Here is a 72,089-nt window from a genome sequence, read left to right on the forward strand (position 1 = left end):
ATGCAAAGGCTTATAGACTTATGGATCCCAAGACACATGAGATTTTTTTGGAGAAGGATGTTCACTTTGAGGAAAGTTCACCCAGCTTATCCTCTACTCCTCTCTACACATCATACACTGTGGAAATTGATAGTGATACTAGCAATAGTGCTTCAACAGGTTCAAACAAGTGGGGTTCTATTGACATTTTTAGTGAGAGGTCACATCAGTCTAATCCACATGCTTACACTATCGCAGTGAAAGGTCCAGCATAGCATGGTACATCTTTTCTTCTAGCTCTAGCTTCAGTTGACTTGGGAGAGACTTGAGGACTTACATCTTCTCATTAATGAAGGTGATCCTTCTATAGTTTTTGTGAGGGCTCACTTTGACCCTCATGTTCATTCTCTACATGATCAATCTTTATAGGTTGGCATGATTGTGGATCCTTATGAATATTAATTAGGGGAGGTCTCTTTGTTAGTTGAGGAGATAAATGGTTTAGAGGAATAGGTTCAATAGACATCCTTACCTAATTTGCACTCATTCTTTTCAGCACAGTTGGAAGGGGTGAGCATCAGCATTAGTATAGGGATACTTGAGCAGGTTTAGGGCCACCATACATCTTCAAGATTGTACCTTTGGCATTTTTTCTTCCTAAGGGGAGGAGCATCATTCTGCATTCTTGGACTAGCTTCTTCTTTGGAATGGCTTTCACTTATCGACATTCTTCTTTGGCGGGGGGAGCCTATTCTATCTCTCTTCCTTCTCTCACCATTCTCTTATGTATATACTAGATGTATGTCATAATGGGGGAGTCTTGATTACTCCATCCATTCATGCATCCCTATTTATCTTTCTTTTTGGGGGAGGGTTTTTCCCATGAGGCTTTTCCTCTTTCTCTACTTTATGAGAGATTTGCATTGCATTATGTACATGGGTACCTAACATGGCCTAGTAGCCGAGACCCATTTTACATTTCATCCTAGTTTTTGTAAGCTTAAGGGTATTCCCCTAAGTTGCACTTAATGGGGGGGGGTGTTGGTGTAAATACATATTCACTATTTACACTTACTTAAGTTTACTTAGGTTAATGCATTATTTTATTATTTTATTTTGTGAGACACTTAGGAGTTTGCGCACCTTTTTGAGTTGTCATGTTGACATCATAGGAGTATGCAACTCTATTTTAGCACATGCTGTCTACAACACTGATTTGTATGTTACATCCTCTCATCATTACACATACTCTCATGCTTAATGGAGGATAACCCATATCTGGTGGACATGTGCCTAGTTGCATAACATATCATGGTGTTGATTATAAAGCATTCTAAATGTATCTCAGAGACCTTTATATACAAGCACTCCTAGTGTACTCTTAACATGGCATATTGAATATATCGTCATTCTAATCATACTCTCTCTTTCTGGTCTACAATTGTGCTTGTGTTTGAGTTCTTAGTTCCTGGGTGAATTTTTCCCTTAGGCAAATTCTTACAATAATATCACATAAAACTTATCAAAGTAATGTCCAATCTTGGACTTCACAATACATTGTTCACTTACCAATATCTTGTGCTCATCTTTGATCCATAAAACATGATAAGGTTTAGGATGCTCTAACCTCTGCAACTACAAATTTGTAACCAATTCTTCTAATGCCACCTTGTAACATTTCCCATCCATATTGCATCTAGTGTTGAAAAGACTTCTCCTTGGGATAAGTTCCTTGTCACTTCCCTTATTACGTAAGGTTCTTCTCACCATCATATTTTCTCTAGCCTCAAGCCCACAAGGTGAACCCTTAGTGTCTCCTTGAATCATGTTATTTATGTCACCTTGCCCACTTTCAAAGTATCTACATTCAAAAGATCTATGCCCTTCTTTAACACATCTAAAACATTTACCATGAAAACCACCTCTATAATAAGAATTACCTCTTCCTCGGTAACAAAAAGTACCTCCTCAATAAGAATCACCATCTTTCCACTCAGTCTTTCCTTTATCATCATTATTCCATTTATATTTTCCCTTATCTTACACTAAACTATCAAATCTACCACCTTCTCCATAAGATGTACCTCTACCTCTCTAGAATCTACCACCTCTACCTCTGTGTATTTGTTCATGCTTCTTTTTCAATATCTCCTCCACTTTCAAGGCATATTGATATGCTTCTTCCACACTTTCCAATTTCACAAAACTTATCTCATCTTAAATTCCAAATCCTAATCCATTTAGATACCTATCAATTTTCTCAATGTCATCATCCAAATGTCTAGGTCTGATGTCCAATCTATAAAATTCCTTAGTATACTCTTTCACAGTCATGTCTCTTTGTCTCAAATTTTGCATATTTCTCAACAAACTAACTTGGTAATTATTAGGAAGGAACTTTTTCTTTACCTTGTTCATCATCTTTAGCCAAGTCATGATCTTCTTCTTTTCTCTCCTTTGTCTATCAATTTGCAAATGCTTGCACCATAGTGAGGCATGTCCTTTCAACCTTATAACTACAAACTTCACCATCCTATTATCAGTAGTTCTTTCATAGTCAAAGAACTTCTCCATTTTAGAGATCCAATCCAACAAAATATTGGTATCTAATTTTCCATCATAAGCAACAACTTCTACAATAGGTTTTAAATTTTTCCCAAATAATACTCTCAAGAAACCTTGCCTCGTCTTGATCTTCTTCACCATCTAGATTAGGGCTTAGTGTTTTTGCCTCATCATCACTCACATCTTCAAGATGCATGCCTCTCCTTTGGTATATCTCTATAGTATCTAATCTAGTTGCAATTTGTCTCAATGTATTCAGTATGATATTTTCAACATTTCCTCTACCTTGAACCATTTTTACAATCAAGATCCTACAAGATCATAACCCTCTATAAGTTATAGGTCAAATCTACATATCTGTAACCCTAAAACCAAATTCACTTAGCATTCTACATGATCCAATCTCCACAAGGACAAACCTCAAGCTTTGATACCACTTAGTGCAAGGAGGGATGAAGAACTAGGGCCAAAGGCACACCCAACTATTCTAACTTCCTGTGAGAGTAAACACAATGGAAAATAAACTCCAAATAATAGAAAACATTGGAGATAGAGAAACAAATGCTTTCACAAATTCATAAAAATAACAAATAAATGACCAACTATAAGGCCTTCTAGGTTACGACCAACATTACAATTTAGATTCAATCTACAATGATCAAAATTTTCATTTTAACTTGCTTCTACTCCTTCTACACTACTTCTTTCTAACTCCCATCCCTAAGACTATATCCAAAACCTTCTTAAACACATGCATGAACACAACTCAACCTATTACAAATAAAAAAATATAAACCCATATATTAAATGCCAAATTAAGCTACAAGTTGGCTCTTGGAAAATACCTATCATAAAATTAAATACAAAGGTTGGCTTGAACTAGAAACCACACACAAACAACTCATCATACAAAATACCAAACAAAATGATGCAACTCAAAAAACTTGGAAACCAAAGGAACTCAAAAACCAAAGGAACTCAACAACCAAGGGAACTCAGCAACCAAAGAGAACTCAGTAATCAAAGGATAACTCAGCAGCAACTATGAGCTCAACAAACATAGAAAACTCAACAATGTAAGATATTACAACTTAGTAGCAACTAAGAAACTTGGAAAGTATGTAGGATAGCAATGTAACCCAGGATGCTCTTGCATCAAAAAACTAGGGTTGAAAGAAATGATTCTCCTAAATCATTGAGATGTCACAACCTGAGCTGAATCCAACTCTAGTTGGGAAATCCATGTAGCATCTTCAACTAGTCTATTTTTCACTTTACCAAATACTCATAGTAATATTTTCCTCTTGTGCTCTTACCAACTCTTTGATTTAGTATCTCTTTAACCTCTTCAATGGTATTCTTAGGATAATTATTTGACAAAACAACTTCATCATCTAACTCATGATATTTGTTCAAATTAGCAACATTGAATATAGGAGATATATCCATGACATTAGATAACTCAACTCCATAATAATTTCCACTATCAAACTTCTTCAAGGTCCTATAAGGTCCAAGCTTCTTCATCTTCAACTTAATATATGTTCCAATAAGAAATCTTCCTTTCTTCAAATGAACTATCACCTCATCACCAACTTCAAAAATATGATGTCTTCTAGACTTATTAGCATTCTCCTTATACTTTAGATTACTTTTTTATAATCTCAAATTTACTTCCTCATGAAAAGACTTCATAAAATCATATTACTCTTCTCTTACATCACTTCTCTTCTCTTCACCAACACTATCCCTTAAATCTAATATCCATTTAGGTTGTATTCTAGTGACAATTTGAAAAGGTGTTTTCCATGTACTTCTATTCATAGAACTATTATATGCAAACTCAGGTTGTGCTAATACCATCTCCCAATTATGTGGTTTGTCTCCAACTAAACATCTCATAAAATTACCCAAGCTTCTATTCACAACCACTATCTATCCATCTATCTGTGGATGGAATGTAAAACTAAATTTGTAGCCATCTTCTTCCACAAAGTCTTCCAAAAGTAATCAAAAAACTTACTGTCTCTATTAGAAATAATACTTCTTGGTAATCTATGCAATCTAACAATCTCTTTAAAGAAAATCTCAGCAACATGCTCGTTTAGTTCTAGTATAGTATGTGCAATGAATGTGTTATTGTTGAAAATTGAATGAATGCAAATGAACTTGGTTTTATTTCCTTCATTTAGTAGATTGTATGCCTTGCTTACTTTAGCATTTCTTTTTTCTTTCTGCTATATGTTGTAGTTCATGTGTGTAGTGTAGTTCATTGCATGAGAGGTCTAGAAACTAACTAATGGAGTAGCAAAAAGATAGACAATCCAGGTATTGTTAAAATATTAGTTAACTTTGTAATATAGGAGTTACCCATTCTGTCATCCTTCCTACTCTTTTATTGTCATAGTTATTCATGCATATTTCCATATCTCACATTTGAATCTAAATAGATTATATTTCATGAGTTAGTCCCCATTTTCACATGCCTGGGTTTTTAAAGTGTTGAGAAATCTAGTATTTGCATCTTCTTCTCTCTAGTCAAGAGCATACCCCCAAAATCCAAAAAAAAAAATCATTGCAAATACTGTATTCAAAAGGGAGTTGTACCTTTCAATTTAGGGGTCTTTGATAGATTACTACACTTACCCATTCTATTGTTAATTTCTTTATCCTCCACAAGTCATTGACCAATTTAATAGTAAGGTAAAAACCAAAAAGATAAGGGAGACAAACTTTTAACCAACAATAGGGTACCTACATTTAATTGTAAAGACAATTTATAGTCAAAATTGATACATTATACATGACAAGAGTTAAAGATATCTTCATGGAAGGGGACAAAAATATACTACCTTCTGAGCCATTTTCTTGTGACAATGACAATCCTATTGAGTACTCAATATTCTCACCATCAATGGTTTTAGCTATCATTTTCTTTTTGGGCTCAATACATTGACGTAGAAAGTAATATATTCCTTCATCATTATTCTCATATGTAATGACTAAATATACATTACTTTCATTATATAGAAGGATAAGTTAATTCCAAAATTGAAAGTAATCTATTTTAACCAAGTTCTAAATTGATAACTTATTACCTGGTTCTACTAGGTTAGATACATGCTCAAAATCTATTGATGCTTCAATCTAGTTGAATTGTAGTGATGTAGGAAGTTGATATGAATCAATTGGATGTAAAGGTCTACAATACCATTGGTCAATGCACTCTTTTGGTTCACATTCATCCCATAAATGATGCATACAAGAAGAGAAAAAGCATGCAAGCTTTCTAGTATGAATAGCTAGTGACACTTTTATTTGAACTTTGAAATGAATGCATCTCACTTGGTCCTATAAGTGTACAACAATCTTACAAATTTTCAATGTTAGGTTCTTGTATCAACCAAAAATATCTAGAAATCATAGAAGTACCTATATTACTTGGTGCCATCATATAATTGCACCATTGGACAATTGTTTCAGAATTTTCTCATATTGCACCACCTTCATACTTTAATCCCTCTCTACTAAGGGCTCATTTCACACATGCTCCATCACCATCAACTTGTCATAGAAAAATTTAAAATATCCTTGCACAATCTCTGATGAATGATTTTGATCATCATTGATATAGAAATGATACTCTCTTAGTACTTTTTCTGTCATCCTTTGTGCTATCATGTGCATGAATAAATGTTATGTGTACAAAAATTGACACTTTATACAGAGTTGTAATACATTGGTTGCAATTCATTTTAAGTTTTTAGAATATAGTTTTCAGTAAATTCAATAACCAACACAATTGTACCCAAGGGAAAAGTGTCTTTACACAACTTTAATTGCTCATCTAACCATCTAGCTCTATGTGTATGACCTATGTAGTCATAAACAATTTTCTCTTGAAAAATTTTCAAAAAATCAGCTACACATACATCACTTTTCACTAATTCACACCTCTTTAATTATTTTCCATCTTTAATAGCATATATAATTGACTTGTACTTTCCAAGATTAAATAGTTTCTTTCCAATTTCATGTGTGCTATCTAGACATAGACATCTATGCAATTTTTGCAAACCATCACATTAAGGGCAAAAACCTTTCAAACACATGGTCTTATAATAAATGCAACCATCATATCATTTGAATAGTAAACTTGCAATAAATTCTCTCAATGACTTAAGAGGTAATTATATACCACATTCTAACAATATTTCATTAGTATGCAAAGTACAACATATATAATGATAAACATCATTATGTATAGAAAACTCAACATGAACCCTACAATAACATGTAGTGCATGTATGACTTATCTCAATATAGAATGGTTTTGCAATCTCAAAAAACCTTTGGCTAATTTTAATTTGAGAAATTATTTGAAGAAATATTTTATAAAATTTTGTTTGAGTCATATCCAAAAATGTTTTCATGTGGCTCATAGTTTTTTTTTCCAATTCATCTTTTGACAACACCTTTTTGGTTTGGTGAAGCCCTTGTGTTGTCATGCCAAAATTTTTCTATTAATGTTATTATTGCATCAATAATAACTTTATCCTTATGTGGAATTCTACCTTGGAATGACCAAAAAGAAGTCTCATTAGAATTCTCAATTTTCTCTTGCCTCACTAAGGCTTTAACTAATAGTGTTATACTTATCCTTAATGATTTACTTGTTTTTCTTACCATACGAGGTTTTTCCATTTCCTTTCCCATTATGGTTGATGTGAGGACCCATTGACTTGTATTAGAATCATTAGTACATGCTTTTGAACCAATGGATTGGGAAGCATCAATGAGATTTCTAACAATGCTTCTTTCACTACTATTTTAAGATTTTCTTAACCCCGGAATTTTCTTTGTTTCTCTATATTTCAGTTTTTCAACTTTTTCAATGACAAGTTGGCATCTTCCACTTTGATTTAAATTTTCAAAATAGTTATTCCAAAACTTTTGAACAATTCTCCTACAATTTATTTATGACATTTTATCATGCATTGCCTTCAAAATATTTTCATCAATTTGTCAATTAGAAACTTTGGTTTTCTACAAATTATTATAGGACATGTTGATGTACTTGCATGCTCTACATTTTTATTACTAACATTATGTGCATTCATGGTTTCAACTTGAGATGTCACATTAGGGGCATTAGGTGATGTAAGTGTATTTGTCATAATCATTTCAAGTAGGGTATGTTGAACATTTTTTGTTTGTCAAATTAGGTGTGTTTCTGACATAAATATCAATAGGTAGTTTTGCATCACTTACATTGGAGGTATTTGATGATGTAACTTCATGTATTCTCCTCATATGCTCCCTTGTTTTTGCCTTGGGTGTCTCTCATTTTTTGATCATTTGTCTCTTGTTCTTTCCCATGATTATAGATGCAAATTACCCTACAAACAATAACATGAATAAAATACAAAACTAAGCAAATTTGCATAATTATTTTATGCCCAATCACAAGATTCTAACATAGAATAAGATGTTGGCACATAAAAATATCAAATTTAGCATTTCCAAACACAAAAAACCTTACACTTGCATACCTGGTATACAAATACATGTGAAACAACAATAGAATTTGGTGGAACACACTGAAAGAACATAATAACCATTGACATGTTGTTTTATTTATATTTTTCAATAACCTAATTTGGTTATTCAGTTCTGACTACATTATCCATATGGACTAATAACCTGATCAGGTTTTGTACAACCCAATCAGGTTATGTATTACTACTACACAAAGGTAGATTGGAGGAGGTAGGGAGTGGTGTAGAGAATGAGAGGGAGGGGGTGCGGATAGGATGAAAAGAGAGGAGATAAGAGAGAGAGAGAGAGAGAGAGAGAGAGAGAGAGAGAGAGAGAGAGAGAGAGAGAGAATATGGAGGGAAGGGAGATATATATATATATATATATATATATATAAGGGGATATGATAGAAAGACTGCATTATCCATATCGACTAATAACCCAATCAGGTTTTTTAAAACCCAATTGGGTTATGTATTACTACTACACAAAGGTAGATTGAAGGAGGGAGGGAGTGATGGAGAGAATGAGAGAGAGGGGGTGGGGATAGGATAAAGAGAGAGAAGGGGATATATATACATATATATATATAGAGAGAGAGAGAGAGATGGAGAGAATTAGGGAGAGAGAAAGGGATAGGAGAAAGAGAGAGAGGATAGGAGAGAGAGAGAGAGAGAGAGAGATGATAACCCGATCCAGTTTTGAATGCATTTTTTTTTCATAACCTAATTGGATTATTTGAATCCAAAAAACCCAATCATGTTATGGCTTGGTGATAGCCTAGGGAAATGACCCAAAGGATTTGGAGACTATTTTCCCTCCATTTTTTTCCTTTAGACATTTTTTCATCTTCTAAAATGAATTCTCATCTTTGTATTTATCAAGTACGCTTATGGTGAAGTGGGTATCTCTAAAATTGCCACCATAATCTTACATGTCTTCTTAGCTTTCTAACCATATAATTGTTTCTATTTTTGGACAACATTAACATTGTAAATTTCAATTACTTTTACCAATGCCTTGACATTCCTCACAAACATATGTCTACCATTGTTTTAATAACTTTTGATATACTTTTAACCAAGCTCAAAATCAATTACATATTATTTTTCTACACTTGATTATGTACACATTTTTTTAAAATAATTTCTATTTTTTAATTATTTTGATGCAAGTTATGCTAAGCACACGAATAGGTACCAAAATTTCAGCATGTAGTTTGTTCAATAATTCATAACAAAAAAAATACTCATCATAAAATTACAAAATAATACACAACTTCTAGATATGACTCTTAACTATTATCCTACCAAAGGGATATGAAAAATACTAAATTTAGCGATGTCATTTGCATTGCACACGAAAATAGCTATGTTATGTTTTCTAAAAAACTAGGAACTATTTTTTTTGTGTGCAGGGTTTGACCCACCTAAACTTATCTATTTTATAAAAATTATAATATTTTACAAAGTAGATGCAAAGTACTACAATTTATATGTTTTTCACATCTTTTCATTTTTAGTGGATGACCCTCAAATGTCTCATCTAAGTTCAAATTTACCTAGTTTCATAAAACAAATGTGTCCACTTATACGCCTTGTTTTGTACACAATTTTGGTACACTCATCGTCCTAACAAGCCTATGTAAATCCCCTAACAAACTCCTTACTTCATTGTGAGTTAAAAATATTTTAACAAGGTGAGACCTAATAGTCTCTTAAGCTTTTAACAAGGCAGACCCGTCATAGGGTAGATCATATTTTATGATCAAACATTGTAACCTTAATATGTTAACTTTATTGTTGCAATAGTGGAGATTTGTGATTTTCATCCCCACCCAATTTTACCTTTATCTTGAAGTTTTTATGGGTTACAAAATCATTGTGTTATGTGTTGAACTATTTATGAGTGTGATGCATTTCATTTAAGTTACAACATTTCAATTTTAATAGTAGATCTCTGAGATGAACTAGATGTGAATTTATGTTATTGGTTTTCAAGATAAAAGTTTAAGATCCTGATTCAAACACACCCCCCCCTCTCCCCCAATATCTTTTTTTCTATATACTTATTCGAATAGTTATAATAACATATAAGTTTGAAAATGACATGTGTCCACTGATTTCAAAATAACATAAAGCAAAAAAAAATTAAAATTAATTATGTGGGTTAACCATGACCTTCGTCTTCAATAAATTCCTTGTCACAAATTATTCCGTGTACTAGTTTCTAACTGCAAAAATTACATATGAACTTATGTACAAAATTGGAACTCATGTTCCTTAATCTTAACAATCACATTTTCCACATCTTTATCTCATTTCATCTAGGTGACTTTATTTTTGTAGTCTGACATGTGCTCCATACAAAGGACAAGCATAGCCTCAATCTATGTCATTTTTGTGAGACATGAAGTCATAGGGTCAATTGCTTCCTTGTTTGGTTTAAATTCCTCTTGAAAATAATTTATTAGAGGTTCAATTTCAATGTTCCCTTCATCACACTAGCCTATATTATTAGGATTTGTGATTTTCATATCTTTAATAAAACTGATATATGTGCCTTTGATATCAAATTTAATGCTTTGTACCTTAGTGATAGCTAACCTATAAACTGGACACTACAAACTCATTCCTTTTTATGATGGATAGTGCACTAACATCTACTACCTTAAGAGGATTCTCTATTAGGAAATTTTCTACACCATATTTTCCATGTTTGAGATTTGTGTAACAATAATAGACCACTTGCCCTCTTTCACTTCTCAAGCTAAGATTTGCATTTTAACTTCACCTAATAGAGTGTAAACATCATTAAAAAAAATAACACACTTCTTGAGGAACTCTTTTTCTTCATTAATTACACCACCCACCCATTCATCTACACCTATTATAATTACCTTGCTATGATGGAGTTGATTCAACAACTTCTTGGTGTCTACCAAAGTAGGGTCAAAGTTATAAGGATCTTGAACTAGGGGTAAGGCACCATAGTCACCCAAAGATTTAATGTACTCTACTATGACACTAATTATCTAGTTCAAGTCATTTTTCTCCTTTGCACCTTTTTGAGATTGAGCCATAATATGTTAAGATGATTGTTCTAACCAATGTTCTTTGGTTTCTAGATTTAGCACATCTAGGCCCATGTTTGTGATTTCAAATTCTTTAATTCTTAGGATGTATAGAACTATCCTTGGGTTTATATAAATAAACCTACACCATGACCTCCCTTGTCTTGTCATCTACAACTAACCAAGTAGGACTCTTTATCATTTTAGGCTTTGGGGTTTTAGCAATGTATTTACTCACCATATCTTTCATAGGTACAGAGATTGGTACAAGGCTCCTCTTCTTTCATATTGAGTTTGTGAGAAAATTTTGTACTAATTGAGAGGGTTCAATCTTTCTTGTGTCTTTTATTGGTGGTTTTAGGGAGTCCAGACCTTTCAAATGTTGTCTAACATTGATTATACCTAATGCTCATTGTCCATTGAACTTGTGCTATGTTCCTTTTTGGTATCCTAATCTACATGAACATATTCTTGAGATGCCATTTTGTCTCATTTCTTGAAATTTGGTCCTTGATCTTATTCTCTACATAATAGGTTGCCTTTAAGCTAGTTTTTTGACTAATGCTTTTGAGATCTTCCTATCACCTGTAGAACTAGTGGAAAAGATAATATTAGCATTAATGGAGGAAGAACCTTCTTGGACTATTTCTTTAGATTGAACTTAAGGAATTTCCTTCTTTTTATAGTGAAGCCACATTTTTGTTCATTCAATGGAATTGACAATCCTCTACACTATGTCCTCTTCTTCTAGTTTTGAACAATCAATAGGAGGTAGAGCTATTTCTTTTTTTTTGAGGTACTCAAGTTTAAAAAGCTCCAAATTGTCTTCTTGGACTCCTTCAATGTTCAATTTCGACTAGAAAGCAAAGACTTGTGATAATAATATTCTAGAGTTATGTCTCCTTTGAGCCTCTCTTTTTCTCAAAAAATCTTCCCAATAATCCTTGAGGTGAAGTAAGGGTATCAATTGGTCTTCCACCTCCAAAATGTTTCTGGTGAATTGTTTATTATCGAACCCTTTCCTCACATGATAAAATTTTAGATCAAAACCATACAAGTTACCTTTGATGTTTATGTCATCTTCTAAGCTTTTGCATGAGATTTTATCAAGCTTCACATGGAACAAACTATCCCACTTATCTTCAAGAAGAAACTTCTTTGTTACAAAACCCAATTGCTAATAAATCATAGCCAATACAAAGTAGTTCATGGTAAATATGGATCATCATAGGGGCTCTTTGTCAAAACCACCTATCCTAAGGTATGTGAACTTGGGAAAATGAATGAATAGACTACCATAGATTTGGGTCAATTATAAGGCATCCAATGAGACTCTTTGCTCTTATATACCTACCAGTTCAAAACATAACTTTCCCAAGAAAACATTATGAACCTTCCTATAATTAGATAAGTTTTGGATCCTTTATAGTGAAGGGCAGTAATTATATACAAGAATATCTTGATCCCAAGGTTCATGAGGAAGGAGGAGAGATTTTGAGTACAAGCCAAAGAATAAATAAGATAGTAAGACATAAAGAAGTTCTTTTCATGGTATCTATTATCTTTAATTTTTCCCTCATTGAAATAGCTATGATCAAAGCTCAGTCTAGGTACTTCTTTCCTTCTAATATAATTTTAATGAAGTTAAACATCTAGTCTTCAAATAGAAATGCTTCTTGAAAACCCATGACTGTGTAAAAAAAAACCAAATCATGGATGTAAATTTTCATTTGGTCTTTATTTAAACTCTTTCAGAGCTATGAACCACCTTTATAGAATTTTTTACTCTAGTGATTGGCTAACATCTTGCCAAAAGTGCACATGGAAGAAAATACAAAATTGCAACACAGAGATATTAGAATTCATAGATTTACTAATGATAAAATATGTCATCAATAAGTAACCAACATGTCTGCTTGTAAAGTCTTCTGGGTTGTGGCCATAATAATGAATTTATAATCTTAGAGCTTAAAGCTTGCAATCTTGGTGATCCTACTATCTTATCCCATATTTTATCTATCTTGCCTAAATCATGATACTTTCCTACATCAATTCCAAGTTCTTATATAGCCAGCTAGACCTCAAGTCAACCAGTTTGGTATTTATTTACAATATAGGTCCTGCCTTAGAGGTGCAAACTATAACTCAAGCAATGGGAAAGAGTCATCCCCCAATTGCACAAGATGTCAAGTCATCATAGGAAGTTGCATTGAAAGAAATAACATGCCACACTGGATAAAATCACAAGAAATATAGATTGGAGAAAATGGAACAGAACTCGATGCACAAGGCAAAAAATCTCATGTGCTCTCAGAGTAATGATATTAAATATGTCCTCAACATTATTCCAATTATACAAAACTATCATCCACGAGTAGTAATGGCTACTTCTTAAACAAAAAACTGGTACAAAAAATAGCAAATATTTTTGGTTGATGCAAGATTGCTCATGGACCCAAGGTGCTCCTACATCATAAAAATATTCATCTGGCGAATGAGCATGATTATTGAATCATGGAATTTTGGGATAAGAAATGAAATTATATTCATGATAATTACATTGGTTATTGTGATATCTTGTAAAGTAAGTCTTATTAGGTTGACCTAATGGAGAGATAAGGACTTGTATATAAGTAGGAATTGATTAGTGAATTTAAGTGGGTGATGGAATGAGATGTGAATGATGTAAAGCTAATATTCCATGTGTGTGGGTCATAAGAAATATATTAATTAAAGTTTAGTGATATTAGTGAAGATATACAAGTCGAATCTATTGATGTAGTTCATTTGAATTGTATTACCATAGTTGATGTTATCATTCGATTCACTATTTTAGTAGATTTTTGTCCATAGTGGATTATAGTGCCTCTTCTCAGTTATTTCCTTCATTCTAATTTATTTTTATAATAAATGTATCCTCTTAAAATGGATGCACTTTCCTTTTAAGACCTTTTAGCATGCTTTCCATAATTCATTTCTCATAACATGGATGTACATGTGCTCGATGTCCTTATTTCCTTATCTTCTTCCACTTTCTTCCATATTTCTTCTAGTGGTTGCCTCTTCCTTCAATGTCACCATTGACCTGATCTCCAGGACCAACTCAACTTAGGTCACCCTATTATGAACTAGGTTGACCTAATCCAAAACTAGGTAGACCAAGTTGACCTAGTATCTAGTGATTTTGGAAATCAGGTCCTAAAAGGCCTTGGAGATTTAATTATTTTTATTGCACTCTCTGCTTGGCTTGTATTGTTTTCCCACCCAAAAACTTATATTTATTGGAAACTACAATTGGAACAATATTTATGTTTTCATTGATGTTAAACCTTACTGGTGAGGCAATTACTACCTAAGTAGAGTGTCATATCATTTGATTGATGAAGAGGGTATGAAAAGAAGAGATACTAAGAAGACCTAGTGGAAAGGTTGAGTTATCTAGAATGTCATGACCCCTCTTAAGAGGGAATCCTATAATTATAATTGGATAAAATATAATAATAGTTCATATGCTATTATCGATTGTTCACAAAAGAAATAATATCGATATACTATATGAATAAATATTAATTATTTATATTATTCATAATAATAATAAATATAAACATTATTAATAATATACATTAATGAATAAATGAATTATGCAATATATGCCTAGCCGATAGCATTTGTATTACATATATTTTAATAATAAATAAATATTATAATAATAAAAGATTATAATATATTTAATTTATGAATTGATTAATAAATTAATCAATATAATATTAAGGATACAAGAATTAATATAAATACAATATGATATTATATTTTTAATATGTTTTAATAACATATAATATTGTATAACATATTTAATACTTATGATAATATCTTATAAGCAATATATATCTTATATACGATACTATTATTAACCAACTAATTTACATCTCTTACCTATGATTGTCGATGGGATTGTATCAAGCAACACATCAATCAAAGGACACGACTAGTCAAGGGTTTAGTGCCACTAGTATTTGTAGGAGATCATTATCGATGGGAAAGGGGGGGAGAACTAACGATGAAGAACATACACCATCAGAGAACAATCACCGTAGGTATCTAGTCAGTTTTTTGAGTAAGTTAGTCTGATACAACAAAGCATTTATATGCAGTTAGCATGCAGAGTCAAAATAGAGTTATTCATCTTATATGGCATTGTGATGTTAGTGAGATGATCCCTTCATTAATTACACAACAATACATTAGGGAGCAGCTACCACATGCAGATTGTTATAAAAAACAAAGAAGGCATTGAATAGAGAACACAGCAAGTTATAGTGAAGTATACATGATCACCCCGATATATTCACAGTAACAATATCAAATGCAAGTGCGCTTCTTAACATACACAAGTGAGGAATAATCATTGAATTCAAATCATTGGGAATTTTAAATAAAATATGTCACCGTCAAAGTATTTGGTGTGTGGGAGTTGCACATGCATCACAACACATATGCAGCGGCATGAAGTTTTTGCAGAAGACAATGATTATGGACCGAATGTGAGTTAAGTGACATGCGCACAAATATTATAGATTTTTCATGTATCGCGAGCAGTAGTAATGAAGGAATTGTTTTTAAACATATGATCAAAGACCCACAAAATGGGTTCATTACATAGAATTATAATTGCCAATTGATTAGTTGGCACATTGACCAGATAATATGTTGTTTAATTATTACATTAAGGACCCATTTTCCTATGAGAGTTGTTGAATGTGACATTCATATATGTTGGAATAAGCTCTCTTCTAGTATTCATTCATTCTTAAAATAAGTTTTGGAATATCATTTGGACCTATTTGGTTGACATGGAAGAGGAGTCAAAAGATGCATATTTTATGTTTGGTTGCAACAATTGAAATAGGAATTGGAATAAGTTTTGTTTTAAAATTTTAATAATTAAATCATTTTATTTAGTTTATTAATATTTTAAATAAACAAGTTTTTTTTATAAAAACTATTTTTTATTAATTTTTTAAAAAGTTAAATTATTTTAATTAGCCTTTATTTTATTTTTTAAATTGACTTTATAAGTGAAAGATATACCACAACTTTTAAAATTCATTGAAATTCAAAAGACATATTATATTGTATATGACAAAGTTAATTCTAAGTTAAATCAAAATATTTTAATGAGTATAAGATAAAAACTAAAATCATTTTATTTTTTTATATATTAAAGAAAATAAAAAATAAAAATAAGTTGAGATCATTAATATGATATTTAAATGATCTTTTAACATAGTTTTAATTATAAGACTAAATGTAAGATTAATTTGTAAAGATAATTTTATGAAAGTTTAGAAAAGATATCAAATTTGATATTAGTCTTTTTTGTCATTTTAAAAAAAATACATATTGAATGTTAAATAATGTTAACCTAGTTTATATCTTATGATGAATGTAGAAAATAGTCAAAAAATGCATTTGAGTGGCAAAATAAAATCAAATGGCAAAGTCATGGACCCAACAACCCATCAAATTGGTTTTATTAAAAACTGGAATAAGAATAAGCTATTCTTATTCCATCTTTTTTTAGGAATTCCACTATGCTCATTTTGGGGTCAAATTAGGATAGGTAAATTATAATTCCAAATTTGTATTTTGTAAACAAACATCAAATTGATGAATGCAAGTATTTAGAATTTCTTATTCCCACCCAATTCCTACAACCAAACGAGGCCTAAGTGGAGAAGATAGTTGAATTGAAGCCTAGTAGAGATGATCAATGGATGACCAAATGCATAAGCTAAACTAAGCAACAAAGCATAATATCAAGGAGTTTATAATTCAATCTGAGCTATGCTAGTGTCAACCAAGCATTAGTAAAGGTTGAGAATCAAAAGAGTCAGACCAAGCAAAGTTAGAGTATACCAAGAAAGACAATTAGTATTGACCAAGATATCTAATGATGATCAAGGCCAAGGAATATAGTATTTACTCAGTGACATCATTTGATAGTTTGAGAAGAAATTTAGGTTCCTAGCTAATATAATTGAATTTTTGGATTGGTCAAAGTGTGTAAAGGATAAGTATTCATGAGATGAGGATTTAATTCTTAATAAATCATGTTTGAGTATTCCTAGGCATGGATTCAAAGAGACGTTTTGAGACGTATCTAGAAGGGGGAGGAAATTAAATGATGGAAGGATTCAATGAATCTAACCTAATCCTAAGATCAAAGGTGATGTTTAAGTGGTAAAAGAGCAAAGCTACCTATTTAAGGAGGCATAAGGATAACCTAGAGAGGTTAAACATTTGTTGATTCTATTGATTAGCAAACTTGAGCATAAGGCTATGAAGAGGTGAGAAAAAGTGAAGTGTGATTGCTTGAAGGGTTTCCAAGTGAATCAATGATGGAGATATTAATCAAGGCCAATTGGTGGATCAGTAGATGAGCTACATTATGATCTATATTTGCAGAGTGCATTATATTTATCAATCAACCTATTTATGGCTTTCTAACCATTGTATTGATTAAAATTCTTTAATCAAGGTTGACCTAGCAATCACTAGTAAATCCTTTAATCAAGGTGACATTCTAATAGAATATTCTTAAGCACTTTAACAAGGCCACTCCTAACAAGGTGATTAAATCTTTTAATAGAGTCACACCTAATAGTGTGTATTCTAATCTTTAACAAGGTTGGCTCTTAACTGAGCTCACTTCAAAAGAGTAAAAAATTGCTAGAATATTACTAGTGGTTTTTCCCAAATTATATTTCCATGTTAAATCCTAGTGTTATACTTGTGTGAATGGTATTTGATGAGTTTTATTTCTTATTGCTTTACATTCTACAAGTGGTTTATTATTAGGATAGTGAACTGTAAACTTATTTTACTATTAAGCTTATATAGAGACTAAGCATGGACTAATGAATAAATATGAGTTGTTAAAAGTGGTCAAAAGTTTCTTTGGAACATCTAGACCTAAGGTTAACTAATTCACCCACCCCTCCACACCCCCACCCATGCCCCCATTTATTGTAAAATAATTATAACAATTGGTATCAAATATTGTGGTGCTTATAAGGAAAGTTTGAAGGGGCTTAAAGCTAAAAGATCAAGATGTTTAGAAAGGAGGTATCCAAGTTGAACAAGGAGAACTTCAATGTATGGAAAAGTTCGATGAAGTTGCACATTGCTAGAATTGGAGATTGAATAGTATACTACCTAGAGCATAACTACATAGTAGTACCATCACCTATGATATCCCAATAGATAAATGAGAAACAAGAACATAATCATGCAATGTTGGAGATTGCATCTACCCTAAGTTACTCAAAGTTTGATGATATAAAAGAATGCACTAGATTGCAAAGAAAATGTGGGAAAAACTAGTAAAGATCCATGGTGAAGACAAGAATGTACTAAGAGCTGAGTTAGAAATCTTGAGAGGCATGTTTGATGATATGAAGATGAAATAAAATGAGAAAATTTCACTATGTTGTGTCTAAATTAAAGAAGTGGTGAATGCAATTAGAGGAGCTAAAGGAAAAATCAATGATGAAACTATGATCAACAAGGTACTAAGAACCCTACTTCCTATTTTTTTCTATTAGAGTTTTTACAATACAAGAATCAAGATGTACTCCTGGTAATGATTAGACCTTGGATGGTCTAGTTGGGAGACTTTATGCTTTTGAATTGTCAAATTTTGATAATTTGACTACCCTTACTATTGAATTTTCTTTCAAGTCACAATTAGTTCTACATAAGTCTAAGAAGAAGAAAGAAAGGTATGAGGATAGTGATAGTGCATCATTTGATGATTACCTTGAGGATCTTGAAGCATTAATTGCTAGAAAGCTACCTAGAGGCAAAGGAAAATTCAAAAGTAAACTTCCTATAATCTATTTTTCAGGAAATAAAGTTGGTCATATTGTTGCAAAATTTCTTAATAGGGATGACAAGGACGTAAAAAAAGATAACAAGTATCGAGGAAGAAGAGATGGAAGAGATAAAAAAGGATACAAAAATTACAAAGGAAAATGAGATAAATCTTGTTACATTCCTAAAGAAGAAACTAATAGTGATTATGATAGTCATGATGAAGAAGCTATTTATGTTCCAATGAAATATGATTATGATAAAGATGAGAGAACTGCACTCATTTCATGTGTAAAAAAAGGTGATAGATGGATAATTGAAAGTGCTTACTCATATCACATGATTGGTGATAAAAGTAAGTTTTGAAATTTAGAACATTATAAAGGAAGTTATGTTACGTTTGGTAATGATGCATCATGTCTTGTGAAGGGTAAAGGATCAATAAGATTGATTGATGAGATCAGATTGACCAAATTTGTCTCTCCCATTGATCATATATAGCAAGAATGTAATAAATCTAATACTGGGTGATGCCCCTTTAAATTCATAAATTTGTAAATTGTATAGGACCAATGTCACAGACAAGACTAGAGGTTTTCTTTTTTGTTCTTTCCTACCAATGGTCATTTGAATGAAGACTTTATAAGTTTGTTTAATATTATATTATAATCTACAGGGCTTTAGCCTTTTATCGATCAAAAAAATGATTACTTATGTATCATATAATATAAAATATATTATAATAAAATAATATAAGTTAATTTTGTGAAATAAATTATATTTCTTTTTTTGTACATGCACTATTTATAGTAAAATATTAAAAAATATATAATGGATAACATGTTTATTATTATTTTAATCTAAAACAAATTGAAAGTTAACAAATAAACAAATTTAAATGGTAATGTTTTAAAGTTTAATTGGCAATGTTAAATTTTTAATTAAGGATGTTTGTATTTGGATTTTTTGTAAATGACTTCTATGAAAAATAGGAGTTAATGTAATAATTTTTATACATAAAAATTTATTTTGTATTTTTAATTTGTGGTTGTCATATAAAAAAGAGACTAATCAATATTTTTAAAAAAATTGTAAGAATTCAAAGAACAAAAATTTCAAAGATAATGTCATTTAAGTTGTTTCATTTTATGGTTAATAAAACCTAATTGTATAAAAAAATATTTTTGATGAATAGTCCTTTCTCTATTAATTAAATATTAAAGTTACATATTCATAAAAAAGGAGTCAATGCATACAAGATCACCCCGTGAGAGTTCAAATGGCAGAACCGAAAGCATTAACAACTATTTATTTTTTTAAAAACATAAGAATAGCCCCCAAGCAGCTGAAGTGTGTCATCCGAGGGAGGTGGATCCTACCAATCATGAAACCCCCATGCATTGCAGGGTTGCAGGATGGCTTGGGAGGAGCCCACCCACCCATCATCAACATCAGCAGTAGTTTTTTCATTTTCCTTTCCCTCTATCCTAGGCTAAGAAATTGGTAGGTCTAGGTGGGGAAATGACCATTTGGGGTTAGTAGCAAGCCCAAGCCAACCAAGAACAACAAGAGCAACAGGAGGAGCATCCAGCAACCATCTTGAGCCATGTCGTAGAGAGGTAGTCACAAACATCCTAGCCACATGGAGAGCGGTGATGGGCCTTGGAATGCGACATGTGGGAGTGGTGGGCCAAGGAGCTACGCCCCTGGTGGTGACCATGGGACAAAGTCTAATCTAGCGAAGCAATATCCAGAGGCACCTAGGCAACCATACATGATGCATTGCTCCAATTATTGAGAAGCTCCTTCATGTGGGCCACCTCCATAGCCATTTTATTGGCTTTCACTTGAATCTATAGCATTACATTATTACATATACAAGCCTTAGCATACATAGCAACATTTATATCCAGAAAATTGTGTGTAAAAAGCATAACATATATAAGAAAATATTGATAAATGATAATTTAATATAAAAGACATATTTTAGAAGAAACATTGGAAGTTATTGAAGATTTGGAAAATATAAGAAAATTGAAATAATAAACATTTGAAAATTCTTTGAAAATAAAATAATTCTTAAAAGATAAAATTTAGAAGGAAAAGAATTAACAAATCAATTACATTAATTAATTCATATATCTATATTTATCATTAAATTCTGAAAATATTGTCACTAAAAATACAATATGGAGGTAGGCAAGAGCCTATAACGCATGGATAAATTGTGAACCTCTCATAGAGGTCTTAGGTTCAAATCTACTCTAGATTAATACATATTAATAAATAATCTTAACAATAATAATAAAATGAATAAAAAGATACACATAACATAAAATCAATATCTCACCAATTTATCCAATTCTACCAAGTTCAAAGGACAGACCATTCCCTTGTAATCCTATAGTTAGGTTGCATTAGAGAGATTATGGAGTGGGAGAAAGGAAAAGGAGCAAATTGATTTGTTTTAAAATATTAGTAGTGGGGTGACTTCTATTTTCGTATGAGTTATCCTAATGAAAAATTTACTTACGGGATCCATGGCCGCCCATTCTGTTAACAAGATTATCCTCTATAATAATCCTCCAAAAAAAATTCCAAACACTCCTATCAATAATCTAATTGATTGTGATAATTTGAATCAGAAGGGCCGCATAAAGCATTCAATAAAAAAAAGCATGCGTTCATGAACTGACTTAAATAGTTGGGTAAGAGCACTTCATTATAAATACTCTTTTAAATAAAATAAAATTAGATCTAATGAAAGTGAAGCCGGTCAGCCAATCTTATCTGGGTGGTGGCGTGGTATGACAATGCAGGTTGACAATAATATTCTTCAAAAAATCAACGGCATGATCAGCATGGTGATCTCTTTCAATTTTTCAAATGCCAATTATCAAAAGTTCCATGCTTATTGCCTAGGCATTCTACTAACTCTGGGCCAATAAATCTAGTCTAAGCATTAGTTGGTTTTTTATTTGTTTGTCTCTTGATTAAGAAACTCTTCCTTACGTGGGCAGAAATTGGTAGAGAATTTAAATGAACTCATATAGACGTCCAATTCAACCGCATCCTCCACTCAACCTGCAACCTCTCTTACCAAATGCTCCATTTCAATTCACCAAATCAATTCTCTATCAGGTATAAATAAGGATCCAACATGACAAGAGCCATTCAAACTTTAGCCTGCATTTGATTAATCGCGTCTGCTTGGATACAATAGGTCACGGGCTCAATTGTTACTAGTTTGACACCGGCTAATCTATTGGCCTGTTTGCTGCGCTACTTGTACGCCTGGTAATTGAAATATAATCAGCTTCTCTTATGTATTAAGCGTTTTGTGAGTTTCATATACTGTAACCTATTTGTGTATTCAAAAGATGTGTGCATCTTGTATGTAGTTAAGGATTTCTTATAAATTACCCTAAAAAAATAGATCGTTCATATTTCTTTTTAAGTCATCAATAGACCCAAAAATAGATTACCTATATACTATAGCTGGCTATCTGTAAATCCAAATACAGATTCCACTGTTCCATTCCATTGAAGCGGTAGATTGGCCAAAGAATACAAACTGATTGATATTTAAGCAAAGAGATGACGCTCTACCATATAGCTTTGGCCATGCTACTTTTATCAAATATGCTGACTAGTGGCTCATGCCAAGCCGGGGTTGGGAGCATAGTTCGAACCCAATTGCAGCAAGTTCTGGCCTTCCTAAATACACCCAATGGCAATTCAGTTCCTGTAATTCAGGGCTCGGGCTCTTCTCTAGTTAACTCACCAGCAGGCAATGGTTTAACAGTTACACAACCATTTCTAACCTCTCAGTCGGGCACATTCACTGCAATGCTTGTGAGGAAGCAGACAAATCCAGGCCTTGGAGGACTTGGCTTGGAATACTGCTATGTTGATGTTATAAATACAGAGGCCCAACAAAGCATTTGGGAGTCTCCATGCCAGGCGGTCACCACAACGAGCCCATGTATTCTTCTCTTAACAGACGATGGGTTGGTGATAAATGATGGTAACAATGAAGTGTGGAACAATGGTGCTGATAATTATAACTCTCTGGTTCTGCTTGAGAGTGGGGAGTTGAGAATGGTGGATAACAATGGGCAGAGTTCGTGGTCGGCAAATGATGATCCTTTGGTGAATCAGAACTGTGGGACTGCTCTGAGCCCCGGGTCGCTTCCTTTCATTCAGCCTGCTTTTTCATCACCTCTGCAGGCCAACCTGCCAAATGGGCAGCCGGTGTTTAACCAGCCTTTGGTTGGGGCGAATCCTTTGATTGGGGGAAGTACAATTGTCAAAAGCAGTGCTGGTCATTATCTCTTCCTGGTTGTTTCTGCAACTGCTCTGCTTGTCACCAACTTTCTTTTTTAGTGCTGGTCGAGAACATTGAATTTGGATTTGGAGTGAAGAATTGTGATTATAATTAGCAGTAGTGGCTATGTTCGATAATATTGGACTCTATGTTTTCTTTACTTAATTTGCCCTTGTAATGGGGATGTACTCCATCGATTGTCATTGTCCAACTACCATTGTAAATGTTTCGAGTTAACGAATGGTTATTTTATTTCTACTTTATATCTTACGAGGAGAGATATGTTGATATGTTGATCTTTTGGCTGGATCGTATTTGTTATATTGTTATCAGAATATAACTATATAGTTTTTTCAAGTTTTTTGAGTGAAATTTATTTTTTTTGAGTGAAATTTATTGATCCGTGTTTTATTAGTAGTGAGTATTTTTTTCAAATTTTAAGTAAGAATTAAAGATTTACATCATATATGAATGAGATCTAATGTTCTCATACAAGGATTCCAATTATCATAATCTAAACATGTACAATCAGTTGGGTCTAGTGTTCTGTTGAATTTAAGAGGATCTCATTTATTATTATCTGAATATTCTAATATTTTCAGAGTCTAAGAGTATTCATACAAAGATTCCAATTATCATTATCATAATCTGAATACGTTCAATCAGTTGGATCTAGTGTTCTGTTAACTTTAGGAGGATCTCATTTTTTATTATCTGAATACCGTAATATTTTCAGAGTCTAAGAGTATTCATGCAAAGATTCCAATTATCATTATCAGAATATGTCTACTAGCAGTTGGACCTAGAGAGTTTATAAAAAGATTATATTTATTATTATCTGAATTATGTAATATCAATAGGGTCTAGAATGTTCATAAAAGGGTGACATCTATTATTATGTAAATATGTATGAAAGAAGCTAAGTCTGTAGTGTTCATAGAAAGATCTCATATAACTTTATTTAGATATATGTAACACTATTTTATAGATGTATAAAATTATTTCTGAAAAACTAATATTAGAAATTGCTATTCTATCAATTTTTAAGAATTTAAAGCAATTTTATATTTTAATTATAACTGAATAATAGTCTCATGTTATATTTTATGATTGTAAGGAAAATATATATTTTTTCAAAATATTCTAAGATGGAATATTTATAAGTATTATAAACAAATTTAAGATGCATCCCATCAAGTTTCGTAAGTTTGCTAGTTTTCAACTCTTTGACCTATTAAGAGAAAGCATTGGCATAGCATAGCCTTGAACAATTGAGAGCTCAAAAGGGGTGTCAAACACGACATGTTATGTCATAAACTCACTAACCCATACATATTAGTGATGTCAATTTGGCCTCATGAAGCATAAAACTAGCTTATATATAAAATATGCTAAGAGATATCCGTTTGCCTATTTTCATAATCCCATAATTTTCATCATCACATATTTATGTGAGTCTAAGAAGAATGAGGAAATTATTTGAGACTCTTGATCTGCCTCATTTTTACTTCCATTTTCTCTCTGTAATTTTCACGCTTCCATTTCCTCTCTGTAATTTTCACGATTTTAATTATAATTATATTTAGTCTATTTCTATTTTGTTTTTCTGATATGTAAATGAATGTCAATTTTTTTTCAAAAAGGAAAATGTTTACATTGAAGATTGCTACCACTATAGAAAGCCTCTCGGCTTAACAAACATTACTTTTTCTATAAATTGTTTCTAAAAACTTTTTTTTCAATGCATTTGACACTTTCTATATTTCTTTAAAAAACAAATGTCACAATTTAAAAAAATAGAGTTGAGATCAAAAACCTTTAGGGAATTTATTGTGGAAGGACCTTATATGATCTTGTAGGATCATAGAGAACATTCACAAGTGCCATAGATTATAAGATGCAACCCATTTTCTTTTAAATTCTAAAAAAAAAAAAATCTTCACACTCTATTGACATAAATTTTACAATTACACTTTGGAATCTTACCAAACATACATTTTAAAACATTCTCATCAATGTCAACAATAAACTTAAGGTTTATATGCAAAATTGAAGAGGTGTTGTCAAGTAAACTTTCTCCAACATTAGAAAAATATTCATTACTAAAATGAAATGGGATAAACATTGTGACTTCAACTAGAGAAGGAAAAGACATTGCACCTTGAAGTTGAGATGAAAAAAAGATGGAGTGCATAAAACCTAAGATGTTAAAAATAGCATGCCAAAAATTAACTATTAAATCATTGCCAAGATATGTACATACAACATATCAGTGATAATTTAACTTCAATTGGAGATGTCAACTATATAATTCCTCAACCTTAGGATATTTATGAGGATATGGTTTCAACTTGGGATTAGAAAGATTATCCAACATTACAAGTGGTAGTTGACATACTTTTGACTTGAGATGCCATAAATGGAGTTCCTCTAACATTGAAATCCAATTTACTCATTGCATAAAGTTTTAACATTTTCTTCCTTTGTGCTACCATATTTTTCTCTCTTAAATTCACTAGATTTTATGTGTTCCTCTTTAATTTGAAGTAGTGGTATGCCTTCTTCTATGGTGTTTAATTTTATACTTTGGTGAATTTGCATCATCCATTATCTTGTCTTTTCTTTCTCAACTCCTCGCTCCTTTAGTGTTTTGGTATTTGGTTATTTCCTTGACATGTTGATGATTTTATATGTGTCATAAATAACACATGGAGATTTATTCCATTATGGTAAGTTATAGAGTGTACAATTTTTTTAATACATGAATCTCAAAAAAATCATGTTACTAAATCATGTCCATAACACTATTAGGATTGTCATAGGTCCCTTAATATTGTCATAAGTATAAATACAAGTGGAATATGTCTCTTACGATGTTCCTAAGTTTCATAATATAGTCATGTAACTATTAGGATTGTTATAAGATTTTTAAGATAAATGTAACTCATTTTGGATTTTTATAAGTAGAATAGAGAAGTCATATTTCATTATAGTTGTCATAAGTATTTTAAGTCATTCATAGGTTCCTCTGGATTACCATAAGTTTCTTAGGATAGTTATAGGCTTGTTAGGTTAGACATAAGTTTTGCAGGGAAGTCATAGGTTTGTTAGTACTATCATAAGTTTCTTAGGACATGCATAAGATACTTAGAACTACCATAAGTTTCTTAGGACATGCATAAGATACTTAGAACTACCATAATTTTCTTAGGGTAGTCATTGGTTCATTAGAATTTCATAACTTTTTTGCACTTTTAATTGTCATACATAAAATTATGTGTACATATAGTCATGTAATTTTATATGAATTATCAATGAACTTGAGAGCTATAGTTAAAGGAGAGTCACCAATACAATAGCCAATTTAGAGTTAGCAACTACACTTTTTTCCTTGTATTGAATGTGATATGTGTATAGGTCTATAAAATATTGTGATACACCTCAATACACACAAATATGTGCATGCACGTGTGTGTGTGTGTGTGTGTGTGTGTGTGTGTGTGTGTGTGTGTGTGTGTGTGTGTGTGTGTGTAGTGTCTGCCCCTAGTCTACATTTTCTAGTTACATTCCTAATATCATTGCCAAACTCTTTTAGGCCAATTTATGTTTGATGATTAGTATTATTATTTTAGAGATTATCATATGTTGTTTTACACTCAGTTTATTATATGATGAGATTACTTGGTACTCTATATTTCATGCATGTATGATGATTATTCAATGGTTTCAGTTATCGATGATGATTAGTTAGATGGTTTATTATTCCATGTGCTTCTCATGGATACTTACCCCATACTGCATGTGTATGGTGTGCGTGTTTGTTTTATTTATGTATGGTGTTTCTAATGTGGTTAAGGAAGGGAGTCGTAGTCACCTGCTAGACGGGATCTACACGATGCACCACTTCCTGACATTGTTTGTTTAGCTTAGAATATTGTGTTTGTACATGCGTGGATTTTATGCAGGTTGAAGGTACCGGGTATCGACTTCCCTGAATTGTCAGGATGAGCGTACCCTATCGCATTGTCTCAATGGTAAGAGAGGGGAGATAAACTCTTAAGTCCAATTCCTAAACCCTTTAGCCAATTGTCCGAATTGATAATTAGGACAAGTATCTAAGTTAAGTACCCTCTGAATGCATCAAATGATGTAATTTCGTGATTATAACCCTTTTTGTTTTGATTTAGTATGTGTTTTTCTATATAGGGTTTTCGTATGTTGTTTATGAGTCCTTGATGTGTTTTCTATTAATTAAGTCTAACTAAAAAGATTAATTAATGATTTAATTTAATAGAGAATTAATATGATATCTTTAATATTTAATTAATTGAGAAATTAATTAAATAAAAGAACTAAATTTGGAGATTAAAGTTCAAAGATAAATTTAGAACAGGATAATATTTATTTAATTTAATAATAATATAATTGGAGTTCATTTTTAAATAAATGCTAATTATTATTGTTAATTAAATTAATTAAATATATTATCAATTAAGCTTCTAAAATTAATTTAAAAAGTTGAAAGACATTAAATTACTAAAGGATTTTAGATCGCATGATCTAAGCATGAGTTTAAATTTGAGTAATAAATTAAAAGATTAAATTATAGAAATTAATAATGTTATTTTAATTTCATAAAGTGCACATCAGATTAAAGTAATAAATTAATTTAAAATAGAAGTCAAGTGGAATATTAAATAAAGTTATTTAATAATTCAACTTAATGTGCATAAAAGATGAATCCAAAATAAAATAAAAGATAATAAAGGTTAATTTGGGAGTTAACTGAGTTGTGCAAAGAGTCTTCTCGAGTGAACGCACAATTAGTGCCCCGATTTGAGGAGAAAACTTCTTATCACAAGTTTGGGGGTTTATTTTTGGGGGACATGAATTTTGGACGGGAATTTTTGGGAGACAACTTTTGGAAGCGAATTTCAGAAGGCTGATACCAAGAAAGTTTTCCAGAGGAAGGTTATTGAGAGAAGCGAATTCTCTTACAGTTCCTGGAGATTGCATAATAGCATCAGGATCAGGTAGGGTCTTATGTTTTTGAATTATCGATTAAATACGCAATTATCCTCTCCTGTCTTCTTCGTGTCTGGGGTTTGTAAATCTGAATTCTTTGTGATGAATGTTTAAACATTACAATATTGGAATTTATCATATGCTTGTCAATAAACTTCTGTATACATGAGATTTAAATGGGAAAGGGTTGAATCTAATACCGAAATTCTAAATTAGAAGTTCGGATTGACTATATTTCTATACATATAAAAAAAAGAGAGAGGCAATTTCTTTTTATATATATATATATATATATATATATATATATTAAAGAGAAATTGATTTAGCATATTTATAAATTTATATATATATATATATATATATTTATATCCAAACAAATTTAAATTTTAAAAAAAAAAAATTGATAAAACACAAATTCGTACTCCTTAAATAAAATATATAATAATGTAATTTTAAGTGGGGGGGAGGGATTTACCCCGTGCCCACCCCCACTGTCGGCATAGCTGACAGTACCTGCGTCGTAGGTACTACGACGGCAGGTACAGTGTACCTACTGCCGTAGGCCCTGCGTCCGCAGGACTGTGCCAGGTCGTCGGCTTGGATTAGCCAACGGTATTATACTTTGCATTTTTTTTTATAAATATCTTTAATTCGCTTATAAAATTGTATTATTTACAAAAACAATTTTATTATTATTTAAAATTTTTAATTAATAAAATTATAATATATTTTAATTAATAATAGTTTTATTTTTATTAATATTTAATAAATAAATATTAAATGCATTTAACATAGTTTGTAAATATCAATTTATTAATAATTTTGGTTTAATATTAATAAATTAACAATTAATGAATAGATTAAGATAAGTAAGTAGAACAAGCAATTATTGATTAATTTAATTTAAATTAAGTTAATTAAGTTAATTAATAATGAATATTATTTGACTAAATTATAGATTTGGATTATTGATTTAATGAAAGTTATTATAGAAATGGGTTAATCATAAAGGGTAGTTGTGAAAACCTAGTTAATTGAATTCGACATTAAACTGAAACATAAACATTACCTTAACTCAATAATATACTTTCAAATCCAATCTCTGAGACTTTGATGTTTTCTTTGTGTTCTCTGTGTTTTGGGGTTGTTCTAGTATTGACCAGTTTAGGTTGTTACCAGAGGCTCGGGGTTGTGAATGGGATGTCATGATGATTTGGTCTCGATCTTTCTTAACCCAACCATAGTGATGTGATGAAGTGCTCTATGACATGATTTTGTTTACTGTTTGTTATTGCTTTCCAGTTTCCTTGTGTGAAGCTGAGATGTATGTATTTGAGAGGCCTGACTTAACCATTTTTGAGTCTCGATTAGATATACTTGGGTTACTTCCAGTCGCTTTGAGAGGACTGAAGTGTATGATTTGTTCTTGATGATGTCATTGTGTGACGTGTTTTGACTTGACCATTTCGGAGTCTTTGATCAGTATTGTGATTTATTTTGGGATACTTTCTGGTTGTTCATTAGAGAACCATTTGGATTTTGTGAGTTATCATTGATGCCTTCAGTTGCTGATAGAGAACTGTCGTGATCATATGATTATTATTTGATATTATCTGTTGCTCATGAAGAACTGATGTAGTTTTGTGGCTTATCTTTTATGATTTCTTTTCAGTAGCTTGTAAAGGACTGAGGTGGTTTTATTATGATTCTTTGATTTATGATTTCATGAGCCTAGGGTAGGTTATCTATGTGTAGAGTCGGGAAGTGGCTTGCAATGGGGGTCGGAGCCCTAAGAGGCTACCTTGAGAAACACATTGTAAGTCATTTTTAATAAGTGAAAACATTTACACTAAATGAGAGAAAATGAACCTAACAAGATAATTGTATGTTCTCTCCCATGCCTTGAGTGCTAGTACAGGCTAGGATGGGGTAGAGAGAACGCTTGGTTATGACTTTGCACTCCATAGTATGCCTCGTCAGTACAAGAGGATACTAGTGGCCACAAGATCAGTAGGGACCCGGGATTCCTAAGGGATTGCTCGGGTAACTTCTACATGACTTTTGTGATGACACTTTCCTGCTTGCATATTAGATTTCCTACGTGTCTTGTGGTACCTCTGGGTTTTAGATGTCGATCTTTTTAGGAACCCTTGAGTTAGCATACTTATAGGATTTCCTGGACTTAGAGAGTATTTATGATTATAGGTTTTGTTATCCTATTTGGGACTTGAGACTATCTCCTCAGCGCGGTGGGAGTGGACCATTTAGGTTCCATGCGGTTGGGTGGTAGTGCTTTTACTCTTACTATTGAGATTCGTTCCGTGGTCACCATGGCTGGAGTTTTCGTGATTGGCCTTTACTTTCACTATGTTCTTGGATTATTATGATGGATGGTTAGATTTTATGATAGATGTTTTATCATTATGGATGTATGGATGTATCATGTATGGTGAATAGTTTCATATATTTTTACTGTACTTTGTATCATGAATTTGAGGATGTTGTATTTCTATTTTTACATATGTATATTCTTTTAAGCCTTTCATACCCTGTGACATGTACAGTGGATGATTGAGCATTCTGAATTAATTTGCCAAGAGGCATTCGGAACAAATGTATAATATGGACATGGGACTTCTAATTATTCTTTCATATGTATGTGATAGTTATTAGACTTAGAATTAATTAAATTTAAACGTGACTCAACATCTTGGAATTTTTAAGAAATGTAACTTGCAATGTATGTTTGTCGATGATTACATGTTATTGCTTCTGCTACTATGTGTTTGATGTGTATGTTATACTTTCTTACTTTAAAAAAAAAAAATGTTTAGCAAACTTAGTGAAACTTTAGGTTAATTCTTTTGGATCCCTTGGCAGGGCGTTACAGTATGCGCGCACGCGCGCACGTGTGTGTGTGTGTGTACATATATGTGTATGTGTATGTGTATGTGTATGTGTATGTGTATGTGTATGTGTATGTGTATGTGTATGTGTATGTGTATGTGTATGTGTATGTGTATGTGTATGTGATACATGTGTAGGAACATGGTGAACCAAACTATGCCCTTAAGTGGCAATGTAAAATCAAAAAATTAGGTTTATGTTAACTTGACGTGCAATTTTGAAATAGTTATGAAGTTTATATTAAAAAGTTGTAAGAATATAATCTATAGGAAATTGAATTTAGTTTCTAAGATACTAAATCTTATATGAAAATAATATGATTTGATCAGTCAATCATCCATATTTTAATGTAGTACAAAAATTTCGGGACAAAAATAAGAAGTAGGTGTATGCCTAACCACCTCAATCAAAATCAAATTATAATATTTTTAATAATATTCTAGATATAAAAAGTAGAATCATGCCCAGATGTGATGCATATTTTTGGGTTTTTTTCTAAGAAAATAATTAGTTATAAATTTTTTGGTAAAATAATTTCAAAAAAAAAAGGCTCATGTCTAACCACCTTAACTAATTTTAAAAATTACAATATATATATATATATATATATATATATATATATATATAGTTTCATTGTAGTAGGTAAAGTTTAGAATGTGACTTATCTTTCAGATTTCAAAAAAAATTATGGTTTAAAAGTTATAGTTATGTTATACTCACTATGTCAAACAATACTTTAAAGGTATCTTCATTTAAAAATAAGTAATAATTACTTATCGAACTCATTATTTGACAACAATTATATCACTCAAAAATTGATAACATCCTCAAGGAACCCTTTTCATTTCAGCAAATTCAACAAGATATAAAGTCGTTAGGTACCTCCTCAAAATTTGGAAGTCAGCTAAACACTAAAATATCAAATTTTTAGAGTTGAACATATAGGTTTGGTGATTACCAAACCTAATTAGATACTTTATGTATTGGTTACCCAATACATTGGGTATCCAATATATTTGATACCCCATACCTTTGCAACAAAAGGAGATACATGGAATTAGAGGGTTTGGATTCAAATCTAATCAGAGGTCTAGACTCTCCTATGCATGATCCGTGTGATGTTAATTCTATTAGTCAATTATGTGTTACTTTCATTGTTATAATTGAGATAAATTATAGTACTATATAGTCTTTTAATTCTCCTTTTATTACAAATTGTTGTATATATATTCAATATATAGTTTATAAGATATATTTTATGATATTGTATTGCATTGTATTGTATCATATTGTATTACATTACATTATATTATACTATATTATATTACATTATATTATATTAATATTATATTAAATAGTATATTATATTATATAACTTATGTTATCATCTCTTATCACAGAATGGGTTGAAAGGGGTCATAAGATATCAAATGACCCCTTTCAACCCATTCCATGATAACAGGTGTCCCTAGTGGTCCTAAGAGCCCTAAGAGTTCATATATTATCATGGAATGGGTCAAAAGGGGTCATAAAGTCAGCCCATCCCATGATAAAATATATCCATAGTGGTCCTAGGACCCCAAAATGTGCATATGTTGTCATCAAATGGGTTGAAAGGAACCAGTGGATAGCCTATGGACATTTTAACCCATTCTATGATAACATATGTCCCTAGGGGTCATATGACACCTAAGAGTTCATATTTTGTCATTGGATGGGTCAAAAGGGACCATAGGGTATCATGTGACCCTTTTTGACCCATTATATGATAACAAATATGTCCCTAGGGGTCCTAGGACCCGTACAAGTTCATATGTTGTCATCAAATGAGTCAAAAGGGGCCAACCCATTATATGGTAACTTACATCTCTAGGGGTCATAGGACCCCTAAGAGTTCCTATGTTGTCATCGAATGGGTCGAAAGGGATCATAGGGTATCCTATGACCCCTTTCAACCCAATCTATGATAACATATGTCCCTAGGGGTTATAGGGCCCCTAGGGACATATTATATTTATTCTAATTGGTCAAAAGGTCTTGTAGGGTACCTTATGACCCCTTTAAACCCATTATATGACAACATATATCCTTAGTCATCTTAGGACTATTAACAATTGGCTAATGAAGATATGAAATTGTTGTCATTTATGGCAACACATGATGTACATTCTTGTAGAGAACCTCAAAAATAAAGATACTTAGCTTTTGGTACTTAGAAATTTATCTAAGTATGAAATTGGTTGACAGCAGTGTATTATTATGTATGTAACTTGTTATTAACATCATATTATGATTAGAGAAGTTAGACAGAGATAATATAAATGTTGATGATGACGTGTATAAACTCAGACATTAGTACAAACTATACAAAAAAGAGATATCTATGTTCTACCAATGAAACGGGATAGGGAAATTAAAGGAAAGGAATTATTTTTTTTACAAAATAATTACTTGACCAATTAGGGCTGACATCCTAGATGTTTACTCTAAGTTGGAAAAGTATATTATGGTCTTAGCTAACCTAGTAGCAATTTGTGTAAAGGCATGGTATTTATGTAAAGGACATCTTGCAAATTCAAATGTGTTGTGATGTGTTGTGTATCAAGTGTGTAATTGTGATATGTGGATTTTTTGTGAAGTGATATATGTGAAGTTGATTTTGTGATCTAAGATCTAGTTGAGGTCAGAGATCAGTCAAGAAAGAAGTTATAACACATATATACCTAAAAACTAATTGAGCTTTTTTTGTAATTGGAAATGCATGTTTGGGTAATGGGCTTATCTTGAATCTACTATATTACAACTCCTTATAGGGTTGGAATCTCCTAATAGGGATTCAAAGTCTCCTAATAGGGACTCTCTATACTAAATTTATTCATTGACTCCCAATAGGGTCCATCCTCTAACAAGGAACATTTATATCAGTTTATTATCTAGTGGGTATCATCCCCACTGGGGTTCTCCCTTGGCCAAGGTTTCCCTAGTTAAAAAAAATGGTGTTATGAGTTATCTTTGTGCATGGTTACTATTATTGTTCAACATTACTTGTTTACTTTCTTATGTACAGTTCAAAGTAGTAAATAATATTTAGTCGGTGACTAAAGTTTGTGAATTACTGATTCACCCCCCCCCCCCCCCTAGTAATTCCTATTTCTAACAAGGAGCCCTAGGCATTCATATGTTGTCACAAAATGGGTTAAAAAGGGCCATAGGATATCCTATGACCTCTTTTGAGCCATTCTATGATAACATATGTCCCTAGGGGTCATAGGACCTCTATGGCCCCTAGGATTTCATATGTTGTCATCAAATGGGTTGAAAGGGGTCATGGGGTATCATATAACCTCTTTTGACCCATTTCATGATAACATATGTCCCTAGAGGTTGCAAGGCCCTTAGGGATATATTATATTTATTCTAGTTGGTCAAAATGGGTCATAGGGTATCCTATGGCTCCTTTAGACCCATTATATGATAATATTTATCCCTAGTAGTGTTAGGACCCCTAGGATTTCATATTTTGTATTTGAATGGCTCAAAAGGGGTCATAGGATATCCTATGACCTCTTTGAACCCATTCTATGATAACATATGAGTTCATATTTTGTCATTGAATGGGTTGAAAGGGGTCATAGGATACTCTATGACCTCTTTCAACTCATTTTATAGTAACATATGTCCCTAAGGGTTGGAGGACCCCTAGTATTTCATATGTTGTCATCGAGTGGGTTGAAAGAGTCATAGGGTGTCCCATGACCCCTTTCAACCCATTTAATAAAAACATATGTCCCTAGTGGTTGTGAGGCCCCTAGGGACATATTATATTTATTCTAATCACTTGAAAGGCCTCATAGAGTATCATATGACCCCTTTTGACCCATTCCATAATAACATGTATCACTAGTGGCCCTGTGGGCCCTAAGAGTCCATACATTGTCATCAAATTGGTTGAAAGGGGTCATAGGGTTAGACCCATTATATGATAATATATGCCCTAGGGTCATTGGACACCTAAGAGTTCATATGTTGTCGTTGAATGGGTCAAAAGGGGTTAAAGGATACCCTATGACCCATGTTGACCCATTATAACCCTAGGTGTTGTAGGACCCTTATGAGTTCATATGTTGTCATCAAATGTGTCAAACCCATTTTATGATAACATATGTCTGACCCCTAGGAGTTCATATGTTCTTATCAAATGGGTCGAAAGAGGTCATAGGATACCCTGTGACCCCTTTCGATCCATTCTATAATAAAAATAAGTTATATAATATAATATAATGTTTATATAATGTAATTATTTATATTTAATATAATGTAATGTAATGTAATGTAACTATTGACATATAAGTAAAGTTTGTTATTAATGAAACACACTTATTCATATAGTAAATAGCTACTGAGCTTATTGTACAGTTAACAATGTTTGTCAAGCATTTTAGTTGCTAATGAGTCCTTTGGAAAAATCTTAGTGGTTACCGAGCAGTTAAAGTTACAATGAAGATCAACAGTGCATCTCAATGTATATCAAGTTTACTAGTGCAAACTGAGTTGTGCAGTGTTTACCGAGTTCACAGTTTATGTGATGTGAGTCCAATGTTAATCGAGCTACTCAGTGTTAACCAAGTGACTCAGTTTATACCGAGCTCAAGGTGATAGTGTTTATCGAGTCACCAGTGCAAACCGAGTTCAAGACTACTTGGAAGTGATTAGTATGGATCGATCTTCTACATCTAATGAGTTCATGATGATGTTGAGCATTGGCAATGGATGTCAAGTATAAGAACCTCACTGAGTCAGTCTTCAGAACTTGAGTGTCTTCATTTGGGCTAACTTTGTAATATTTGTGTAAACTTGTATAGTGGTCAACTTTGTAATTTGTATAATTGTATTGATATATATGTGTAATATATTGAATCATATCCAAGTGTGAAGAAGTGTGTGTGTATGAAATATAATTAAATATAATCAGAGAAGAGTAGAAAGAGAAAATTACAAAGGCTACAGCAGTATAAGGAGCAGCAAAGAGATATCTATCATACTAGGGTGATTAGTATATAAAGAAATCTCATTCATAAAACCAAGTTACAATCTGCTTCATCCTAACAGGTGAATCAATCAAATCCTTTAACAAGGTAGACCTAACAGTCTTTTGTAAATCTCTTTACCAAGTGCATACTTCATTGTATATTTGTAAATCCTTTCACAAGGTGGACCTAGCAGTCCTTATTGCTCCTAATAGGGTAGATCATCAGAAGTGATCAATGTTAGCCTTAATAGGCCAACTTTATATTGCAATACTAAAGCTTGTGGGTATCATCCCCACCCTAGTTTTACTTCCTATTTGGAAGATTTCTAGGTCACCAAATCTTTGTGTTACAGTGTTATGAATGCTTTCATGTTTTTATTTTCTTATGCATGCAATTAGATCAAATTATATGTGAATGATTAAATGCTAAAAGGATTGTTGGGTAAAGAGTTGAAATTGTAAAAGTTTTAAGAAGTTACTGATTCACCCCTCCCCTCTCAGTAACTTAGCATAGTCTAGAATATTTCCAATAGTAACATAGTATAATATAATATAATATAAGATAATTTTTAATATAATATAATATATCATATATAATATATATTGAATATATATACAATAATTTGTAATTAAAAGAAAATTAAAAGACTATATAGTAATATTTATTTGTCTCATTTGTATTAACCAAAGAGACACATAATTGGCCAATAGAATAAAAATGGCATGGATCATGCATAGGAGAATTGGGACCTCTCATTATATTTGAATCCACACCTTCTAATTCTATATCTCTCAATTTCACTAGTTTGGGCGCTAAGGTATCAAGTGTAGGATATATCTGATACCTGATGCATTGGGTACTTGATACATTAGGTATCAAGTACACATTATTTGTCTCATTTGTATTAACCAAAGAGACACATAATTGGCCAATAGAATAAAAATGGCATGGATCATGCATAGGAGAATCGAGACCTCTCATTATATTTGAATCCACACCGTCTAATTCTATATCTCTCATTTTCACTAGTTTGGGCGCTAAGGTATCAAGTGTAGGATATATCTGATACCTGATGCATTGGGTACTTGATACATTAGGTATCCAATATTTTACTAGTGTACTTTATATAAAAAAATAATTGTGGATCCCCAAACCCTATATTTATTATTTTCTAAAATAATTGTCACAGGATTTGAGAGCTTTACAGAAAAAAATATTAAATTTTAGGCCCAAAATTTCAAAAGGTGGTACATAGTGAGTCCTAGAGTCACTGATAGTGTGGGGAGTAGTAGTCAGTAAATGTCTAAATGGTTGAGGAATGTGACAAATGAAGAATATCTAAGGAAAAAGATAGGGAAAAAATATAATAAAATATATATATATAAAGACAAGGTATGTTAAATGTGAATGAAGATAAGCCCATATTAGTAGTTTCTAGTGAAGAGGATGTTGGATTTGAAAATGTGAATCAAGTTAATGTTCTGAATGAAAATGTATTCATTGAAGAGAAAAATGTAAAGATTTAAGTTCAGAATGTAGCAATGGAGAATGATAGTGATAATTTTGCAAATTATGAACCTTACATGTAACCTTATTATAATCAAAATGAGGTCCTTGGTAATGAACAGGGAAAAACATGTAATGGCATATGTGGTATATCACACAAATGGTTAATTGAGATTGATAAACCCATTTTTATCATATTGGAAGTGAAGAGATCACATAGAATGGTTTTTTTGTGGGTTTCAAAGCTATATGAATAGTTTTTTGGCAATAGGACATTGGTGGAGTGGTGCAAGAGCACCTAGGGTAAGGTAAGACCCTAACTCAAGTTTTGGTTTATAAATTTTCTAACCAACCATTGAGTGAATAATGACTCAATATAAATTGCCAAGATAGGTTTTGGAGGTATGGTTAAGTAGGAGTTGAGTTTTAAGACCAATTAGGTCTTGGTAGGCAAAATTTGCTCCAAATTGCTCTATAAGGTGAAACGTGGAAAAATGCCTTAAAAGGGGCAAGAGGTGTTCAAAAAATGTCCTTAGGTGTTATAGGTTCATTTTATGGGGTTTGAAAATAAATTGGTCAAGGTTGGAGGCTTAAATTGCAAAAGTGAAAAAGTTGTCAAAAGGTTGCTCATTGACAACTTTGTAATTTTTGCAAAATTGCATTAGCAATTTTTTAACAGTTTTGGAAAAGAGGTAACATAGAAAGTTATGGTTCAAACCTAGGGACAAGGTGGTTATGGGAAACTATAGTAACACCTTCCAACTCATTTTCAGGGGTTGGACATACAGTTGTATGAACAACATATGAGTGAAGCAGAGTTTGATTGACAAAAAATGAAGTTTTGAGGATTGAGTAAAGGAACTTAATTGATTAGCTTACTATTTTGAATAGAATAGCTTCTTGGTTGATGTATTGATTCTATTCATGGTTTTTTTTTATCATTATTTTTCATTTGTCTAGGCTCGCAAAATTAGTTAGATTCTTCATTGTTATTTTCCAATTTTAATAAGGTTCCATTAAAATGACCAAAGCTTGAGTTCCCATGGTTGAAAACCCATGGCCCTTGGGAATAAATTAATGGTCTATATATACTTTTTAAGTATCCATTTTGGAGAGTGTGGGAGTCTGTTGGCCATTTTTACAAGCGAGCCCTATGTAGGTAAGAAAGGCTTGGCAAGGTGCAATGAAGGCTTGTAAGTGAGTTTTACATGAAACAAAAGATTGGTATGTGCCAATACTGGATGGGAAATGATAGAGTAGAGTGTTAGGTGTCCATAGACCATAGGAGAAGGTCTAGTGCAAGGGTTAACACATTTGATAGGAGTTTTATTGGCATTGCCCATAAAACTTTCAAAATAGGGATAAACTAGGATCATACAATACGGACACTGCAGAGGCCTAATACCTAGAAAATATTCAAGATTAAGTCATTAGGAATAAATTCTTGAAGGCACTATGTGGCTTTGTTAAAAGGTTTTGGGAGTTATTAAAAATTCCTTATTTTTAGGAGGGCTAATAAGGGCTCTTAGGGCTACAAGGGAAAACAGGGCATGTTAGGCTTGTCAAAGTGTGAAACTCAAAAAAATGATGTGGAATGACATGAAATGTGACAATAACTATGGAAGGATGGTCTAAAATTTATTTTGGCTCTTTGGCTACACTTGCTAGAGTTTTGGCACACTAGGTCAAAAAGTGCATTGTTGGTGTTCTCGAGGCAGAGAATGGAAACTTGATTTGATTGGAGATTTTCTTGGTGAAAGTGAATTGGGAAGGAGTCCTCTTGTTTGGGATTTGTAATAGTAACCCAAGGTAGGCTAGGAGTATCCTTGGTAGATCAAGAAAGCTCTAGAGTAAGAAGCTCCCCATCAAAGTGGTATCAGAGCCATAAGATTGTGGCTTGTGGTGTTATGTTGTATTCCACTGAATCAAGTGGATATTCAAGGATGGTTACCAATGCAGAGTTGGCTAAGGAGGTAGATGACTAGAAGAAGCTGATAGAAGAGAAAACTAGGCTTCTCAATGAGGCCATAGAAGATATGGAAGATAATTTGAAATAGATGGAAGATGCAACCTAGGCAAAAGAAGATGAAGACTTTAGTAAGGGTAAAGAGAAGTTGAGTTTGGATGATGAAATACCTAAACCTGATCCTCCAATTGGTGACAAGAACCATTCCTCAAAGCCCTCAAGACATTTGGAGGAAAGAATCTTGAAAAAAATTCATTATACCATGGCAAGATGGATGCAGAGGTGGTCCTAGAATGGATTGAGAGTATGAGAATTACTTTGAGTGTGAAGAGAAAATAGAGGCCCAAAAGGTGAGATTTGCAAAATCTAGATTGAAAGGTCAAACAATGACTTGGTGGAAGTTTTTGCAAGAGGAAAGAGAGAGTGAAGGAAAGAATCCAATAGCAAATTGGAAGGGTATGGTAGAAAAGATAAAGGAGACCTATTTGCCAGAAGACTATGAGATTTAGATTTACAAGCAGAGTTAGAATCTCAAGAAGAAGGATCTTGATGTGGCTACGTACACTAAGGAATATCAAAATTTGGCTCTAAGGTCAAGGGTATAGGAGGCTGAGAGCATCAAGGTAGCAACATACCTGAATGACCTTAAGTGGTCTATTTAGGATGATTTGAGCTTGTTTAGCCTCACCACATTACAGAATTGTTTTCAAATGTCTAGGAAAGTGGAAGATAAATTGAGGAAGAAAGGGGAATCAAGTTCCAAAAATAGAGGCAAGGGTAGAGACTTCAGGGGTGGCTCAAGAGGTGGTTTTGGTGGGAGGACTAGTGAATAGAGGAGCTATGGAGATTACAAATGGAATGAGTAGGCTAGTGAGATGAGTCAAAGGGGAGGCTCTAGTAGAGGAAGATATGGGAGTGGTAGAGCCTCAAACTTTAGTAATATGAAGTGTTACAACTATGGAAAGTTGGGGCATCCAGCCTACAAATGTCTAGAGAAGGCATCATCATCTTATGGAGAGAAAAAGATAACTTGTACAAGAGGAAGATAATCATAAAGTAGGTGAAGTGGACCTTTACATAGAGAAGGGTGAAAATCTCATGTTGAGGAGAGTCTTGGTTAAGGAGCTAGTAAAGTAGGAACCCAAGCAAAGAAGAGCACTATTCATAACTACTTGCAAGATACTAGGTAAGGTATGCAAGGTAATCATAGACTCAAGGTCTACTGATAATGTATTTTTAGAGGAGACAGTACAAAAAATTGGTCTAACAAATATTCCACGTGTGTCCTTATAGGGTGACTTGGCTAAATAAGGGGTAGAACATACTAGTGAATGAACAAGTTTGGGTAGACATCACTATCGATAAATATCAAGATAAGATCCTATGTGATGTGCTTCCCATGGATTATTTTCATCTACAAATAGAAAGTCCTTGATAGTATGATAGGGAGGAAGTGCATCATGGGAAGGACAAAAAGTATTCTTTCAAGAGGGATGGAGTCACCTATAGGATATAGTTCATAGTGGAAGAAGATAAGGTGGAGAAGGCTACTACTAAGACATTGCTAATAAGTGGGAAAGAGTTCCTCAAGGACTTGAAGGAAGGTGAGTGGGTAGGGTATGCCATCATGCTAAAGCCCAAGGAGGAGAAGTCATCTTCACAAGAACCTATACCTACAAAAGCACGTAAAATCACAAACCTATGTCACCCTTTTGCAAAGGAAAAGGCTAACAAAAGTATAATTGTTCACCTTCAATGACATAAAATTGGTATAATTATTTTGAATTTGAAAATGAAGTAAACTAATGAAATGTGTAGAAATGGATGAAATTTACTATTATAATTTTTAATAATTATTTGGAATAAGAATTGATACATTTCCCTAAATTTCCTACATGATTTTTTAGCTACTGAAAAATGTTGAAAATTAGGGGTCTAGTTCCCACCACAAAATTATATGGAAATAAGCTTTTTTAACTTTGATCTTAGACTATGTTATAGATATAATGCATAGCTAGAACATTCAAAAACAAAAATTGGCTTTAGACCTATATTTTCTCTTTTATAATGATTCAAATTTTAACTCACCTGAAATTGATAGTTTTCATCTCCCACCACATTTTTCAAAACAAATATATTCTAATTAGGACAAAAATTATATATTCTAGAAGAGGAATCTCTTCTCTAGAACGTCATATAATTTTTAAATTTTTTTGATATGATTTAATATTTTTTCTTTGTCAAACTTGATATCTTTTTAACTATTAAAATGTGTGCTTGTAGAACTCTTTAATTAAAATATTCTATATCTAATTTAAAAACTATAAAATCTATATGATAATGTTCCTGAATCTGAGCTCTATAAAATGGTGTTTATATGTTATTAAAAAATATCATAAAAAATAGTAAGAGTAATTGAAACACTACTTTTTTGAAATATTTTTTTTTTTAGTAAATGGATACAAACTAGTATAAAAAATATATTTAATAGACATTTCTAATTGGAAAAGTGTGAGACCATATATAACTTAGCTAGAATGAATTTATCTAGATCATATGTTTGAACAAAATTTATTTTTAGGTAAAAATACTCAAATTCCATCATCGTAATAAGTTAGCCTAAGAGGTGACACAACTTTGTACTTTTACCTCTTAGAGTATTAGATTAGTTCAAGGACATAATCTGTGATGGAGCACAACCAACCTTACCACCAAAGAGAGAAATAAATCATCAAATTAACTTCATACCAAGAGTATCACTGACAAACAATGTTGCATACAAGATTACTCCAAAGCTAAACAAAGAAATACCAAGACAAGTCTAAGAGTTGCTTGATCAAGGGCTTATTAGGAAGAGCATTAGTCCATGTGTAGTACTAGTTGTCCTAGCACCTAAAAAGGGAGGTAAGTGGAGAATGTCTACTAATTCTAGGGAATCAATAGAATCACAATCATATATAGATTTCCTATTCCTAGGATAAAATATCTAATGGAATGTCTAGGTAGAGCTAGATACTTTTCCAAAAATGATCTCAAGAGTGGTTATTATCAGATTAGGATAAAGGAGAGTGATGAATGGAAGTTTTCATTTAAGACTACTAAGGGTATTTATGAGTGGTTGGTCATGTTATTTGGCCTTACCAATGCACCAAGTACATTCATGAGAGAGTCATGAATGAGGTCTTACCTAGATGACATCCTCATCTTCAACAAGACAAAGGAGGAGCATATGAAGCACCTAGAAATGGTGTTGAGGAAGCTTCAATAGGAGAAGTTGACAGTGAATCTTGAGAAGAGTGAGTTCATGAAGGAGGAGCTAGTATATTTGGGTTTTGTAGTATCCCAAGGGAATCTAAAAATGGACAAAGACAAGGTGGAGGCAATCTTGAGTTGGCCTACTCCTAGATTTTCTATTGAGGTCAGAAGTTACCATGGCCTAGAATAGTTCTATATGAATTTTTTGAGGAGGTTTAGTGAGATTTGTGCACCCATGAATGACACCATCAAACGAGGAATGAAGACCAAGTTCACATGGACCAAGGTAGAAAATTAGAGTTTTGGGAGATTGAAGAAGGAAGTGGCAACTCAACTAGTATTGGTTTTGCCTAGTTTTGAGAAGCCATTTGTGGTGGATTGTGATGATATTAATATAGCATTTGGGGTAGTTTTTAGCCAAAAGGGCAAGCTAGTAGAATTTTTTAGTGAAAGGCTCAATGAAGCTAAGATAATTTATTTAGCATATGACTTGGAGCTCTATGCACTTGTTCAAGCCCTCAAGAAGTGGAGTCATTACCTATTTCCTAAGGATTTTTTTGTCTTCATTGACAACCAAGCACTAATTTTTATCAACTCTCAGGAGAAGCTTAGTTTGAGGCACATTAAAAGGATGGATTTCTTGCATTCCTACACTTTCACTATTAAGCATATAAAGGGCACAAACAATAAGGTGGAAGATGCTTTGAGTAAGAGGTTGTTGATAGTACAAGAGGTCAAGTTGCAGAGCACAGGATTAGATGGATTTAAAGACCTATATGAGGAGGACGCTAATTTTTCAAAGGACTACAAGATATGTGCTAACTTTGAAAATCATTTCCATAGTGACTTTTCTAAATATATCTTGCAAAATTGTTATTGTTCAAGGGTCAATAGTTGCACATCCCAAGGGGATTTATGAGGTAAAATCTGATACAAGAGAAGTACAATCAGAGCATGAGTGGGTACTTTGGCCTTAACAAGACCTTAGACCTTGTGGAAAGGTTCTACTACTAGCCCAAGATGCAAAGGGATGTAAGGAGGTATGTGGAATAGTGTGGTATTAGCCAAAAGGAAAAGTGCAATTCATCCAATGCAGAACTCTACAAATATCTACCAATTCCTAATAGGCCTTGGGAACAAATCACCATGGATTCATAGTGGGATTTCCAAAGACTATGATAGGGTTAGATAGTGTGTTTGTGGTGGTAGATAGGTTCAGCAAGATGAGCCATTTCATTTCATGCAAAACAACACATGATACAATAAATATAGCCAATCTATTCTTTTTAGGGAGGTGGTCAGAATGCATGGTTTACCAAGGAGCATAGTAGTTGACAGAGATGTCAAATTAATGGGACACTTTTGGAAGACCCTATGGAAAAGTTTGGGAACAAACCTAGCTCATAATTCTAACTACCATCCCCAAATAGATGGGCAGACATAGGTCATCAACAGGGTCCTAGGCAACCCCTTAAAGTGTCTTACCAAGGAGTATGGGAAAAGTTGGGAGCAAGTCATCCCTCAAGCAGAATTTTCCTATAATGATAGTAAGAATAGGATAAAAAGCTTAAGTCATTTTCAGGTATAGTATGGCACACATCCAAGGGGTATAATGGAGCTAAGAGACCTACTAGTACATGACAACATTAGTGGACATGTTGATGATTTTTTTCAGTCTATGAAAGAGGTACATGATCAAGTTAAGAAAACCTTGATGGAGGTAAATCATAAATTGAAGGAGAAGAAGGATGAGGGGAGAAGAGAACTACAATTTCAAGTGGGAGATTTGGTGATGGTCTATTTGAACAAAGCTATGTTATAGAAGGGCATCCCTAGTAAGTTGCAGATGAAGAGGAGTTGGCCATGCAAGGTACTTGAGAAGTATGGACCCGATGCCTACAAAGTAGACTTACCCAAAGACATGGCTATCTATCCCACATTCAATGTCAAAGACCTAATACCTTATAAAGGTCCAAAGGAAGATAAAATAGAATATTAGGAAGAGCTAAGAAAGGACATTTCAAACCTACAGGTACATAAAAAGAAGCAACCACAAGTGGAGAGGATATTGGGTTCCAAGGTGAAAAAGAGTACAAGGACCAAGGTTTACAAGAACATCTAACGAAATGGTAAGACACGCCTAAATCTGAAGCAACTTGGATTGCTAAGAGTGATTTTAGGAGACATGGCATTAGCAAGGAGTTCCTTTCTCCACAAGTACCTTAAAATATTTATTGCAGGGGGAGAATGGCACAGGAGCACCTAGGATAAGGTAAGACCCTAACTCAATTTTTTATTTGTAAATGGTCTAACAAACTATTGAGTGAATAAGGACTCAAAATAAAGTCCCAAGATAGGTTTAGGAGGTATGGTTAAGTAGGATTTGATTGTGAAGACCAATTCGGTCTTGATAGACAAAAATTGCTCCAAATTGCTCTATAAGGAAAAATATGGAAAAATGCCTAAAAAGGGGAAAGAAGTGTTCAAAAGAGGTCCTTAGGTGTTTTAGCTTCATTTTATAGGTTTGAAAACAAACTAGTCAAGATTAGTGGCTTGAATTGCAAAATTGCAAAAGTTGTCAAAAAGTTGCTCATTGACAACTTTGTAATTTTTGCAAAATTGCATTAGCAATTTTTACACAGTTTTAGAAAAGAGGTGACGTGGGAAGCTATGGTTAAAACCTAGGGATGAGGTGGTTAGGATAAACTATAAGAACACCTTCCAACTCATTTTTAGGGGTTGGACACACAGTTGTATGAACAACATATGAGTGAAGGAGAGTTTGCTTGACATAAAATGAAGTTTTGAGGATTGAGTAAAGGAAATTGATTCATTAGCTTACTATTTTGAATTCCATAGCTTCTTTTATTGATTTATTTATTCTATTTAGGTTTTTTATGATCATTGGTTATCATTTGTCTAGGTTTGCAAAAGTAATTAGATTCTTCATTCCTGTTGTCCAGTTTTGACATGGTTCCATTAAGATGGCCAAAGCTTGAGTTTCCATGGTTGAAAACCCATGGCCCTTGGAAATCAAGTAATTGTCTGTATATACTTTGTAAATATCCATTTTTGAGAGTGTGGGATTTTATTGGCCATTTTTACAAGTGAGCCCTAGGTAAGAAAGAAAGGCTTGGCAAGGTACAATGAAGGCTTACAAGTAAGTTTTACATGAAACAGATAATTGGCACATGCCAATCTTGGATAGAAAATGATAGAGTAGATTTTTTAGTGTCCATAGACCAGAGGAGAAGGTCTAGTGCAAGGGTTATCACATTTGATGGGAGTTTTGTTGTCATTGCCCATAGAACCCTCAAAATAGGGGTAAACTAGCATCGTACAGTACAAATGCCACAAAGGCCTAAGACCTTGAAAATATTCAATATTAGGTAATTATAAATAAAATTCCTAAAGGCACCAAATGGCCTTGTTAAGAGGTTTTAGGAGTTGTTAATAGTTCCTTGTTTTTAGGAGGGCTATTAGGGGCTCTTAGGATTACAAGGGCAAACAAGGAAAGTTAGGCTTGTGGGAGTGTGAAACTTGGAAAAAATGATGTAAAATGACATGAAATGTTATAATAACCATGGAAGGATGGTCTAAACTTTATTTTGGCCCTTTAGGTGTACTTGGTGGAGTTTTGGCACACTAGGTCAAAAAGTGCATTGTTGGTGTTCTGAAGGTAGAGGATGGAAACTTGAATTGATTGGAGTGTTTCTTGGTTAAAGGGGATTGGGAAGGAGTCCTCTAGGTTGGGGTTTTGAATAGTAACCCTAAGTAGGCTAGGATTAGCTTTGATAGAGCAAGGAATCTCTAGAGTAAGAAGCTCCCCATCATGGAGCAATGCCAATTTTTTGTCAAATTGTTAAAGATGCAAAAGATAATACCTATGCTATCAGAATTGAATATTTTTGTGAATGAGATGATATCAATAAATTATGAGATTATATAGGATTATGATACTAATATCTACAATAAGCTCTCTCACTTTAGAGATATTCAATTTTGTTTAAATTTTGCATAGCAATCTTGCTTGATGCCAAAACTTGTAGTGTTCATTAGTGAATTGATGCACCACTGTGAAACTTTCAAACCATTCATCAGGGCATCAATTTTTTGGCACTGTGAGCTTCATATTTGTGGGTAAACCTTAGTCAAACCCCTATTTTGACCTAGAATATTTGTGACTATTCTACAGTAAAGCATCCCCAAGGTGCACTAAGTACGTTTGGGTAGTGATCTTCTAACAATCATATCTCAGATTTTGTGAGATTAATGAAATATAAGATGCTACAAGACCATGATATTTATGTTTATAATAACATCTCTCACTTTGGGAAGATCACATTTCATTTGAATTTGGCATAGTGATCTCATTTAATGCCAATTCTTGTAGTGTTCATTAATGAGTTAATGCACCACTCTATAAATTTCAAACCATTCATTGTGTTGTTGATTTTCAAGTTCCATTAGCTCTAGATGGGTGGGTGAACCCTAGTGACACCCATTATTTGACCACAAAGATCCTAGAATATTTGCAACCACCCTACATCAAAGTTCCCCTAAGGTGTACTAAGTATGTTTGGTAGTGATCTTTCAGAGGTTGTAACTCAGAGCTCATTGGGTGTATCAAAAAAATCTTAGATATTAAAAGACTATAATATTGATGTCTACAATAACCTCTCTCACTTTAGGAAGATTCAATTTCATTTGAATTTGGTATAGTAATCTTGGTTGATGCCAAAACTTATAGTGTTCATTGGTGAATTTTTGCACCCCTATGCAACTTTTGAACCTTTCATCATGGAATCAATTTGTCAGTTTTGTTATCTCTATATGGGTAGTAATACCCCTATTTTTACAATGGATATCCTAGAATGTTGGTAACCACCCTATACCAAGTGTCCCCAACATGCATTAAGTATGTTTGGGAAGCAAATTAGCAATCCTATGAGGGTTGTAACTCAAAGCTTGTGAGGGATATTAAAAAATTGTTAGATGCTATAAGACCATGATATTGATGTCTACAATAACCTCTCTCACTTTGGGGAGGTTTAATTTTTTTTGAATTTGGTATGGAAATCTCACTTGATGCCAAAACTTGTAATGTTCATCGATGAATTAGTGTACCACAAATGCAAATTTAAAATCATTCATCCTAGTATCAATTTGTCAATGTTGATAGCTCTGTATGGGTGGGTGAACCCTAGTGATACCCCATTTTGATCACAAAGATCCTACAATGTTCACGACCACCCTACACCGAGCATCCCCAAGTTGCACTAAGATTGTTTGGGTAGTGATCTTTTGAGGGTTGTAACTCAAAGCTCTAGAGGGAATCAATAAACTATCAGATGCTACAAGACTATGATTTTGTTCTCTATAATAACCTCTCTCATTTTGGGGAGATTAATATTTTTTAATTTGGCATAGAGATCTTTCTTGATGCCAAAACTTACAATATTCATTAGTGAATTAGTGCACCACTATGCAACTTTCAAACCATTTGTCATGACATCAATTCATCAATGTTGTTAGATTTATATAGGTAGGTGAACCCTAGTGACAACCTTATTTTGATCACAGAGATCCTAGAACATTGGCAGCTTCACCATAGTCAAGTGTTCCTAAGGTGCAATAAGCACATTTGGAAAGTGATCTTCTTAGGGTCATAACTCATAGATTGTGAGGGGTTTTTAGGGTTTGAGTATAAGCATAGGAGGTAATTTTTTGAGACTAAAGAGAGAGACCTAGGGTAATTTGGTTAGACTTGAAAATTCATTCAGTGAATCACCAAAGGAAATATGGTCAAGTGAACCTAGTTGGAATGGGATGTCCATAAGGATTTGGCATGATGTGGAAAAATTTATAGGATTCATTACATCATAGGAGGATATTGAATGTTTTGGAATGCCTAAGAATATTGGTAAAGGTTGTGGGTCAGAGATGGACCAATTAGTTGATTAGTTACATATGGAAATGTACTAACATTGGTAATCAGTAAAATAGTGTAATGGAGCTCTTATTACTTCTAAGATTTTTTTCATCCAATCATCATTTCACCATGTAAGAAACATGTTAGAGGCATAGTTACTTCTTCATACATATAGATCCTATAAATATATCATAAACTCCTCAATCCTATCAAAGATATATTTGAACATTTATAGCCCAACAACTCAATTAACCAATAAATCAGTCAACATCTTATTATTCATATTCACAGGTAAATCTCCTCTATTACTATCATTAATCACAACCTTGATTCAATTATATGGAAATGATAATCAAAACTAACCATACGAATTATACTTTACATCATACCCTTTAATGTTGAATTAGAGACTTCTTAGGTCATTGAACTCTACAAAATATTGACATGTTAGGATTAATGAGACAAAAATAAAAATTACATGCAAATATGTCCAATATTAGAAAATAATAATAATATGCACACAAGAGAACACAAGACACAAATATTTAACATGGTATACCCAATCCTTGGGCTACATCCACCAAACAGTGAGTCCAATATTTTTATTATCCAAAGATTACAACCTAATTACAATCTGTAATCCCTTATAGCTCAATATCACTACAAGAAGCTACTATCGCATCACACATCACTAAAATCGCTAAACCTAATCCATTTTATACAATATTTTTGTCTCTTACAAAATTAGGGCTAGAATAATCACAAGGCGGCCCCAAAAAAATAACTAATAAAATAATCCAAAAAACATTCCTGGGCCTATGCCCTCAAACTCTCGCTCAAGGACACCCAACCTAGCCCTAAACCCTATCAATGAATTATGGTGAGTGTATAATGCTTCCCTAATTAGTCACCACAATCTAAAACAACACTTAATGGATCCCTAATCAACAACATTCTAAAAGAATATGGATTTGACTATCATTTTAAGGATAGTGAACTATGCATACAAAATATTACAAGTTACCTTACTAATATCATTTGTGTGGTATAAAATTTAGCAAGGTGATTTGTATTTTTTGATGCTTTCCAAATATTAAACATCATTAATAACCCTTATACATTGAAACAATTGGACAATATAAGATTATTGTCAAAGATATATTATTTTCTAGTATTCTACCCTCTAGGGCATCAAAGATCTTTCATAATACTAAATCAATCAATATGAAACATAAGCCATTTTAAATACATATCGATGCACTAGACAATATACCAAAAGTGTAGATTTTCTCATGGTTTGAGGATGATTTATGGTCAAACCCTTGTCATGTACTTCAATACCAACGATTTCTTAATGGACTTTACAAAATCTAGTTGATCTCTTGTTATTAGTCATGAAAAAACATATAACTTTATTTTAAACAAATTTATTCCATAATTATTTACTTACAAAAATTTTTTAATGATTTTTTAGTCTATTCTTATACAAAATAATGCATTGGAGTTATGACTACACGTGACTAGTACATATGTGCAGCAAATCACATCAATATAATAGTTAAATATATATATATATATATATATATATATATATATATATATATATATATATATATATATATATATATATATATATATAGTCATATACAAATATAACACAAATGTATTTCAAAATATACATCGATATACAAAATGTGACACATGTTGGATCAAAATATGTCTTTGAAATCAAAGTTTCCATATACAATGTGGCATATGCCATCTCAAAATGTGCCCTTATACATCCCTTAAAAACTAAACTATTTAAATTCAGCCTGTTTGACAAAGTCTTCAAACTTGTTAGTTCCCGTATTAACAGGAAACACAAATCCAAGTTTGACTAGGTAATTTAAATGATTTATACATATCAAACTTAAATTTATTCAGATGCATATTGATCAATTTAATCTAACTAAAATTTGCAGAACTCTATCTACCTCTCATCATGCCTTACTATGGCAGTCAGGATTCCTCACATAAGAGGATAGAAAAGAATAGACCATGCCATCTCCAACCTAAATATGCTTGTATGGTTGTCAAAATGAACTATTTTATAACCTATAAAATTATTAATGATAACATAATTAATTAATAGCATAATGAAGAATTCAAATTAGAATTTACCTTGGGTGATCTCTCCTCCAAAAGTGTCAGTTGGGTCATCAAATATACAAAGCTTTGTCGACCCCCCTCCATTGCATCAAGTGTTTCCTACAACATTAAAAATTATATTTGTTACTATCATGACAATAATTTCTTTACAATCTAATAAAATTAAGATAAGTAACAAATAAATGATAAATAGACATACAATAGGGATCTAGCTGCAACTGGAAATGTATGTATCTCTAGGAGGATGAATCTGTGTTGGTGCATCATCAATGGCCACCCCTTGTAAAATAAACAATGCAATTTAGCATTACATTAGAAAAAATAAGTGACAAGTATGTGTGTGTGTGTGTGTGTGCGTGTGCACTATGCCCTTAATATTGATGTATATAGGGTTATGAATAGTCAACTTCTAGCTATCTTAATCCTTAATTAAGTCATGTTATCATTTTTATATTATTATTTAGGTAGGTAGGTCAGCCTAGGTTTTATGTAGGGTTTTTTCCATTCAACCTAAGCATAAATAGGTATATATAGGAGGTTGTGAATCTTATTTCAAGATCATATTGTGAAGTGTGTTCTCATGGGAGATATTTGGAGGTTTCCCCCTTGAAGTGGCATATTAATCTTGGTTATTATCAAGTATTTATATGATATTTCATATTATTTCTTCTATTTTGAAATTTATTTCATTACAAGTGGTATCAGAGCATGATCTTGGCACCATAGAGGCAAGATTTTTTCTCAACATTGGGGCGATTTTGGGAAGAGCATAACTTTTAGATTTTAGTGAATTTTTCAAAGATTTGTAAAGAGTTTTTTAAGAAAATATTAAGAAATCTATAATCTAAAATTTAGAGGAATTGGAGAAAATTTGAGCAAATTATTGCATAATTACTATTTCTACACAATTTATTGAGATCTACATATCTCTCACATTATGCCAAATTGGATTATAACTTGTATTGGGTTTTTGAATACATAGTAGAGGAGCCTACATTTCAAAGCTTTGAGAAATTGAAGCTAAAATAAGCAAGTTATTACAAAATTAGGAAAATTCACTTTCAAGACAGCAAATTTGCCAAAAAAAATAGATTTTTCCTAAGGGTGTCTTTTCCCTAGTAAGTTACAGTAATAAATAAATAAATAAAATTAGAGAATTTATATTTCATTTGTGTGATTTATTTCAAAAATATTGATTTTCATCATGACAAGGCCTCCAACAAGAGGCAAAAAGAATGCTACCAAATCGAGGAAATCTTTTGATCAAGATTGGGAAACAACAAAGGATAGTAATCCCAATGAAGAAATAAGTAAGTTCAAGGAAGAGGTTAAGAGGGATATGTGTGACCTATAAGGAGATATATCAGATATACGAAGCAAGTTAAGCACCTATATGAATGAAACAAGGAAGGAGTTGTCAAGTAATCAAGGTGAAACCTTCAAGTCAACTATAATGAAACAAATTTTAATACTCTTATGGGATATAGGATTTTTTTTCCAAAGGTGGATATGCACAAATTCAATGGCAAGAATCCTCTAACATGGACAAATCAAATGGAGAATTTTTTTGAGGTACATCAAACCCCATATGGACAAAAGGTCACAATGGCTTCCTTATACCTAGACCCAGATCAATTCATTTGGTATTTGGTTTTGTACTCATAGGAGGAAAAGGGATCTCATCATATCATGGTCAATTTTTATAGAAGAACGCCAAGCACAATATAGCAATAGTGTGATAAAAAACTTCTTTAGCCAACTTGCTAAGCTTCAACAAGCAGGATCAGTTATGGATTATATTCCAAAATCCCAAAATATATCCTTAAGAGTGGATACAATTATAGAGGAGAACTTGAATGATTTATTCTTGGGTGCTCTCAAGGATCACATTCAACATGAAGTATGCATGTTTATTCCTAGCTCAGTAAATGAGTCTTTTATATTAGCACGCAAGGTAGAGGAGAAGTTCTTGATTCCTAGAAAGAAAGGGGCTAATGTGACAAGAGAAAAAGGTTATTCAACACCTTATCTTCCTTAACCTACTAGGTTGACTCTACAACAAAAGGATTGTGTCTCAATTGTGATAGCAAATACAGTCAAGGACATAAATGCAGTGAAAATAAATTGTTCTGTATTGAAGGTCCAAGTGAGGAAGAAGGGGATGAGCCCATATCAAAGGAGGATAGGAAGTCAGATAAGGGATCACATGATTCTCAACCAATCATTTCTTTTCATGCACTTTCAGGTTTTATGTACACCACAAACTCTCAAGGTAGTGGTTTCTTAAAGAAGCAGAAAGTAACAGTGTTGATCGACTCAGTTAGTACTCATAATTTCATCAACAAAAAGCTGGCAACTCTTCTAAATTGTTTTATATATCCAGCCCCAGAGTTTTAGATTTTGGTTGTAGATAGGGGCATAGTTAGTTATTTAGGGAAGTGGCATAGCATCAAATTATCCATGGGAGATTATCAACTTGTTACCCCAATGTATGTGATATCCATGGGTGCAGCGGATATTGTTTTGGGAGTACAATGGCTTACTACATTGGGAACAATTGAGATGAACTTCCAAGAACTATTCATGTGACTTCAATCAAAATAAAGGCTAGTGGAGCTAAGGGGATTGAAGGAAAAATCCCTATAGATGGTAAGCTCTCATCAAATTCAAAAGGTTCTTAAGAAAGGAGTGGATGGATTTGTGGCCCAGCTATGTTTATTAGAAGTCTCTCAATCTAATGCTCTTACTCATCCAAATTTAAAAGAAATAATTGATCATCACTCAATGATTCTTGGAGATATGTCTAAAGGAATTCCTCATAAGAGGGATCATGACCATGCCATACAACTAGTTCCAAGGAGCTAGCCACCAAACATGAAGCCTTCTAGGTACCCACACATACAATAAAGTGAGATAGAAAAAATTGTTGAGGAAATGCTAGAGGTGAAAATTATCGGGCATAGCCAAAGTGCTTACTCCTCACCTGTTGTGATGGTGCATAAGAAGGATGAAACATGGTGCATGTGTCCAAATTATAGAGTTCTCAACAAGTATAGCATTAAAGATAAGTTTCCTATTCCATTCATCGATGATCTTCTAGATGAATTAAATGGAGCTATGTATTTTACCAAGTTAGATCTTAGATTGGGTTATCACCCAATTTAAATTAAGGAGGAAGATATTTGCAAGATAGCATTTCAAACTAATGAGGGTCATTATGAATTTTTGGTGATGTCATTTGGTCTTGTAGAACAAGATTTTAGTGTGCAAAGAACATTAACAATAAGAGAAACATTCACAAACTAAAACTAAATTCACATATAAGCTTAGACAAAGAAAGCAAACAAGAAGTGCAAACCTCAAAAGAGAAAACACTCCATGTTTCCTTGATTCTTTTAAATGTGTCCTTTGATGTGGATGTATGCTCAAGATGCTCAAAGTTGCTTCAATGGATGTTGGGTAATGGCAAATTGGTAGCTTTGTGAGCTCTCAATTTTTCATTATAAGGGTATGGATATGGATTTTGGCTCTCAAAAGGGCATGATAACTTTACTCAAATGGTTGTGATTGAATGGCTTGGGATGGGATTCAATTTATAGGCTAAGGGTTTGAGGGATGGAGGGCTAAGATGCAAGGAGAGATGAAGGCTTAAGGAGGGCTAGGATGCACTCAAAAGAGAGCACATGGATTGTGCTTGTTTAGCACCAATGGGAAGGTGACACTTTTCACAAGGAGGATGAGTGTGAGAGGGTAGGGTAAAAGTTTGGTTAACGACATGATGAGTGCGGTTGAGTATGTAAGAGAGATGTAAGAGGAATGAGTGTGGAAGAGGGAAGAGTGTGGAAGATGGATGTAAGAGTCATGAGTGGGCTTGTAAGAGTCTTTTATGATTTGTAAGAGCAGTCATGACTTGGTGGTTGGGATTTTTGAGGGAAGACTTTGGTTTGGTTTAAGAAAGTCTTAAACTTGCTTAGGGAATGTGACAACATTAGGGGGTGGATTAGGCTTGGGTTTAGGATTAGATTAGGGATGTTAGAGATGTGCAAGTGGATGGCATTAATGAGGGTGGGTGAGTTAGTGGCTAAGCTTGGTTAGTATGGGTAGATGGGGTGGATTAGGCTAAATGAAGGATTAGGGATAAGTTAGGGGCTTTTAGATTTTGAGGATTTTATTTATCAAATAGATTTATTTAATAAATGGGTGTTTTGGAATTTAGATAGGAGAACAGGATTTAATTGATAAATGATAGGTTATTTGATTTATCAATTTAGGACTATAGATGATTAATTAAATTAATCAGCTAGGGGATGGCAAAGGATTAATTAAATAGGAATTTAATTAATGATGCCTTTAGAGATAGCTAAATAGGATTACTAAAGTGGTGTAATCAAATTTAGGTGTCTACAGGTCTTACCAATGCACCATCTACATTCCAAAGTTTAATGAATTCCATTTTTAAGAAGTTCTTGAGAAAGTTTGTGTTAGTGTTTTTTGATGATATATTAATTTGTAGAAAGACTTGGGAAGAATATTTGCAGCATGTAGATAAAGTATTTCAATAACTCAAAGGTCATCAACTCTATGCTAAGCCATCCAACTGTGATTTTGGTCTTAAGGAGGTGGAGTATTTGGGACACGTTGTTTCGCATGAAGGAGTAAAGGTGGACCCTAACAAAATTAAGGCTATCATGGAATGGCATATTCGAAAAACCATTAAGAAGCTAAGGGGTTTCTTGGGATTGACAAGGTACTATAGAATATTTGTGAAGAATTATGGTCATATAGTAGCACCCCTTACCACTCTTTTGAAGAAGGATTATTGTCATTGGAATGAATTTGCTAATGTATCATTTGAATGATTGAAGAAGGCTATGTGTACAACTCTAGTGCTTGCCACTCTAAACTTCACCAAGAAATCCATTGTGGAATGTGATGCTTTTGGAAATGGGATAGGAGTAGTTCCCATGCAATAAGGTTGACCAATTGCTTTTGAGAGTTGTCAATTAAAAGGTAAAAATCAACTCAAACCTATTTATGAGAAGGAAATGCTGGAAATCCTTCATGCAATTTTAAAAATGGAGTCCTTATTTAATGGGTCAACACTTCAAGGTTAAGATAGATCATGATGGCCTAAAATATATTTTGGAACAAAGACTATCTTCAGAAGAGCAACAAAAATGGGTCACTAAGATGTTGGGTTATGACTTTGAAATTGTATATAAAAAAGGGAAGGAAAATATTGTGGCCAATGCACTTTCCAAGAACGATGAAAAACATGAAGCCTCATTGTGTGCTCTTTCAATATTACAAGAAAATTGGGTGGTAGGAGCCAAAGAAGAGTGGGAAAATGATGTTGCAACAAGTAATCTCATCCAACAAATAAAAAGTCACCCTAGTAGTTTAGATAAGTTTTTTTTAAAGGGGGATATTCTTTGGTATAAAGAGTGCTCAAGTATCTTTGCAAGAATTCCACTCTTAAACGCAAGATTCTCAAAGAACTACAGGAGTCCCCAATTGGTGGTCATTCAAGATTTTTGAAGACATATCATTGGGTCAAGCAAGATTTTTTTTGGGAAGGGCTAAAAGGTGATGTTCAAAAATTTATGGCTGAATGTTTGTTTTGTCAAAGAAATAAGGGGGAAAAAATTATGACACTAGGTATCTTATAGCCTTTATCTATTCCTAGCCAATGTTGGGAAGAGGTATCCATGGACTTCATCATAGGGCTTCCCAAATTTAAAGATCACAATGTCATCATGCTAGTAGTTGATCACCTCACTAAATATGCACATTTCATTGCATTATCACATCCTTTTACAGAAAATAGAGTGGCAAAAATTTTCTTGGAGAATATCCAAAAGGTACATGCTACACCTAAGGTTATTATTAGTGATAATGATCCTATCTTTACTAGTCACTTTTGGAAAGATGTATTCTCATGTTTGGGTACTCATTTGGCTCATAGTTCTTCATGTCATCCTCAATTAGATGGGAAAACTATGGTTGTTAATAAATATTTGGAAGGATATCTATGTTGTTTCACTTCAAAAAAAAAATCTCAATGGGTAGATTGGATAACATTTGCAAAATGGTGGTACAATACTTCTTTTCATAGCTCATCAAAAATGTCTCCATTTTTGGCACTTTATGGATATCATCCTCCTTTCATCACATCATCATTAAAGGCATCACCAAGAGTTTAGGCAATAGAGGACCAGTTTCTTCATCAACAATGGGTACTTTTAGGACTCAAGGAGAATTTAGCTATGACACATAATCAAATGAAACAACAAGTAGACCAACATCGTAGTGAAAGAAATTTTAAAGTTGGGGATTGGATCTACTTGAGATTGTAGCCTTATAAAAAAATCTCAATGAAGCAATAAAAAAATAATAATAAGTTGTCTCCAAGATATTATGGACCATACCAAATCATGTAAAAGATTGGTAGTGCTGCCTACAAGCTTTAGTTGCCACCAACAACAAAGATACATCTAGTTTTTCATGTTTCTTATTTGAAGAAGAATATTGGGTAGAATATTCCTACTCAAATAGTACTACCAGAGCTTGATGAAGAAGGAAGAATAATTTTGGAACCAGATTGCATTCTTCAAGCATGCACAAAGAAGCTAAGGAATAGAACCCTCACTCATTATCTCATCCAATGGAAGAACTTTCTAGTTGAAGAGGCCACATGGGAGGATGAGGAGTTCATTCAAAATAATCCACACTTGGTTAGCATTAAGAACAATGCTTCTATCAAGAGAGGGGCATGCTACACCCTTAATAATGGTGTATATTGAGTTATGAATAGTCAACTTGTTTCTATCTTAATCCTTATTTAAGTCATGTTATCATTATTATTTTATTATTTAGGTAGGTAGGTTGGCCTAGGTGTTATGTAGGGTTGTGTATATTCAACCTAAACATAATTAGGTATATATAGCACATTGTGAGTCTTATTTCAAGATCATATTATGAAGTGTGTTTTCTTTGGAGATATTTGGAGGTTTCCCCCCCGAAGTGGCATATTACTTTCAATTATTATCAAGCATTTATATAATATTTCATATTATTTCTTCTATTGTGCAAGTTATTTCATTTCTCTCTGTGTGTGTACAATGACTTTAAAACATCTAATTACCTTCTCCTTATCAATGGAAGGTGGTGTAACCCCCTCACATTGTCCCCCACTAAGAGGTGCAACCTACAAGAGAAAGAAGATTAGAAGAGATGTATAATTCAATATCAAATAGGAAAGTAATGAGTAATAAAATGATGCATACTATGGATCTCTCAAGCTCAAATGAATTAGTCAAAAGAATGGAATTATCCACATCTCTCATCTCCTCCTCAATCATCAGTTGATCATAAAGGAATCGCATACATGTACATAAGTGTAAAGTTGTCAAAATTATTTTAATATAAATAATGATTTTAAATTTATAATGTTGTGATGAATCAAAACCTATAGATTTACCATAACAAAAGGAATCCATGGCTATGTTTTCCCCTCCTCCTCTCTCATAGGAGTCGTGCCTATCTCTATAGTAATATTTTTTGTATCATCATCCTCAACTAAAAATTAAAACTCTCCATCATTAATAGGACCTAAGCTAAGATTCTTGCACATAATGAAATTATGGGTCACATAGACATGTGAGGTATTGCTTGATGTACTAACACCACCATTATCAACATGAGGAGGAAACAGTGACCTATCCTACATGACTAGTAGACTAATCAATGTATGAATGACTCTAATAGACTATGGGCTAGCCTCAAAGATTATATCAATATTTTGCAGTAGGGGGAGGTATCAATGGAGTACATATGTGGTGGTTTTCCTCTAGTGGGAAAATAGTCTATCCTGTGGAGCTCCTCCTTCACCCATGTTGGGCCTCATGCTCCAATAGTTTACTTTCTTCCCAAGCACAAACTTAGCATACATATTTCTCAAGAAATAAAAGGGCACTTCCATATTTTTATGTGATGGTTTGTCAAAAACCATCCACCGACAATCCCAAAAATGACTCTTAATGGCCTCATTGGTGCACCATTTATTGACAATTTTGGTTTCTCTTTGTTAACCTTTTTACCAGTTTTGGGGTCAACAAATAGGGCAGCTAAATATTATTTACTAATATCAAGGGCCACAACCCCATCATAATTGAAGTTGTCATTACATTTGGTGTGCATCTAGTCACACCAACAAAGACCTACATCATGTTGCTCAATGAGGGTCTGAATATTACCCAAAATAGTATTGAGTGTGGATAGCATGGGACATAATGCATGGATATTGTTATAAGATTGTTGGACATTCCTCAGTTGATATAGGTTTCTTGTATTAAATCATGAAAATATGGAGGGTTTTGTGAGAGTAACAGTTCATTCAGAGGTGGTTGTGGATTATTTTGGAGATCATTATTTGGCAGGGGAGCATTTGAAGGTTGGTCAGTGTCAGCCATGCCTGCTTATATTGCAAATAAACATATAAGTATAATATGAATGAATATTTCACAAACTAAATAAAAAAATACTAATTTTCATTAAACTAACCTAAATTTTAACAAAAATGAATGAAATGAAGTGCAAAAAAAAAAAAAAATTACTTATGCTACAATAGAATTCAGGGTGGAAAAACTACTATGCAAGATCATATACCCAATCACCTTGCTCAAACTCAACCACAAATATCGTTAAAATTAGATATAATGACCAAAATAAGCTTTTTTATTATTTTTTAAATTCATCTGCAAGTATGAGGTATTTGATATATTGGGTGCTTGATAAAGCTAGTTAAGTTTTTTTTTCATTTGTGTTAGGATTGGGAGAAATAAGTCAACACAAATTACAAAATGCTTTTGGACATTTTTAGACTAGTTTTTTTCACATCACTAGTTTTTGGTCCACCATGATTTTGCACATACTTGTATATGTACATGTACATGTATATGCACATGTATATGTACATATATATGTATATGTATGTGCATATGCATATGCATACGCATATGTATATGTATATGTATATGTATATGCATTTGTGTGTACATATATATACATATGTGTGTGTGGGTATGTATGTGTATGGTTGTGTATGTACATACATACATACATACATACATATATATATACACATACATACATACACATATAGATAAATATATATGTGTGTGTGTGTGTGTATGTGTGTGTATATGTATGTATGTATGTACATTTATTTGCACATATATATATACATATATATATATGCATAGATAAATATATGTACAAATAAATGTATATACATATATATATTTATTTGCACATATATATATGTGTGTGTGTGTGTGTGTGTATGTATATATACATACATAGACCAATATATACACGTGCATATACATGTATATATACATATATAACTATATATACACATACATATAGCTATATATACACATACATAAACCTATATATACACATATATATACATGTATCTATACATACAAATGCATACATATACATATAAATATACTTGTGTGTGTATGTATGTATGTATGTGTGTGTGTGTATATATCTATGTATGTATATATACATACATATATACACATGTGTATGTGTATGTGTATGTGTATGTTTATGTGTACATGTGTATGTGTACATGTACGTGTATGTGTACATGTACGTGTATGTGTATGTGTATGTGTACGTGTACGTGTACGTCTACGTGTACGTGTATGTGTATGTGTATGTGTACATGTATGTGTATGTGTACGTGCATGTTCTTGTGCTTATACATTTTCATGTGTATGTAGATGTACAAATTTACATGTATGTACGTGTGTGTGTGTGTGTGTGTGTGTGTGTGTGTGTGTGTGTGTGTGTGTGTGTGTGTGTGTGTGTGTGTGTGTGTGTGTGTGTGTAGAAAAAGGTTATAAAATGGTAAATTAAGTCTATTGGTGGATTCTCCAAATAATTATTTATCCATTAGTGTATCATGAAACATTTCTAGATACTTATGATCTAAAAGGATTATTTTTCCTTTCCATGTTTTATATATTAGATATATGTTGGGCCCCAGGATATTGGGTTTGTGCATTCTCAAATTGGAGATGACATTCTAAAATAGTTGTCCTTATTTTTTTAAGAAACTTCATCCTAGTAGGTATAGAGATGCTCCTAGATTAGTATTATATGCTACTTTTCTTTCTTGCTGCTTATTAGAAGATATATAGTGATTTGATAAATTCCATGAATAATAAGAAGCTAGGTAGTGTATTCCATGCACTCAATTTACACTTGTACACGGTGAAATCTAAAAGTTGATGCCAAACTCTGAAGTTAGTGAATTTATCATATCATTTTCCATTCATCAAGAAACTAACAATATTTAGGGTTTAGATGATAGGATTATAAATTAATAACATTGTATTCCCTCATTCTATCATTTATGAGAACCAATTAGAAAAACTATCATCCTAATATGCATCCATGTGTTCTGACATGAACCAATGTAGGAATGTATGATAGTCATACAACATAAAATTTACTTATAACAAAAAAGAACACCTAATTTTCCCACATATCACTGATATATTAATCAAGAATATGTAAAATAATCATAAAGTCAAGTGAATGAATACAAGAAAAAACAACAGAAGAGTGTGACTAAATTAACACATGAACTAAATTATGAAGGTGGCATGCTCAAAAGGTATAAAGACAAATATAATATGAATTAAAATTTGAGATTCAATTTGACCAATTTCTCAAATGTGCCTAGTTTAATTTTTAGTTTCAAAATCCTCAAAATAATGTACTTTTTACCAAGAATTTTGTATTCAATTTTAGATATAAATATCGTTACAAAACTAGTTTAAAATGAAAAGAAGAAATTTGTATTTTTAGAAGAAAACAAGAAAAAAGAATACTAATTACCATTCTAATAGTATGAACAGAGAAATTTTAGTTTTTATAATCAAATTTAGTCTGAAAACATCAAATTTACTTCTTTCATATTGTCATAACAAAACAGAAGGTGGTGGAATATGTAAAATATAATTGTTCTTTTATTAAGAGCATGAAAAAGTATCCCCTTGTCAGATAATGTGTGTAATAAAGGATGTGGTTCTAAATGATAGGTCACAAGCCCTTTTTCGATTTTTTTCTCTTCAAGAAAATATAACTTCCATGCTATAACATTACCATGTTACATGTACAGAGACTTATAAGACTTGGTAATGAGGACTACATATATGTGTGTGTGTGTACTTAATATATATGTATATATACATACATATACATATAAATAAATATATGTGTGCATATGTGTGTGTCTGTGTGTCTATGTGTGTCTGTGTATGTACATTTATTTGGACACACACACACATATATACATAGATAAATATATGTGCACATATATGTATATTTATTTATTTATTTATTTATTTATTCATTTATTTATTTATTTATTTATTTATTTATTTATTTATTTATTTATTTATTTATTTATTTATTTATTTATTTGTACATATATTTATCTATGTATATGTGTGTATATACATACATATATGTGTATATATACATAAATATATCTATATATACATATACATATTCTGTGATACACATACATATACATGGGTATATATATACATACATATATATGTATGTATGTATGTATATACACATACATAAACATTATATATATACATATGCATATGCATATACTTGTGCATGTATGTATGTATGTAATTATGCATTTGTATTTGTATGTGTATATATGTATGTATGTATATAAACACACACATACATGTGTGTGTGTGTGTGTGTGTGTGTGTGTGTGTGTGTGCGTGTGTGTGTGCGTGTGCATGTACATGTTCTTTTGCTTATGCATATGTGTATGTAGATGTAGATGTACAAATTTGCATATGTATGTATATATGTATGTCTATCACAAGCCCTTTTGTCATTTATTTCTCTTCAAGAAAACATAATGTCCATGCTATAACAAGAGTTTATAATAACATTACCATGTAACATGTATAGAGACTTATAAGACTTAATAATGGGGACTACATATGTGTGTGTGTACATATATATATATATATATATATACATACATACACATATAAATAAATATATGTGTGTGTATACATACATATACATATATATATACATACATACACATATAAACAAATATATGTGTGTGTATACATACATATACGTATATATATACATATATATATCTATATATACACATAAATATACATACATATATACTATCACATATATATACATGTACATATACATACAAACACATATATATGCATATATATGTAAACATATGCATATACTTGTGTGTGTATGGTTGTATGTATGTATTTATATATGTATATACACACATACACACATACATACATTTGTATGTGTATGTGTATGTGTGGTTGTATATATGTATTTATATATGTACATATGTATATACACATATACATACATACATGTATTTGTATGTGTATGTGTATGTGTATGTGTATGCATATGTGTATTTGTATGTGTATGTGTATGTGTATGTGTATGTGTATGTGTATGTGTATGCCTATGTGTATGTGTATGTGTATGTGTATGCCTATGTGTATGTGTATGCATATGTGTATTCATGTGTATTTGCATGTGCATGTGCATGTGTATGTGTATGTAGATGTACAAATTTTCATACATATGTATGTATGTGTGTATGTATGTATGTATGTGTGTATATATGTATATTTGTGTATGTATATATACATATGGGTGTGTGTAAATTAATTATATTGATGGATTCTCCCAATATTTTCTTATCCATTAGTGGATCATGGAATATTTCTAGATACTCATGATGATGATTCTTCCTTTCCATATTTCATAGATTACATATATGTTGGACCCCATGATATATAACATATTTATTACTATTGGAAATTGTGAATTCAAAGCTGGCCTATGTATTTTGGTGGCTATATATGTAATTTAATTGAGTCTTGTAAAGTGGTATATGATCAATGGATAAAGAGGATAGATTAACGATTAAGAGTTTGGTATGTAATCTAGGATGTATTTTCCATAATCAAGAAGGCCTTACAACCTAGCATGTGTGTGGTTCAATTGATGTAATTCAAGATCTATTGCTAGTAAAAGAGTTTATTTTCAATTCTATTTTTCTTGCTTCTATTATGTTGTTATTTGATGTGGGCTTGGTCATCTCCTTTGGGGATACACTTTAATTGTACTACATTAGGGGCTGATAAAGAGAGGAATAGAGAGATATAGAGAGGGAAGGAGGGAGAGAGTGGGACACACACATAAACTATTTGAGTAATAAGATATTTTCATATTAACTTTATTTTTCTTAAGCTAAAATTTAGGCATATAATAATTAATTCTTTTATTAATTATTAGATCATGTAGCCTAGGTTTTACCTTTTAGGTTTTTGATCTCCTTTATAAGGATTGATCTCTTTGTAATATTTCATTCACAAAACACTTTTTGATTGAATATCAATTTCTTTGTTTGCTCATCAAGAATGTTGCCTCTGTGGATTTGTGAATTCTAGACTCCATATCTTTTCTCCTCTTTGATTTATTTCATTCACAGAATACATTTTGATTGAATAGAAATTTCTCTTTTTTCTCATCAAGAATGTCTCCTCCATGGATCTATGAATGATGTGTCTAAGATTGATCACCTCAACACATGCATATGTATTCTTTTGAATATCTTCATCATGATTCCTTGACATTCAATTCTTTTTCCTCACTTTTACAATTTATTTCCACCCTGCCCTTCTTTACATTAGGGAGCATTCTTTTTCTTTTTATAAGAAAAATATGTTTTATAGGGACACTGAAACCTAATAGTTTTATAGGGAACATTCTTTTGTTGGTTCTTATGCTTCTTTGGTTCAATGGAGTGAGTTGTGTATTTAGTGTTTCTTCCTATACATTAGGTGGATGCAATGACTAGGTACTTGTGTATTTTGGTGAGATGGACCATTTACCATATAGACACTCTTCTTTTCATTCCTAATTTGGTTGTAGCCTTCTATTTTTCATTGATCAAATCTTTAGGCTTTGTTGTTCCATGTCATATGTATCTTCGAGTTTAGTTTTTTTTCCTTTATGTGCCTCTTGAATCGAATAGTGCCTTCTAATGACACTCATCCAAGTTATAGTTTTATCTACCAGGTTAGATTCTAATTCAATGGAGGTTCTTTAGATCATATATTACTTTTCAATAGAACTTTGCAGCTTCTACATTCTTCAGTGGTATTCTTCATGGTCATCCTTTTGTTCCTATCTTTTGGGACAATCTCTAGTTTGGAGGTTTTCATAGTCCTTCATTGGCTCTTTCAGCATTGTTTCCATCTATTCTTGGAGTAGGTTTTTTCGATGTGGTTTTCTCTATTTCTCCTCTTTCCAGAGATTTGGTTGTTCTTAGGAAGGATTTTTTTAGTGGCTAATATTTTCTAACTGGCTAATTTTAGAAAATTTTGGCTAATAATTTAGTTCTTAAAATATTTTAAATTGCCATATTATTATAAAATTTACTTCTTCAAATATTCAAATAATGCAAGATTGCCAATTAAATATTAGAAATTATTTTGTTTTTCAAAATAATGTAATATTTTCCAATATTTTTATATCTTTTCTAAAGTTTATAGAGGGAATTTTCTTAAAGTTTAACCTAGTGCATGGGTACCTCATCAGGCTTTGTTATCGGGACCTAAATTTACTTTCAATAGTAGTTTCTAGGTTTATAGCTACTCCCTAAATTTATCTTAAGGGGGGGTGTTAGAGTAATAAGGTGTTTTCTTATTAACTATATTTTTCTTAAGCTAAACTTTAGGCATATAATAATTAATTTTTTATTAATTATTAGAAGACACTATACATTCTTATATACTCCTACCCGAGTCAATATCCTTAACCAGATTCTTTATATAGTGACTCATGTAGTGGGTTTCATCCCCATCAAGGTTTTCCCTTAGCCAGGGTTTCCCTAGTTAACAAAATATGGTGTTATGATCTCTCTTTGTGTATGGTTTTTTATATTGTTCAGCATTATTGGTTTACTTTCTTATGCATGTGGTAAAGTAATTAATAATATTCAATTGTGGGCAAAAATTTAAAAATATTGATTCACCACCCCCCTCCCCCCCCTCAGTATTATCTATTTCAAATAATTGGTATTAGAGCTTAGTTATTCAAAAAAGGCTTAATAGCTTGAATAAGATCCCTATTGATATGGAACAATTGAAGAAGAATCTTGAAGAAGCACTTGAATTGATTGATCTTCTTACTGATGAAAGAGATGGCCTTAAAGATAGATACAAGGATGAAAAAGCCTACATTGGTGAATTAAAGGACAAAATAGATGACCTAAAGCAAAAAGGACATAATAATTAGACCGGTGATGATGACATTGAAGATCTGAAGAAAGAAAATGTGATTGTAAAACATGAGTTAAAAATAGTTGAACTTAAGTTGAGTCTTAAGAAAAATGTAGGAAAGAATGACTTTGAAGTGAAAGCTACAAATGTAGATCTGAGATCCCAGTTAAGCAATGTAACATCTAAATTGGAAACTATTAAGTTAGAGTATGCAAAATTAGAAAAATACAACACCATTGTGAAACGTGAGTTGGTACAAACCAAGCAACAACTTGAAAATTTATATACTAGTACTGATAAGATTGAAGAACAAATCTATGCAAAAAGACCTAATTATGATAAGATTGGATTTGGATTCTTTCTTGGTCAATCCACTAAGAAATCTATTGAGAGAAAAGAACCTCGTTCTCCTAAAAGCAATAAGAATCTAAGCAAGATAGATGATACACCAAAGGACAAAGAGGATATCACTAATTCTGAGAAAGATAAAGAATCTAATCAAGATATGGACAAGAAAAGAAAGTAATTTTTTGCCTAGTGTGATGAACCTAAAGATACTAAACTTGATTGCAAAGGTAAGTCCTTCAAACTTATTTCAAAGTTTTATTGCCATAATTTTCATGGATATGGTCATCATGCAATAGATTATAAGAAACCTAAATTTGATAACAATAATGAAAATAGTAGGATATATAGGAACACTAACCATGTAGGTAATAGAAGAAGATTTCATAGTAATAAAAGTGGAGAGAGAAGACAAATTGTATACTACAGATGCAACAAACTTGGACACATTGCAAGGAATTGCAGAGCACCTGACAACCAGCTAAATGAACAGAAAAGAAATGTACCTATATGTCAGCTATGTAATAACTTTGGACACACAATGAAATTTTGCAGAATGGACAAAAGAGATCTAAACAGGGATTAGAATTATAGAAGAAATGATGATAGTTTGAAGAAATAAATAAAGGAGCAGACAAAGGAACTAAAGGAATCATTTGTTAAGGCAAAGGAACTAGAATGTTCACATATAGTTATAGATAACTGATGTTAGAGTAAGTATCAAGGGTTGCGCAATTAACAGTATGTAGTAGACATTGAGATAAATCTACAGTGAAGTGCACATTGGTTGATAAGGTTAGGACAAGGATATATAAGAAGATTAAACTCTCTATTGCATAGAGATAGTATACTAAACTAATGGAAAACATGCATTTAATGTGAAGCATAGATTGTGCGAGATTTAAAGAATGCAAACTGACTTGTATACATCATTTGCTTGTGCAAAGTTTTTATGCAAGATTGAAGCAAGATTTGGAGAATTTAAGAGGCCTACAATTACGCAAAGTCGCCGAAAACCCCAATATGCGAAATTGAGGTATTTTCTAAATTATTGAGCATAATCTTTCAAGAATGGAAAGATAGGAAGTCTTTAGTATAAGCATTAGGCCTAGGTAGAATTTCAAGAAACACCCATTTGTTTCTTTTCTTGATGACCCCATTGAAGTATTTTCACAAGTTCCAGAAAATGTTCTTCATGTCGAAGATATAAGAGGATATATTCACTATAAAATTGAAAGCATAGGTGACTCAGAGATTCATAAGGAATTGGAGAAGATGTGCAATAATAACTTGTCATTGAAACCTAAACATAGATACCTAGAATGATTTAACCTAGTTAAGTATATGTTCTACACAAATTTTGATAACAAAGAATGGACAATGATAATTCTGAGAAGAGTACATGATGATTTTCGATGGCTGGGAAATTCTATCATTTGTATTGATAATGACCTAATTCACAAAGTCATAGGTTTGAGCAATGAAGGATGCAATCTAGTAAACATTAAGAGTGTGTATGAGATAGTTGAGATGAATCTCAATACATATTTTGATGGCAGAAACATGAAATTTAACACCATTCAAGATGATGGAGTGAGACTCATTTGCAAGATTTTGGGATACAAGTACAATCATGGATCTAGGATAGATTCAATACCTATAGGATTTCTTCATGCAGCTTACTTGGTAGTAAGAGGTGAAGAGGTTAACATGTGTGATATTATTAGAACACAATTGTTGGACAACATATCCAGAATCAAGAAATCAAGGAGTGCAGTCTCCAGATTTGAATCCCTATTGACACATATATTTTTCTATGCTACTAAGAAATTCCCTGGAATCTCAAAGTGGAATTAAAATCAATGTGCAATACAGCTAATCACTCGAGCATATAGGTCAAGACCTGAAGTAGTTAGGGATAGTGATATTGATAGAATAATGAAATCCTTCCAAGTTGAAATGGAGCAAAGGTATAGGATAACTCTTGTGCTAGAAGAGAAGTATAAGGATGAATTTTTTTTTATGGTTGGGACAAATTTCACATGTACGGAGGCAATAGTTCCTTTGGTAAAATTCATTGAACCTATGGGATATGAGATGAGTGAGGAATTGATTGAAGGGTATGCACAAATAATCCTTCATTTTAAAGTTGATTCTGAATGTCCTAGATGGGGGACATATTCTAAGAAAATGAGAGAAGTTAAAACTAGTCAAATAATGAAGGATTCCAAGAAAAAGGTGGAGAAAGTAATTGATTCTATTTTGAAAGAATCTTGGATGACTAGGAAAGAATTTGATGAAGTGAAATGGATAGCTACAGAAATGAAAGGTAGTGGCCAATCTGAGCTTTTGACCCCTACACCCATTACAGTAGGAGGACCTACCAAAGAGGTCACAATTGCTCAAACAAGTGCACAGACGCCTAATGTGCCTTATGCAGCAATTGCACAATAGCAACCCCCAAGGAACCCAGTGAAGTCTGGAGAAACATCAGGTACAAGGAAGCCTACAAAGAATGAAAGGGAAAAAACTCCTCCTAAAAGAAGAATGAAATAGACTACAAGTGGCCCAAGCCAAAAAAGAAGAACCTTGCATATTAGCTCATCTCAATTGGAAGAAGAAACTGGTGATAAACCAGTTGAGCCAACTGATCAAGAAGGAAAGACATCAGTAAGGTGAAAAGCATGGAAGCCAAAGGTAGAAAATCTAAGCATGAAAATCATTAATGAAAATATTTTTGTACAGCTAAATAAATACTATGATTTGTATAATAATATGGATAAAACATAGCTAGAAAATTGTGTAGTTAGAAACATGATTCTTAAAGATAAGAGATTTGATAGTATAAGAGGTTAGATATCTGAAGACTTATATAATAGATTGAGAAATAGAAAGAGCAGATTTGTAGAAGAAGACAAACAAATAAGAATGAATATGGTGAGAAAGTTATGTTTTGTAAATAATGAGGAAGAAATAATAGAAATTTTGAAAGGTATAGCACCATTGCTATGACATAAGAAGAGATCCATTCTCCTCATGGGAGGAAATTATGAAGAAGTTAATAAGGAAACTCAAGAGGCTATAGTTTCATACATGTCTACTATGCCTAAGATAAGTGTGCAGGCAAAGGAGGCAAGTTAGATGCCTAAAGAAAGTGCACAGATAGAGGAGGCAAGTCATATGCCTAGAGAAAGTGCACAGACAAAGGAAGCAGCCAAATGCCCAAAGAAAGTGTGTAGCCAAAGGAAGCAAGCCAAAAACTTGAGGAGTGTCAACAGACAAAGGAAGCTAGTCCTATAGCTTGTATTCTTCCTCATAGTTTTGAACCAGTAGCTACACCAACTTCTTCACCACATATTACTATTAGTAGTGAATCTATGCAAATAGATAACACCAAGGTGATAGTTGACAAAACAGAGGATCCATTCAAGGATTTTGGTACTAGCATTGTTGGCAATATTATAGATTATAGCAGCTCATCAGATGAAGTAGAAGAAAAGGATTAGGAACCAAAGGAAGAAGAAGCACCTTTTGTAAAAAAAATTGAGTTTATCAATGAAGCAGCTATTACAAATGTACCCTTGACACTAGTAGCAATAACACTATCCATGCCACTTACTCAAGCAGTAGCCATAGCACAATCAGATGGTGAAGATGAAGAACAAAGTCTCCTATCTTCTTTGAGTAAAATTCTTGAGAAGAAGAAATCAGTCAAGTCAATTGAGAAGACCTTGACCTTAGTTTTGAATTGAATAGAGAAAGTAGTAAGCCCAATTGACACCATATTCAATAATACGCAGCAATTTTGTGCAAAGCTTTTGATGATAAGTTCACAACACTCACAAATGTGGCTATAATTCAATCATAAACAAAACATGATGGTAAACTTCTGAATACCATGTGCACTAATATGAGAAATGATATGGAAACTTTAAATATGTGTATTAAAGCATTGAGACAGTGCATAGAGGAAGGAAAATAGGCTTATGCTAAGTGCAACTTGGCATATAATTATATTCAAGAATTTGATGATTAGATCAAAAAAAAGGTAACTGAGCTTCAAACAACCACTGGTAATTTTTTGAAGAAAAATCAAAAGATGGATACTATTGAGCCCTCAATATAGATACTTCTTGCTAGCATTAGGGACTTGCAAGCTAAAAAGGAGAAAGCTCTCAAGAGATTCACTCTCCTAAGAGAACACTTGTTTCCACAAATAACATTACTAGAGAACCAACTAGAGGAATGTTTGTCAACAAAATCTTCTTATGAAAAGTTTGTGGCTACAGACTTGAACACAGTAGAGTTGGTAGCATATGCTCTATGTGCACTTATTAGTGTATCTGATGCACTAAAAGAAAGTTGGAAGAAATATTTTGTGTAGTTAATAACCAACTTCAGTGATTGCTTTTCCAAGTTTTGATGCAACTACTAGATTTTGGTAGTCTCTTTTTGATACCTATGTCATTGATGTCAAAGGGAGAGATATGTGGAAAATTGAAATTAATTATAATTATAAGGGGGCGGAATAAGTTGTAATAGGAAGTTATAAGGGATGTAACCTCTTTCATAACATGAATACAAATTTTTTTAATTATGTTATGGTTATTTGTTTTGATTGGTATGGCAGCATGTTTGGGACTTAGCCAATTTTCCCAAAATGTTGCCATCAATGCCAAAGGGGCAGATTGTTGGCAATATGTCCAATCAATCAAATAAGGTAAGTTATGGTTTCCATTTATGGCAACATATTTGTTTTGCAGATTAGTCTTGTTCATCTATAAAGAAAAGTGTCTAAGTGTTAGGTAGTATTATAGCAACATAATAGTTTTGATGATAACAGAATATTCCCTTGGAATATTCTCTTGTGTAGTTAACTAGAGATGCAAGACATCATAGTGATGATGTATACCAGTGCACATATATATACGATAAATCAAGTTTGAGTTATGAAGGAATTCATAATGCAGTGATGACTCAGCGCAGAACAGAGCATGTCAAAAAATTGTGTTAAACAACTTGATTTATTATTTTAATTATTATTTCTTTATGAGCCAACTCTAATGATAATTATGTGAGCTGACTAAGGAAGAATTAATCACTATGTTGGTATAAGTAAAGAACTTCATTTGCAAAGTTAAGGGAGGAAGCATATTATGATAATGATGTGTGATCAATGATTGCGAAGTTTATATGATCTTGTGAAATGAG

Source organism: Cupressus sempervirens, chromosome 4 (genome assembly GCF_028749045.1).
Source record: "Cupressus sempervirens isolate cs-2001-9-10 chromosome 4, ASM2874904v1, whole genome shotgun sequence".
NCBI lineage: Eukaryota > Viridiplantae > Streptophyta > Pinopsida > Cupressales > Cupressaceae > Cupressus > Cupressus sempervirens.